General features: G+C 43.9%; 4 protein-coding genes across 5 annotated transcripts in view; 2 read left to right on the forward strand and 2 right to left on the reverse strand.

The window, feature by feature from the left end:
- Nucleotides 1-18,950: 18,950 nt before the first annotated feature.
- On the reverse strand, nt 18,951-32,403 carry REST (RE1 silencing transcription factor). 2 transcript variants are annotated; one of them, XM_048304825.1, is made up of 5 exons: nt 32,369-32,403; nt 30,399-31,309; nt 24,382-24,465; nt 19,750-21,372; nt 18,951-19,084 (listed from the first exon to the last, which is right to left on the reverse strand). In XM_048304825.1, exons 2-5 carry the CDS (start codon nt 31,297-31,299, stop codon nt 18,993-18,995), a joined length of 2,700 nt encoding a protein of 899 aa, XP_048160782.1. In that variant the 5' UTR covers nt 31,300-31,309; nt 32,369-32,403; the 3' UTR covers nt 18,951-18,992. The 2 variants fall into 2 exon arrangements, with proteins under 2 accessions (XP_048160782.1, XP_048160784.1); XM_048304827.1 differs by having other exon boundaries at nt 32,373-32,395.
- Nucleotides 32,404-43,535: 11,132 nt separating this feature from the next.
- On the reverse strand, nt 43,536-53,721 carry SARAF (store-operated calcium entry associated regulatory factor). The gene is made up of 6 exons (XM_048304418.1): nt 53,594-53,721; nt 52,759-52,934; nt 51,136-51,529; nt 48,007-48,115; nt 46,370-46,488; nt 43,536-45,882 (listed from the first exon to the last, which is right to left on the reverse strand). Exons 1-6 carry the CDS (start codon nt 53,685-53,687, stop codon nt 45,857-45,859), a joined length of 918 nt encoding a protein of 305 aa, XP_048160375.1. The 5' UTR covers nt 53,688-53,721; the 3' UTR covers nt 43,536-45,856.
- Nucleotides 53,722-53,901: 180 nt separating this feature from the next.
- On the forward strand, nt 53,902-59,393 carry LEPROTL1 (leptin receptor overlapping transcript like 1). Its single transcript, XM_048304834.1, has 4 exons — nt 53,902-54,011; nt 54,250-54,325; nt 55,705-55,891; nt 56,911-59,393. The coding sequence occupies exons 1-4, from the start codon at nt 53,996-53,998 to the stop codon at nt 57,025-57,027; spliced, it is 396 nt and encodes a 131-aa protein (XP_048160791.1). The 5' UTR covers nt 53,902-53,995; the 3' UTR covers nt 57,028-59,393.
- A 1,097-nt stretch (nt 59,394-60,490) lies between these two features.
- Nucleotides 60,491-69,963, forward strand: part of SRP72 (signal recognition particle 72) — a 13,969-nt gene continuing 4,496 nt past the window's right edge. The window contains exons 1-12 of the mRNA XM_048303050.1: nt 60,491-60,647; nt 61,684-61,804; nt 63,582-63,705; nt 64,509-64,652; nt 65,427-65,538; nt 66,627-66,658; nt 67,232-67,356; nt 67,451-67,508; nt 67,676-67,807; nt 68,181-68,309; nt 68,793-68,865; nt 69,454-69,518. Coding sequence (XP_048159007.1) covers nt 60,539-60,647; nt 61,684-61,804; nt 63,582-63,705; nt 64,509-64,652; nt 65,427-65,538; nt 66,627-66,658; nt 67,232-67,356; nt 67,451-67,508; nt 67,676-67,807; nt 68,181-68,309; nt 68,793-68,865; nt 69,454-69,518 — 1,224 coding nt within the window. The 5' untranslated portion in view covers nt 60,491-60,538. The remainder of the gene's footprint in view (nt 60,648-61,683; nt 61,805-63,581; nt 63,706-64,508; nt 64,653-65,426; nt 65,539-66,626; nt 66,659-67,231; nt 67,357-67,450; nt 67,509-67,675; nt 67,808-68,180; nt 68,310-68,792; nt 68,866-69,453; nt 69,519-69,963) is intronic.

Below are 69,963 nucleotides of genomic sequence, written 5' to 3' on the forward strand. Positions count from 1 at the left end.
GTGATTCTGTCACAGGCTTTCTTTGCAAAACATCAAAATACCTCCCTTTTCAGGGGTAATGTTAGCTATCTCTTTTTGAAATGGCATCAAGGGAATGTGCTTTTCTAACTTCAGTTTCCAAAAAGAGAAGCTAAGGTTTGAGCTCTTCTTCTTGCACTGAAGAACCCAGAGACTTAATATCTTCTGTTTCAGAGAACACCCTCCTTTTGTGCTTAATATACCATGGTCTCCATCATTACAATATTTCAAAAATAAATTTTAAAAAACCAAACAAACAAACAAACAAGAAAACCACAAAACACACAACAAATTTCTTTTTTTTTTTTTTCCAGTCATCATAAAGCTGTAGCCCATACATCATCAGTCAGGTGCATGAATAAAACATTATGAAGCAATTCTTCTTCTGCCTTGTCCTGTTTAAGCCACTTTTCAAGTTGCTGGCTTCAGGCAATAATTTGTTAATGCAGGTGTGCCATGTTTTCTTGTGACTGCAGAAGCTGAAAAAGTGACTTTGAATAAAGGAGGGTGGAAATTCTAAGGCTGTAACAGAACTGGGCCTAAAGATAGGGCTGTGGACTGACAGGGACCTTCATCTTACAGCCGTGCCCATAGAAGGAGATTTCTGCCTTCAGAGAATGGAGGAGAGCTATTTCAGTAACTGATTGAAACACACTCATGTATTCAGTAAATGCAGTTAAGGTTAAGGGTTAAAGATGTATCTCATGTCTGTCTTATGCTCTTCTAAACATGGGCAATTCCCCTTCCCTCTCACACTCCCTTCCCATGGTTAAGTAGTGAGGCAGAGCAAGGATTGGACCTGGCACTATGAAAGCAACACTCTATTCAAATCAATTTGTCTTAACAAGGCCATAAAATCACAGTCTAAAATGGAAAGCTGTCCATCTTCCCTGAGGTTTCTGGAAGACTGAAACTCAAGAAGGATATCGGTGGTTCTCCAGGTGCTGACACTCTCCTAAATCTCCCCACTGCTCATTTGCTCCAAAATCTGGCATCAGCACACTTTGAGTCAGGCTCTAAAATTCTACTTTAATGCTTTTGTTGTGAGCTTTGAGCTGGAGATGTTGCAGGAAGGAAAACTGTTGAAATAAAATAGAAGGAGAAATAGAGGGAGAATATAAAAAGATATTCAGATTTAAATAAAGCCTATTTTGCAGATGCTAGGGTTAAGGTGCTCAACAATCAATACAGCTGACGTTTTACTCTAATTGTCATCCTTGTTGCTCTTTTCTATCAGGCCCACATGCTATGAGAAGCAGTGAAGAGACAATTTCATATCTACTAATTATTATCATGATGTTATTAATTTAGAGTAAGGATAATAATAAGATAGGGTGTGTGTAGAAAGAATTCATTATGAAATTAATTGCACTGATTAGGGTCAACACATAAGATAAGGTTTAAAAAGCATTTTAGAAACAATTAGTTTTGATGGCTATTTGGCATCCTAAGACATGTAAATCTAGAGTATGCATTTTACATTTCTCCCCCCTCCCCATTCATATGCTAAGTCCTCTGAAAAACGCAGCTTGTTCAAAAGAAAATTGAAATCAGTGGATTGAAGCAAAGCTGGATAATGAGGTATTATTGATATATTCTGTAAATGCTTCAATTATTTCTGCCTTTGGGTTTGAAATTATTTCAAAGAAACAAAGAAATATATTAAAAACAGCTTTTTACAAAGTCAATTTTAACGTCTCCATTGCATTTGTGGTTGTTGTCTTTTCCCCTTAATAGACATAGAAAGGGCTTGATTATAGTTATCTTTCTGAATATATTGTTGCTTTTTGCAATTCCTTTCTCTTGACTCTCAAGGGCTCTCTCACAGAATGGTGGCCCTCAGTTATGTGAAGCACCTGTTCCCAATTCATCTCTGTAAATGAAACTTAACATGGCTTTGTCTCCTTGCATCCTAAATGCCCTTTCTTCTTTTCTTTCTTTTCCCTGAATTCTTATAGAAAACAACTGACAGAAGGAGCTAGCAGAAACATCCTTTAAACCAAAGAATGATTGTGCATTCAGGGTGTTCTTTACCATAATGGTCTGCAGTAGTCTACATTCCTCCCTAATGAAGTTGATTTTTGGCACTTGATTTCAACATGACCATACTTGGTCAGTCCTGACAGCTTTCAAAGACCTCATCCTAAATACAGGCTGTTCACACCAAAAAGACAGTTTAGCTAAACTTAGCTGCTTCTGACCCAACAGAGAGGTCTGATCCCTGTCTGCCACAACACGTGGGCTCTCATGAGGTTCATCAGTGTAGCTGCCCTGAAAGTGGACACATCCATTTAGATCTTGCTCATCTCCCTTTCTCCCTGTCCAGTCACTCAGACTAACAATGGAAGCAGCCAGCTCCTCTATACAACAAATGAGAAGTCCTCGGGCTTTTTTCTTTTTCTAAGAAGCAACAATCATTATCTATATCTTTGCAGATGGGGAAACTGAGGCCCTGAGGTGCATGACTAATGTACCCAGAAGACCAAAGAGCTGCTGGCATACAGCCCATTTCTCCAGAGCCCTGGCACAGAAAGGACATTAGGGAGCTGTGGGTACATAAGCACAGCATATACAGCTTCCTGGATTCAAATCCCTGAGAAACACAGGAGGGTGCAATTAGGAATGGAACCAGAGCTTACTGAAGTGAGTGGAAATCCTTCCAATTATTTCAACAGGTATCTGGCACTGGCCCCTGATGAATCCTCTGGGGCTGCCTGTTGCCTGCTCTGCGTGGCTCATTAACAACAAAACTCATTGTGAGCATGTAACTCCTCAGCTGGCAGGTTTGCAGGTATCTGTGCTTATCTTTCCACTGCAAGCAGCAGCTAACAGAGACAGGATGGGGAAAAGAATGTAAGAGGGGAGAGATCAGCCACAGCAAGTCACAAGAGGAAGCAGCTTACAGCAGTGGCAGGACCTCTTGTTCACTTTTGCCTGTCCTCCAGGAGCTTGGCAGAAAGCTGACAACTTTGTGGCAGTCAGTAGAGCAAGCACCATTTCTCAGCTTATTTTCTATTGCAAAAGTAGCTTGATACTGTGACTGATCGATGCTCCTGGAGAGTCAATACCCAGATCACATGCAGTAAATCCCAGGAGCAGTGCCAAAACTGCAGTGAGTGACTATATCTCAGCACACTGCCAAATTCTCCTGCCCCTCCCACACCAGAAACCCACCAAGCCAATGGAGCTGATGTGAGTGACATCAGCCCACCAGAAGCTAGAATTTGGCTCATTTCAGTCTCAGAGACATCATCATCAGACATATAGCTCCAGGGGAAAGGTCTAGAAAAAGCAGCACGTTCTTTAAAAGTGAAAATAACACAGATAGGAATTTTGGAGAGCTGCAGTAATGCAGTACAATACCCCAGATGATATGCCACTCAAACAATGCCCTGCATCAGGGCAAGCTAGTCTATTTCATTAGTCCAGTAGAAGAAAAAGAAAAAGAAAAAGAAAAAGAAAAAGAAAAAGAAAAAGAAAAAGAAAAAGGAAAAGAAAAAACCAGATTATACAACAGCAGGCAGCCCTGCTGCTCAATACCAAGTAATAAAAATCAATTGTATGATCAATAGGCTTTTCTGTCCACAGGGCTTTGAAGATTCTGCTGTCATGCTCTCTGCTATAATTAGCACTTGATGAACTTAAAATGTTTGATGACTGTGAAATTGCATTCCTTTAGAGACAATGCACATCTGGAATAACAGCGTTCAATTCAGGGATCTATGGAGTCTCACACCATTAAACACAGAACTTTAAATAGAGTTTTCACTGTGAAAACGGGGCGGCCTCTTTGACATGCTAACATCAGCTCTGGTCCACTTGGTCCTCAAATCACTGGTGTAGCAGACAATCTTCAAAAAGCTCAGGATACACTTTTACGCAACTACAACATTTGCTTGTTTAGGAATGAATGTATTCTCCCAGGAGAAGATGAAGAGAGGCAGACCACCCTTACTTCAATTTCACCTTCACAGTCAGAATGACGGCAGAATGGGATATATCACTCTATATACCAGTAAATACAGGGAGAGAGAAAGACTCATTAACAAATTAACCCATTCTAGCTTCAGTACAAAATAAGCTGCTTTGTGATAAGAGATTAGAAAATGGAATCTTTTGTTGGAAGAAAAAATGAGAAAATGCATTGCAAACACGATTGACTCCAACTCACAGTTTTGCAAGGCTGAGAATGCAATGGAGATGTACAGGAGAGTGTATGTTTCCTTCTCCAGAACCAGTATTTTTCACCGTAAGCATTTCTGCCTTGCACACTAAACGAAAAAAGCCTTCTTTTGCCTGAGCTGGGAACACACACCTGAAAAGGAAAGCTGAACTGGGGCAAGGGCAAGACAAAGGGCAAGGAGAGGCTGATGTTTTCACTCCCAAGAACAGCAAAACCTTGGCCACAGCCTCAGTTTAGAACTGATTCCTTCATAGTGTCAGGATAACCTGCACTAACGTTTCCAGCTGTGCTACTCATTACTCCTCCTGGAAATAAAAACCCCGAAAGAAAAGGCCCATTTTATCAGACAGCTATTTCCAAAGGGTGGACACACAAGACAGATCAGGTGGTGTCACCAACCCTGCTTTAAAGGTTAATGCCAGTGTGAATGTGACTTTCAGAAGACATTGCTGGTAAGAAGCCGGCCCTCTCAGAATGAGGGCCCACAACATGGGAGCACTGTGTGGCAGCTCAGACTGGCCTAAGCTGCCTTTCACTCTACACTAAAGCCTAAACCCAGAAAAACTAAAAATGAAGGCCTGCAAATGGATCTTGTCCTTCTGGGGGTGTTCAGGGCCAGTGTTCAGAACCAGGACACTGGCTTCTACTATCATGCTGGGCAGATATCAAAAGCAGCTGAGTCCCTATCAGAATTCTCTCTTTTAGTGCTGCCTCCTCAACCATTGTAAAAAATTCTCTTCTGTCTCTCTACATGTCCCACCATTGCCCCCAGAGCCCAAGGAAACAAATGTAAGCCTAAATATTCATAAATATTTTCATGGTTTCACTCTGACTACATGTGTTTCTGCACAGAAATTCAATGTGGATTGCTGCTTTAGATCTTGTGCTTGACCTCTTCAGTTTTTGAAGAGCTATGGAAGGCTTGTCATGAATCAGAATCATGGAATATTTTGAGTTGCAAGGGACACACAAGGATCATTGAGTCCAACTCCCGGCCTTGCACAGGAACCCCAAGAATCACACCACGTTCCTGAGAGCGTTGTCCAAACACTTTTGGAACTCTGTCAGGCTTGGTGCTGTGGCTCTTCCCTGGGGAGCCTGAATTTATTGTGAAGTAAGAAAGGTAAAACCATCAGCACTCTTCTAGCATTCATTATGCGACAAGGTTAGTGCATGGTAAGGTTTGAGGGCTGGATATGAATCTGTAGGGCTGATTTCAGACTTCAAGCTGAACTTTTTAGAGGTTTGTCTATGCTAACACTGCTAGAATTATCCAAGTTGTTCCCATTTTTGATCCGTAAGGTCTGAAAGCCAACAGTTCTCTGCACATAAAAATACAATGAAGATCAGACATTGCTGAAACAGAGCAGCATCTCATATTTAGAGACACCTGCAAAAAATGTGTGAATATGGATCAAAAACCAAGAAAAAATTCCCTTCATGTATCACATGAGAAGTACCAGTGTGTACTTTCTGTCTGCTTTTGTAAGGTGCCTATAGAACATTTTAAAGCTAGGGGTTAAACATTCAACCTCTATTTTGAGCTTTCCTGCCCCTGAAGTGTTTCCATAGATACTTAAAATATAAGACAACCTGACCTTTGAAGGATGCTCTATTGAGTTTTCAGGTATTATCTGATTGTAACACTTTACCCCTAACCTATTCTTGGCTTCTGCTTTGTATTACCATGAATCTCTAGTTTGTACCTGTAGGGGCAAGGTCTTATGGTTTTTTCTTCAAACTTTAGTAGCACGGCACTGGGACCGGCTTTTGCTTCACCAATTCTTTGATCACAACAGAACTGCAGCAAAACCATAAAGAGCAGAAAAGCTTTGTTAATTCAAGTCCCTACTGCTCTTAAACTCTTCCCCATACTCCTCTTTATTTCTTTTTCCAGAAGGTGGAGGTGTAATTAGCTGATATTTGCCACTTCAGCCACAACAGGCAGCAGGACAATCTGAAGACATGGCACATCTTTGCTTGGCTGTTTCACAACCTGTTGCATGGGTAGCAAAGGCTGTGCCAAATTCCTGTGTTGTCCTAAGGGCACATCCCAGCAGGCAGCCTGGAACATCAGTTACTGATCTAATGCACCTGCCTTGTCACACTCATCTAAACTGACTGGATCACAGTTTATATTTAGGGAAATATCCCAAGTTATGAGAGCTGGAGGAGCTGGGCCATTGACCTCAATGAAGACATGATAATTTACATCAGCCAGAGTAGCAGCTTTGTGGAAATTTGCTCATTTAAATCAGTGAAGGATTTCCCCCATTGTCCCTGGAAAGGTTCCACCAAAATACAATGTTGCCTCTAGTCTCTGTTGCCATTGTCTTAAGCAATTACTGCTCCATATTCCCCAGAAAAATGTGCAGCAGTATGTATTTTAGTCTCAAGGTGACTTACTGCCTGTTTTTCTGTAACAAGAGATGGGTGCTTTACTTCAATAGCTTTTATTAGTGGTGAAAAAAGAAAAGGCAGTGATCAGATTTTGTAATTGAATAGAGAAGGTAATTTGCACTGCAGTCTTCTTGGAAATGAGGCTTTTTATTAGAAAAAGGAAAAGGTCTGAAAGGAATAACTGTCTTTCATGCATTGTGGCACATAAGAAAAAGGCTGGAGAATAGTAGGGGCTGTCCCTTTCTTCCAATGTGTAGTTTTTTCCTGGAGACAAAACCAGAGCTAAATCTTAGCCAGATCTCTGTGGCACTGACCAGTTAGTTGGCTCTCAGGGATCCTGAACGTGGGCAGCCCTTGTAAGCACAGGCCTTGTCTTGCACTGACAACACAAGAAACAGCACAGAGAAAAAGAGGGATTGGGTTCTGAAGAGTGTGTGAAGACAGTGTGAAAACCTGTATCATATTCCAGGCTGTACCTAAGCAGAATTTCCCTGCTGCCACAAGGCCACAGGAGCCAGCACTGTGGAAACAATAGAAATAGACAGCAAATGGATCCTTCACTGCTGACATATTTGAGGTAGGGGTACTGCTCCTGCAAAATCAGGTGTCGTGAAAAATCAGCACTGTGTACTTCGAAGAAGTAGAAAGCCTCAATTGTAAATAAAAGGCTTGCAATTAAAAATGGTGTCAATAATTTCATGAATGAGACTGAAATCAGTGGCTCAGAGAGTTATGATTCCACTTAAGTAATCTGGAACATGGTTGGAAGCCCAAAGACTTTTGTTTTACATAATACAAAGTAACATTTTTGACGATCTTTGGTAAAGTTTTCAGGTGAAGCAAAAAAGCCTGCTTACAAGTTGAATTTACATTTCCATTTCATTACAAAATAGCAATTTCTTTTCATTTGCTTATTAAAATCCAGCATGAAACACAAACAGAAGGTGAAAATGCCAGCTTTACTTTGGATTTCTTCAAGAAAAAGAAATTAATAGTCAAACTGCAGAAGCAGTTGATGATAAAGACTCCACTGTCAGAAAAAAAAAAAACCACCTGGTCATTTCCTGATTAAGGAACAAAAGTAAGAACAGTGATATTTTTCAAAGACTTAAAAAAAAAAACCTAAACCAACTGAAATACTGTTTCCTGACTGCATTTTATACAATGGAATGGATTTTCTCACTGTTTTCATCTCAGACTTTTCTCTGTCTGCAGGCTATTCCCCATGCCTGCAAAAACCAGATAATGATGCTGATACATAAGTAAAGAGGAACTCACTGGAGCAGAGAGGTGTGAATGGTTGAGCCAGCCTTGACTGGAGCTCAGAAGACTATTTGTTGCTCAGAGAGGCACTAGATGGTTGTGTAAGATGGGGATGGCAAGATCAGCTGCAATTAGAGTCTGTCCTGAGACTGGAACAATCAGCTGTATGACTGCAGCAGAAGGAAAAAAACCCCATAAACAAAAACTTTCCTTTTAGAAATATTGACTAACATCCTCTGCCAAGACAATCAGCTTCTCAAGATGAACAGAGCCCAGGACTGGGCCATCTGCACTTTGAGTTCATGTTTTCAGAGCACGGGAAATGCAGCAACAACCACCACCATCAACAGGTGCAGCTGAAGAAGAACATTTTAAGTACCATATATGAAGTTTTACACTTCAGAATTACTGGGGGCATCTTCAAGATGGGACACAAATATGAACTGTAGATTTTAATTAACTGGTGTGGTTTTGGTTGCTGCCTCTATTTGGTTGCTGAGTATATGGTATGAATAAATGAAGAGAGAGAACCCAGGGGGAAAAAAACCCCACATTGCAAACACAGTTCAGCCAAGCTTTACTTTTCAACTGGTTAAAGAAGAAGCTTCTTAAACTTAATATGACCTAGAAACTGCACATTCCCCAGCAGCCCTAATTAGTTGAAGAAACTAAGCGTTTTACCACATAACCTTCAAATAATCTCTTTGAATTCACTGGTTTCCCAAGTGCTTCTTCCTTGTCCCATTTCATACAGTTAATGAAACATCTCAATCAAGAAACAGGTTTTTATATGTGAGCAGTTTCTGTCTGCATTCTAAAGGGCTGAGATTTGAAACAAATCACCACTCTTTGCTTTGTTCCTTAGGGTAAAAATGAGTGTCAGCACCATATCCTCTTTCTGACCCAGAAATGATTTCTCAGGTACCTCACCTCCATTTTTAGTCTCAGAAGAGAGAGGAGGAAAAGAGTATGGGCATCTGAGGAGGAAAAGAGTATGGGCATAGGAATCCAAAAATGCTTTGCTTCTCATGTACAGCTGCTAATTGGAACGTCCAGCCCCTCTCCAGCTTTACATTTGAGGTGGGGTATTTTGGTCTGTGCCCTGGGAAAGTTCTTGTGAACAGAACACAGTTCATACTTGTCAAGGCACTGATGTTGCCACAGCTGGCACATATGTATGTAAATAAAATTTAATCAATCCAGGGCAGAGGGTGACAGGGGCATCCTGTTCATGGAAGGCCTGTCTTCCTTTTTTTTTTTATCCAGCAGCTGTCCAGAAATTGCTTTTCAGTGACCTTTAGTCCAGTCTTCCAGGAACAGATCTCTAACATAAGATACCTAAGCTAAACTGACCAAAGCAGGGTCATCTCATTCCAAAGTCTGGGAAATTCACCCACACAGAGAAAGTCTGGAATTTGTGCAGCATTTCTAGAGCTTCTTCTGCCTTTCTCCTTGTGTTCCTCCACTCACTTATTTCCACTATGACTAAGTAGGACAAATACAGTTGAAATTCCTATTGGAATTATTGCTATTGGCAAATCCTCTACTAAGGGAAAAATCTGTTGAAGTTTAATCTATATGGAGTCACATAATTCAGATGGTTAAAGTGTTCATGTAATATAGGTACTTGATGACCTTCAAAATTTGGGGTCTGGTTGGCTCAGTGAGCTACCCCAGAATCTTCAACATGGTCACTGTTTGCCTCTCTTTCTCACTTTGAACTGCACTTAGCTAAAAACTTAGTGAAAAGGTTTATAAGCTCATCAGTTTTGAGGACAGCTGGTAAGCAAAAGAAGATGAAGTTAACTAATCTGTAAAATAATTGTTAACACTCTTTTACTCTATTTTTTTTCTAAAAATGCTCAACTAAATGATCATTTAAAATATGAAAAATTATTGCTGGATTTCCACTAAAAATCCCAATTCTGCTCCTGCTAAAGTTGTAGGGGTTTTAGAATAACTGAAGAACATTGTGTGTGTGAAAGTGTTCCAGTGAAAACATTTGGCCAGCCCCAACAGACTCCTAGAAAACTTCTTCTTTTGTCTTACCGTTACAAATGTGGGTATAAGTACATAATGGGGTAAAGAAATTACTTATTGACCAAGGCTTTTATCTATTTGCTTTCTGAAATAAGAACACATTGCAGTTTTGAAGGCTATAAAAACTACAATGCAAATGCAAGCTCACGATCTGCAGCATTATAACCCATTAATGACTAGGCACAAGGAAGAGAACAAAGACCAGAAGGGAAGAGGTGAAAGAAAGCATGGCATACAAATCTAACCTCAAGAACCAGCTGGAAATTATCCATCAGAGGGTTCCCTAATTGAAAACAACTTCAACAAAACTGCAAATTGCATTTTTTGCAGTAATTATTTCAACTCCACAGTGGGAGAAATTGCAATGAAGTTATTTCAACAGTTTTCAACATTTTCAAATCCTACTTCGGGTCATAGACAAATGCTCAAAGGTTGAAATATCCCTTAGGAGGGGGAAAAAAAAAAGTTGTCCAGACTTGCTGCTTCACTTTGATCTTCCTGAGTAAGATACTCTTTTGACAAACAAATTCTCATCAGGTGGAAGCAAACCCAATGGTTCAGAACCCACTGAGTTGTCATTTGGCTCACAGCTCTGACAGCCTCTCTTTTCCTGGATGCTCTTGGAAGAATGCTGTTCAGAGAACGTGTTTGCTTCTGGTGCCAGGTGCATTTCCTTTTCAGAGTATCTGGGGCACACAGAAACCAGCTCCATCAATGTTCAGCACCATGTTCTGACTTCTCACAATGGGGTAACAGAGAAGGTTAGTATCGGTTCAGTATCACATAAACCTGTGATACACCTGTTCTGCTGCAACTGTTACTCCTTTCCTAAGAACTGTTCGTTCTCTTCCTGTGTAAAATTTTACAGCTGCTTGAAAACGTGCTCGTGTTTCTGGCACTATTTTTGCCTAGAAGCGATTCGCTAACTTGGAACTTTGTGAAAAATGCGGTTGATTCTTTTTTTCAGCTTCGGAAAAATAAACCGGGCTTGTCGTCCTCAGCCGAGTGTCCAGCCCACAGCAGGGACATAGCAGCTGGAAGCTGGTGTTCCTTCCGCCTGGAAGAGCAGTGCTGGAGCTGGCGGGCTGCTGGCACCATCTAGTGATGCCTGCGGGCTTGCACAGCTCCCTCCTGCCTGAAGCACGAGGGAATGCTGGCTCAGGGTGCCAGAGATCCCTGGAAGGAAAAACAACTCTTAAACCACAAACACTGTTACAAGGACTAGAGTTCTATCCTTGGCATCACCATTTTTAACTGGCTTTTCCCGTGACACACCATGTAACACTAAGTACGTTTGCATCACATTTGTATGGATATCAAATGAACTACAGAGGGTTTACAGGGCACAACAAAGTGGTACTTACTGGAGAAAGCAAGATGCAGTGGGAAGGTTCAAACACATTTCCAAATGCATTTCTCTGTAAATCCAAAGTTTTCAGTCAAAAAAAAAAAAAATCTAGACCAACCCCCAGGTTTTCTCTCCTCCCTGCTGAAGCTGACAGCTCTCTCAGGCTCTGCTCATGTGGCAACAAGGAGAACTTCCACTGGTCCTCTTTTGGAAACTTTTGAAAGGCCTTCACCTCAAGGCACTGGGGACACTGGCCTTTCTCTCGGTCTCCTCATCAGGTGTGAGACTGGACTTGGGTTCCTGTTGCAGAAACCAAGGTGGAAGGTGCTGCCACCTGCCACCTACCATGAAGGTGGGCTGCAGCGGAGAGGAGGCCTGTGTTGATTTCCCACCTTAGTAACAAGAAGTCCATGCTCCATTGTGAATTTGACTGTAGGTTCCTCCTCTCATCCCAGTCAGGTCCCTTAGTGGTCCCTTGCCTTTCCTGCCTGCTCTTCTGCACAAACCAGAAGGGAAACAGCGCAGTGCTCAGCTCTCCGAGGACTGACATCACCTGTAAAGCTGGACACATCTTTTCTTTCCTGCTTCCCGTCTTCAGGAGCAGATGGTTTTGGTCAACCAAAGGCTTTTGTGACTCTGTCCCCTTTTTTTGGTCTGTTGTTGCATTTTTTTCCCTTAGAGGAAAATTAATCAAGGTATCTAAGGCCATTTTAGGCTCTAAGGAATCAAAATGAGGCAAAAAAAAAAAAAAAAAAATTCTAGGGGAGTTGGAAGCCATTTTTAGTTTAAAAATCTTCTTTTTTTGTAAGACATTCCAGAACTGCCACTGAATGACAGGGTCAGAGTCAAAAACAAGGGTTGAGGCTGACCAGAAATTTTTTCCCCATTGTTTTCATCCACTGGCGGATATAGGAGGTCAAAACCAGATTACTTTGAAAGGAAAACGTTTCCTTTCCTCTGTCCTCCTTCTTCTTAACCGGTGATCTGAGTTTTGGTGATATATTTAGTGCCACATCGCTGCAATAATAGCAGTGAGAGACACACTAAAGACCACAGGAAAGGCAGAAGATCACAGAGAGATCATCAGGTTGGAGAGGGCCAAGGACAAAGCAGGGGTCTTTGCCTGAACAGAGCTGGCTGGAGAGAGAGGCATCCATTTCCAAAAGAGGTCAGCTCGTGCCCTCAGCTCCCAGGCAGGACTTGAGTCACACCCATGGAGTGCAGAGCAAAGTGACCCCTAGAAAGAGGTTTGCTTAGCTCCAGCTGGCCGACGAGCATTTCACTGGATTTCAGCCCTTGCCAGGGCTGCAAGTTCATGCTGAGGCAAGAGACCTTGCCTGGGGCTAAGGGTTATGTCAGGGGACCAACAGGAGACCCCCATCCCCTGGAGTGGTGCTTGGAGGACCAGCCCAGGAATTCATACTCTTTGTAAGGACCAGCATTATTTAGAAAAGATAGGGTTTGGTGGATGTTTTTTTTAATTAGAAGTGGGAAACAAGGAGTTACAAGTCTCAGGATCTGTGCTGTAAGTTACGAAGCTCTCAGTTTATTGCCTGTCTCCAGAGACCCTTGTGTAAAAGTAGGGGCAGTTCTTGTCTGAATTGTCAGAGCATTTCCAGGGTTTGCTGGCTAATGCTTGAAAAAAGGCATAGCAACCTTTGAATGAAAATTCTGTGACACAGAATTCAGGAGACTAGAATTAAAACAGAGCAAGAGAAAGAGCAGATTTGTGTAAAAAAACACCCCACAAACATGTCTCTAGTTCTGCCATGGGGAGCTATTCACCTAAAAATGAACTTAAAGGCTATTGGTGACTTCATGGGGATCTTTTGAGTTTGAGGGCAGAGAATATGGGAAGGGATGAGAGCAGAAATTAGGTGCTCTCCATTTTTCCTGCCACTGTGCTAAAACTGAGGTTGGCATTGTGTTCCCAGAGACTGAGTACCTACTCACAGTCCAATCTTCTACTAAAATTATCCAAAGAGGTCTCACCTGAAGAGTTAAGTTGCTGAGTGCTGTCTATATATGAGCTGATAGATGCACTCTGCAACCACTCAGGGCACTGTCAACATCCCTGTTCCTGGCATCCCCTCTGAGGGACCCATCACTATCTTTCCACAACTTTTTGCCATAACTCTCCTTTGGCTGGTTTTGATGGAAACAATCCCATCAATAAACCTCATCTGTCCCTCACATGCAGCACAGCCTCTGCTGCAGATGACAGCAGCTTGAGCACTCTGACCTTTACAGGGCTAAAGGAGACCAAGAAGGCTCCTTTGACCAGCCCATGGGCAAGGGACAGGTTCAGCTGTCTGGCTTGAGCCAGGGTGCGTTGCTGCAGGTCTGGTGCTTCCAGCCAAGGGCGAGATGCAGAGAACTCAATTTACCAAGGTTAAAAATACAGCCTGGGCAAGGGAAGGATCTATCCTTTTAGATTTACCTTTTCCTACATATAGCCTATGTTATACATATATACACTTACATTACATACAAGAACAGTGGTAAAGCCACTTATGACAGCATGGCTAAGCTTTAAAAACAAACAAAAGACAACCACCAAACTGAAATCAGGAACCTAGCATTTCAGCTCCTTCAGAGCGTTAGCAAAGCCTGAATAAGGCAGCTGAATTAAGAGCTTGCTCTGTCCCTATACATGCCATCAGGAAGCTAAGCCATCCCCCACACAAGCCAATGCACCTTTCAGGCAGCTCAGTTTGTGGGCAGGATCTCCCACTGGCCTGCACAGTACTGCAGAGCCATGCGCTTGTGCTTGGCTACCTGGTTCTGTTAAAAAACAATTTAGCACTAAGCAGATTCTTAGCATCTTTTCAGCCTAGTAGGTTTTACCCTGGTTTTCTACCAGGAAAAAACCAGCAGGTTTTCTGCCAGGGTGCAAGGAACTAGTCAAAGATAAGGATGACCTGACTGCAGGTTTAAGGGAAAATGATTTCTCAGGTTGCCAACCTACTTGGGCTCTCTAGATCAACCACCTTGTCCTGAAAATGCCTTCCTGGGGGTGGGGGGCAGCACTAGCTGGTGGTACAAAAGGCAGGGCCTCCTGTATTGATGCAGTTTGAAATCATTAACTCGCACAGCACAGGCAGAGGCGCTCACGTACCCAGCCCCCACCATCTCTATGCCATGCTCTTAGATCTCCCTTGCAGTCCGTGGGCAGGCCCAGGCACCACTCCTGTTCCCTGTCTGTACCATAAACTGCTCACATGCTGCCTACAAAACTTCAGGAGCAGCAACCCAAGCCTGCCCCTTGGCACTGACAGCCCCTGCCACACTGCAGCCCCCCAGGCTATGTCCTGTGGTAGCACTGCACCCTGCTCTTTGCTGCTTGAGTAACAACTGCACAGCTCAGAAACCCACATTTCCATGACAGACTAAGATGACAGAGGGCAGGGGGGCACTGCTTATTAGAAAACATTTAATCAGAGACGACAAAAGCTCTAGGACTGTTCAAAGCTGCACATAGAGCTATCCCCTTATCAAACGGTTTGCCTTTATCCCTTGGCAAGTAGTTGTTCTGCGCTAGTAGGAGGCAAGAATGACCAAGCCCCAGAAGGTAAGTCAGCATCATGGGCTAATCAGCCCAGGTTTTCTAAAGTGGCCAGGCTGGCAGAGGTGAAATGTCACCTTTGCAGGCTATCCCAGGCTCCACAGCTCTAAAGACATTTTCAATAGCTCTACAAGACAGTACTATAGCCATAGGGATGATGGATGACACAAATTTTTATACATCTATTGCTAATTCCCTGAGTGAGACTGCACCAGAGATCCTTCTGGAATGCAGAATGGTCACCTGCATTACCTCTGAAACTCAAATTTAAATCCCACAGCTTCCATCAAGCTGCCTTTCTTCTCCTGTGGCAGAGAATGTTGCCTTTCGTGCCCATTGGGCCCACCCTTCCAAATCACAAACAGGTTCAGCATTGTGTTTGAACCTCATCCATGTGCATGCAGCCCCCACCTTGCACCCTGTCCTTACTGAAGTGGACAGGGAAATGAAAACAAAACATTGAAGAGGAAAAAGAACGTTCTTCTGGAGCCACTGCCCCTGTCTGCAGTCAAGTCTGGCATCTCTGTACTGACTCCCCCAGTCCCACCTGCCTGGCTTGAGGTCTTCAGGAGCTCTGTCTAACACTGGCACTGCTCCTGCCTCTCATTACAAATGGCTTCCACAGCCATTAATAAATGGAAGATAGAAGCTGCAGGTTCCTTAATAAAGTTTATTTAATCATAACTATGCTTAGGAAAATACACTTGTAAAGGTTAATATAATGAAATTTAGTTTAACTTTATACTACATTTTGAACAAAAGACTTCTTATACATGATTTAGGTAAAAACAGGAAGTATGATCTGGCTCGTTTTACATCTATTACAAACGTAGAAAAGACTGTCATGCACTACAGTAGAGAGCATGAAAAAAATTACCTTTGGTTTAATTCAGAGAATACAAGTATTGCACTGTAAAAGCATCAAACATGGTGCAACTAAACATCATAAACATGTTTCCATGCCAGCTTACAAAAGTTTGTTAGCTAGTGTAATTTTAGAGGGGGGGAAAATATATGTACACATAAAACAATTTAATTAGCTATTTGGATTCTGTTAATATCATATGCACGCCACATATCTACACAACTGACATTCAAGAAAACTCTTGAATTTGATTTAATACCTTTCAGCTACATTAAATGTGTTGAAATCAATGACATTACTGTATCTTAACTGGCCTGTCAGCTGTTAAACATTCTTCTTTAAATGACTAAAGTTCCAGCCTAGATCATCAAAATCCAGAAGCAGCAATTGCAATACCATGGATTTTAAGTGCCTAGCTACCCATTTCTTGACCATTTCTCCAGGCAGTTAGTCTGAGTGTATAGATTCATACAGAAAAGGCCCAAAACACATGACTCAACTGAGGGCTGGCAGTGTAGGGGTGTATAAGCGTGCTAATCCTTCCAACCACATATTGGAGGTTGAACACAAATACAGGTATTATTGCCAAAAAACACAAACATGCTAGCATTGGCAAAACCAACACAAAATAATTTAACAATATTGAAAGAGACCAAAAAAAAAAAAAACAAAGGCATTGTTTATAGGGAGATACAGCAATGTAAGACCACCATATATGGTAGGCTATGTGACCCGCACTCCCCCTCAAATACTCATATTAGCAGTGCCTAACATTTGAGATAAACATAATGCATAAACACAATACATCCTTGCCTTTTTACTGTAACATAATCCCAAACCTTGCAGACAATTTCAACACAGTTCTGCACCAAGATTAGCTATTTCAGGACATTGTCAACGGGTCTTAGATAGAAAAAAATCAACTTTTCTTCTTTTTAATACGTTAATAATTTATTTTCAGTTTCTCATCTTGTGGTAGAAAACTCCGCCAAAGAGGAGCCGACTGTTGTCTTCGACGAGTTCTTGTCAGATCAAGCATTGAAACCTTGACCACTTCACAGAAATGTGCAGCACAGTATTTCAGGGAACCACCTTTGCTTTTATCTCACAGAGAGAAATTTAAAGTCAGTCAACAGCATCATTTTCATTTAAAAACAAACAGGAAAAAATTATCAGGCCAGTCCATGAGTTTACTTGAACATAGCTAAAGTCCTTGAAGTCTCTCATAAAATAGCAAGGATAGGAAGGGAGTTTTAAACCTCTACACAGTACTGGAATTCCCAGCATCTGCTCATATCACTCACAAATGGTGGCAACATTTATATATAAAAGAAACACTATTAAGAGGAAAAAAAAATACATCTAAAACTATTACAACTGGTACTTTAGGAAAGCAATTCAACTACGTTTGTTTTCTTAATGTTTAACATAAATATAGTTGCAACTTGATCTTGAGTTGACAATGATTGTCGCAGCCAAGGTAAGGATTGAACACCATCTATGCAAACAAAAACTCACTATACATTATACAACTTATTTCTGCCATGAGGGATGCCTTCCCTCTCAAATCTTTGGCCTCCTATTACTAATCTCTCCCAAAAGCAGAAGCAATGTAGCATTGTTGCTCTCTATTCATTCACAGCAGTGGGTTTGTTTGGAGGGGAAGATGCTGTGGGGACAGTGAAGAATGGGGTTTATTCCAGAGCTTACACAGAGAGTTACTTGCAATAAAGTGCTCTGACAAATGCTGTCTGAGCTCTTCAACTCCACTCTCCAAATAACACCTGCCTCCAAATTTGTTTCTTTGGAGCTGTCCCCAACTGCTCCCACTGGAAAGGCAGCTAATGACAGTCGGAAGAGTGCACAGATGGGACCTGGAAGGTTTTCCTTCTTCCCTGCTGGTTTGGATTTTGTTTACATTTTGCCACTGGTTGGCAACCAGCATTTAGGTATGCCATCTCTCTTGCATTTGTGTGTGCTAGAAATGAAATCTGTTTAGAATTAAAAACTCCTCGTATGACATGTAGACCTGAGATGACAATCTGATCACTTATATGTTTCTCTCTGCATGGAAGCTGGATGGTTTTATTAAATGCAACTTGAATTAATACGGAGCAGAAATTTCTGCAGATTTTTAATGCCAGGTTTGTTGCTTACCAGTTGATTTATCCTTATTTGTTTGTTGTGGTTTCTTGTGTATGAGATGTTAGATTATATCACTGCTGCTATTTTATTGTTTTAAAGCTCTTGAAGTTTGACTGCTGTCCACCACAAAAATGAAAACGGAAGGGGAAAAAAAAATAATCATCCAGACTTGCAGAATCTGCAGACTGTTTCCACTGAAAGCAATTTTTTCCTGCCTGGTGATCCCAAATTATAAATCAGAATTTATCACTCTGCATGTGTATTCAAAGAATCAGAAGTGGCATTTCCATGACAGAATAAATCTTGTAAAAGAGCGTTTTGGAGCTGCATGTGTATCCTTTTGCTCAAGGACTGTACAATTCTAAAGCCACTTAAAAATGCATAGCCAAGCAGTTCATAATTTCAGCAACTTCATGCACAGCTAATCACATCCCAGGAAAACAAGAAAAATCTGCAGTAAGGAGCATCACAGAAAGCTGCCACAGAAAACTGTCCCATGGTAAGCAACAAGTCTGAATGTTTTCAAATAAAAAAAACTTACATATACAAAACCAAACATGCATATATAAAGTGTACATATACTGCACAAGCGCTATTCCTAGAAGATTAAACTGCATAGGTAAAAATCAAAAACAAGTGCAACATTTTAAGCCCTTAAAGCACAATCAAAAAACAAAAAGCAGAAATTAAAAATAACAAACTTGCTCCCCCACAACAAAGCCAATTACATATCAGTGATTAAGATACTAATCAAGACGAAGACTTTCCAATCAAAAGTTGGAAGTGATGCCTTAGGGTTTAACTTTTATATTTTTCAAATCTTGTACTGCCTAGTGTGTAACTCTGAAGTTTCGTGTGGCCTGTTAGCTGCTGTTCTCTCATGCTGGTTAGACATAACAAACCTCTCTAGGTTTGCTCTCCAAGGACACCCAGATTGTCCTAGGTCCAAAATGTGTAAATGAAAATCTTAAGAAGGGGGGTAAACCTGGGGAAATTACATCATTAACTGAAGTTTTAATTGGAGAATTAACCCTGATATGCAAATGAACCAAACTTATAAAAGTGTGAAGAAGAACCCGTGACCTGCATCCATCTTGGGTGTAGCCTTTTGACTGCCCAAGGTGTACCCTGAAAGCCCTTCAAATAAATACCTACCTTTATTCCCTTATTCTTGTCTAGCCTCTGTTTTTAGGTGGCCACCCCAGGCATCAGAAGGACTACTCTCAAATTTTGGCTCATCATTCACACTTAGGGGATCTGAAATGTATGTTCATAATTGTAATTAGCTTAAACATTTATGTTCATCACTAGCCAACTTTGATTTCTTTTACAAAGTGCTCTTTATGTAATAGAAGCTATCTTCCTGGTAGAAAAACCATCAAGTAGTTTAACACTGAACATCAAGATACATTGAAAAGAACTTAAAAATAAAAGTGGGAAAGGGAAAAAGGGAGAGAAAGAGTTGGCTGCTAGAACAAAAAGCAACTTATGCCAGTGGCTCTATAAACATCCAACTTGTATATTGTTAGCTCCAGTCTTGTTCCTAAAACTCAGTTTATAAAAGAGCTGCATAAGCTAATAGACTAGAAGCTTACAGTGACTTTATAGGACAAAACCTTATACACCCTACCTGCTTTCTCTAATTAAGAGATCCAATAGTTAATGAGTTCACCATGACACATAAAGTTGTCAAAAGTATTTTCAACTTAAAAAAAAAAAACTAAACCAAAAAAGAAACCAATGCAGACACTAAAGCAAACCATGCTTAAAAAAAAAAATCTACAGTATTTTTACATAAGCTGTGTAAGATCTTACAAAAGAAGATTCCCCAAACCACAGCTACTTCTACTCCTGCCCTTTTGCTGCCTTCTCAAGATAATACACATTAACTAAGTGCCTGTTGAGGTGCTTGCTGTATTCACCTTCCTTTTTAAATGAGCGGTCACAAAAAATGCACACATAGTTCTCCCTGGCCACCGTGGTGTCCGGAGCTCCTTGTGACATCTTTGGACTTGTTTCTTCTTGTACAGAGCGAGCACCATTTAACCCCGAGTCATCGCTTCCTTCTGATATGTTGTCGCTGATGTCGCTGCCTTCATGGCTGTGGATGCCCTCATCCTCATCCATTTCCTGAGACTCATTCACGGCTGTGTTATCCCGAGATAAGGACAGAGCCACTTTAGGGCTTTGTGTACACCCTTCTCCAGGCACAGGTGCTGGCGCAGCATCTCCTGTCGGCTCTGTCGCTGGCAGGCATGTCTTGCTCAGGTCCATCAGGTCTGAGTTACTCTCAGTTTCTGCCACAGTTTCCTCTGGCTCCTTCTCAGGTGCCAGATCTGGTATCACATCCATGAGCACATCCAAGCTTTTTTCAGAAGACACTGCATGGGAAGGTTTCTCAGAGCAAGTGTCTTCCCCTCTGTCCACCTGTTTCTCCTCCTCCTTTGCACCACCAGTGTCTTCACCCTCACCTGCTGCTGCAGGCATTTCTTGGTCCTTTACCTCAGCTTCTGTGTTAGCATCCTGAGCTGGCAGATAAAGCTGCCCTGGGCCTTGGATGCAGTTTCCTTTGGGATCAGTGCTCTCCCTGCTGAGAGAATGACCACCATTGTTGTTTAATGCCACTGTGTCAGTGGGATCTTGCTCCTTCTGGTCACTGCCCTCAGTGTCCAGCTTCACACATCCATCTTCTTCTTCTGTGATAGGATACTCATCTGGCATCTCCTCTTCCTCAATCTTCTCCTGATTGAGTTTACTGCTTTTTTTACTATGCTTAATTTTCAGAGCTTTCTTTTTTCTGTTTTTCTTGAGGCAGTAATTTTGCTTTTTAGGCTCTTCCTCTGGTGCAACATCACTTTTTTGAGCTTCCGAGCAGTCTCTGGGTTTAGCTTCCACTTTCTTTTTCTTTTTTGTTACTACTGAGGTATCATTTGCAGGCTCTTGCTTTGAGGAAGTTGCCTCAGTTTCTGCCTTTCTTTTGACCTTCTTTGTTTTACATGTTTTCTCAGTACTTTTCTCAGTTTTAATATCCACCTCCTTGTTTTCTGAAGCCGATTTCCGACTTCTGGTTGTCACCTGGCCCGCAGAAACATTGTTTGTTGACTTCTTTTCCTTTGCCGAATTATCTTTTTTCTCCACCTTCACAATTTTCTCCGTTTTCTTTGCAGCTGAATCCCCTTTCATTGGTTCCTTCTCCACTTTGTCATTACTGCTCTCAGAAAAGTCAGCTTCGCTCTTTTTAGTCCGTAGCTTCACCTTTGAGACATCCATGGTGATGTCAGAACAATCAGGATGCCTGGACTTGATGTGATACTGCAGGTTACATTTTTTAGACGCTGCATAATCACAGACAGGGCAGAGAAACTGGCGCGGGTTGACGTGGAGCTCAACGTGCTTTTTGAAATTGCTGCGGTCAGCGGTTTTGTAGTTACAGTGCGGGCAGATCAGAGGCTTGGGCCCATTGTGCACTTGCCTCGCATGACGAGTCACCTCATGCTGGTTTGAGGCCACGTAGCTGCACTGGTCACATTTGAATGGCTTCTCACCTAAGGAAAGGAGGATGGAACAGAATGATAGTGATTATTAAGCATGGTGGTTTCGGAGCAATCACGTCCCACTAACACAGATACAGAAATATGAAACTTGAAAAGGATAAAAAAAAAATTATCCATGCGCCTTTAAAATTAAGCAAAGTCAACATAAGAAATCCACAAGTCACAAACACATTCACGAGACACTAAGAAAAAAATACAAAAAAAAAAAAAAAAGAGAGAAGGGGTGAGGGTTGGGAGGAAGGGGATCCAAAACCAAACAAGCAGTAACAACGTCACAGGTTCTGGCTAGGCATACATACCGGCAGAGATCTCTCTACAGTAATATTAGCAAATGGAATCCATACCCAACTGGTCCATTGAATGCATTGTAGAAAAACGGAAATGTAACATTTGATGAATAGCAGTTTCAAACAAGCGTTTCAAAAAAAGTCCAACTTTACACAGATTTAGCATACTTCATGTTTGCATTGAAAAGGAAATGAGGGAAAAGAAGCTGGCAAAAACCTAAGAACATGAAAGGGGTGCCCAGATGATCTTTACCTCTGAAAAAATTCAGTTCAGTGTTTCGGTGCCTCCAACACGTGGTACATTGCCTGCAGGCTACTCTTGGCAAGTTAAACAAACATACTCCAAAGCCATCATGTTACTATTAAAATCTGCATTTATGTTAGTGCAATGACTCTTGCAGAAGTGGTCCTGAAATGTTCTGTTTAGCGCATGCCACTGCAGCAGAAGTAGCTTTCCCTTACACATCAAAGCAAATAGGAAAAACACTTCTAGTGGAACAACTCAAGTCCAGAAATACTTCGGGAGCATCTGTGCATGTGCCAATTTAGCTGAGGAATTTGGGATGCTCCTGAGCTCTGAACCAGCATCTCAAAACTGATCTGCAGAACTAATGCATGCTACTTCTTCAGTATGTTGAAAATCCATTCTAGTCCCTTCTGTTCCCATACAACAGGGCTTCTCCCTTCCCTGCAACCCACTGCCCATACTCAAGCATGCTCTGTAGCATGACTCAGGAGACCAGCCAGCCTGCAGTGAAGATGTGGTGCCTGTGTGTGTTAACCACGTATCTGCAACACCCTCACAAACTCTAGAAAAGCTGTGCTGCCTCCCTGGCAGGAAGGAGCGGGACACTTGTTTAAGAGTCCAGATCATTTCATGTCTGTCTGCAGCATCTAATTATTATTTAAAGAAGAGCTACTTTGATTCCCTCCCTCTCCACTTTACTTCCTTCTTTTTTTCTCCCACTTCCTGGTGACATTTTCCACAAATTTAAGCTTGATGTGTTTATTGCTCATCCTTCCTCCAAGTATAGAGCCTTTATCACCTAAATTTCAAAGAATAGTTCTGTGTTAGACTGGGGGAGGACAAGAACAGCCTCTCTTATACACACATGAACAAGCTGTTCTAAGCGCACAGAGTGCTCAGAGGCAGCTGCAACAGCGTAACTCAAAGATAGCATGTGAAGAGTTTGTGTCCATCATCTCTACTAAATCCAGGGGTTTTACTGCGCAAGTGAAAAGGATATGTACCAATATGGCTAAAAAAACAGCTCTGAATTAGGCTCTAAACCACTGTTATTTGCCATCCGGCATGGGAAGAAAGCTACAGCACCTGCGAGCCTGTGAACTGCAGGACTCCAGAAACTGCCATAGAAAAGGTGCAGATGTCTGGGCAATGCAATAAAACATACAGTAGAATTTAGGAGAGCTAGTAATACAGCACCCCTGACAGCAAAATCATGCCTTCCCTCAGAGACCTTTGAGGCAAGGGCCACAGGCAGATCACACTCCTTACCTCCCTCAGATTTGAGACTTCCTTGAACAGAACAAGGGCGGAGTAATATGCTAGTGACATGGTTTCCAGGCTCGGTATTGATGAAACCATTTGCAAATTTGGTGGTTCATTTGCAAACCAGAGGTTCAACCAACTATTATTTTTGTTTCTGAAAGCAGAATACTACATTCACAAAATTCTCACACCAAAATACTGACATGACATTTTAAAGCTGGCTATTTTTAATGGGCCCAAGCCTCACTCCACTACAGTTAAAACTGACTGACTCCTGGTTTCAATTAAAAGCCTCATCAATTGAAATTGAGACAATTACTGCTCAGGAGACTTCAACTCCTGTTTGCCAGCATTAGGAATTCACCTAGGGCTGGTCAATTCAGATTTTACAAAAACAAATCAAAAGCACAGGCTCAGGTCTACCTGAACTCCCCTACAAGAGTCATAAAGGACAACTATGCTTGTGTCTATGGTGTTACAGCTCCCAAAAATGCTGTTAATTCATTCAAAAAGAGATTCACGAGCGCAAGAGCAGATATTTGTAACACCACACAGCTCATGACCAGTAACTGGAAATAAAGGCTAGTGAAAATTGTTAATTTGGCTTTTAGTGCAATGAGACTGAGTTACTTGTGAACATCCTCTTGAGTTTGCTTTTTCTCCTGTGTCCCCTTGCCACAAGCAGACACTAATTTACATCACTGTGTCATACTAAACAAAAGCTCAGAACCCCTAGATGAGATCCAATCCCAGACATCACAGAGGAGACTCTCAGCTACTCAAAATTTTCCCAGCTTCACTGATTTGAACTCAGCTATGACAGCAGACAGAGTACAAAGATTTGTTCCTATATCATCACAATGTTGTATTTATTCCTAGATTACTAGGACTACTAGAGCAGTCCTATGAATATCAGAATAGATCTTGAAAAGTAAAAGGATATATTCCCATTATCAGTTATATTCATGGCACTTAGCATTCCTTAGCAAGACAACCTTCCCCATTATAAAAGGAGCTAAAAGCTCAGGCCATACTCGCTAAGATGGCATCTCACACAGAACTGGGCAGGCTGCTTTAGGTGGCCCTTCTGGACCCAGGATCTGGCCCAGATGACCTCCAGAGGTCCCTTCCAACTGCAACCATGCTGTGATACTGTGACCCACCCCCTTTTCCTCAGTCACGCTGCTGCCACTCCGTACCAACCTGAGTGGGTGCGCATGTGCCTGGTTAAATGGGTCTTCTGAGAGCTGGAATAAGGACACATCGCACATTGATACGGTCGCTCTCCTGCAAAAACAAACAGCAAAGTAGTTACTGAAACACAGCAGATTCCCAAACTTGGTTACAAAGCCACACAGGGGAGGCTGTCACAGATCCTCACACTGTAGAGCACGTTATCTCGCAGCAAGGGACAGTGAGAAGTATATGCCCAAGCTGGACCACTGCAACATGTCATGCCTTATGAATGAGGGCAGTGAAAGGGCAGGATATGACAGAGGCACATTCTAATGTCCACCTGGGGTCAAGAGTAACCTCAGCAAAAAGGTGATGAGGACAGACAACTTTAAAAAGCCTTAAGCCACCAGACCTGACTTCCCTACAGCATTTTCTCCCAACACTCAGAAGATGCACAAAAGATCCTGTAAGAAACTAGCTATGTTTTTGCCTTGCATAACATCTTACCCAAAACCTCCATGTTTAATTTGGATTAAGATGTGGTACAACCACCAGAACACAACTGCAGATAGACCAAGTCTTTACTTCCAAAGTTTTACTGGCAGAGTGAAAATAGCTTGCAGCATGGAAAAGCATGATGCCCTGCTCAGTGAAATTATGCTGCTAGCAAAAGCTTAAATGTAGCATAAACATTTCTTTTGAAGACTCAAAACCCCATGCCTGAAGAGTTCTTGGTTCTGGAGAACTAATGGAAACTAAGCTGTCATAAATTATATCTCCACTGAGGACAGTCAGCTTGTAATTGTAGCTAAAAATTGTATCAGTACAATGATACTTGAAAATCTTTTTCAAGTGAAGACAAGCTCCAAACAAAGGCAGACAGTTTTATAATTAACATGTTAGGCAGGTCCAGATAAGCACCAGGAGTTTTTGCCCCAAACTGCTAGCACACTGTCTCCACTACAAAGACTTTTTAGTCTTGGGTGGACGCCCACAAGAGAAGAGAGGAGGGAAGCTGAAAAGGGAAAAAGAAGTTACTCAGTCATAGTATTTATTCAAATCATACCCAGAATTACACTACAGCATTTTGATAAATTTGCTACGTATGAAGCATACAACCAAGGTGCTCTCCAAATCACAGAGACCTGGACATCAGCAAAAGCCCTGCACAAGGGCTATGTGTTCACTCTCAGAAGCACACCTGTATCTGCAGCAGCAAAGACCCGCATCTGCCAGTACGTGATGTGAGGCTCCGCTGCTGGCCTGTGCCAAAACAGCAGTAGAAGCAGCCTTTGTAATGCAGATTAATTCCACATTTCTTCCTTCCATCCAACATTTAGACTATCGTTCTTGATTAGATCAGCAGTTTAAAGGTAAATTCACCCTAACAACCACAACTCCCCTCCCTTTCCAATTAAAACAAGGTAGGAGATTGGTGCAATACACACAGTAAGATTAAGTCATGTACAAGGGAGGGGTACTCCTTTTGTTACAAAGAAATGGTTTTGGTTTTAAATGACTCCTTACAATTAAAAAATATGTGGCCGAAGGTCCTGGAATATTCAGTCATATCTTCTTCCCATTACCTGAAATTTCATATCTGTAAAGTTACCTACAACGTTAGGAATGTGAAACAGGCTTTCTTTCATGCCCTTTTTTACATAGGGCACAGCCACAAAACATACTGGATTTAAGCATAATGAACACAACTAATTTAAAATGTGTTGTTGCCACTTGAGAATTAAATGCATTGTACAGGCTGTTCTGTCAAATAAATCCCCCAAAGGATATGTATTGTAATTTTATAAGCTCGTTCATTATATGCAAACGAGCCATCAAAAAAACCTCTCCAGAAGACACTTACAGAATAAGCTGCAATCTAGCAAAAGCTTAAGCAGGCACTTAACTCTATGCAAATGAACAGGCAGACTGATATCGGCATACAAATTTAAGATCATCTTGTTAAGGAAAGTTCCCACCATTCAAGAAACTCTGGCAGCCACACTCCCAAGGCCAGACTGCTGGGTCTGAAGCCCCTTCACGGCAGGAGCTCCAGTGACCCAACACGTGCCCCACTTGACTCCCTGCACACCCCACTCACACAGTGTCAGACCAGGTTTCCTCACTAGTTTGACCCCAGGTTTCCCAGAGCAGAGTCTCAGATGTCTCATTCCATAAAGCCACTTACTCATGGCACAGTAACACAGAAACACCCGGAGCTGGTGCCTCCAAAGAGGACCCCCAACGATGGAACCCCTGGGCTCTTATACCCTCACAATCTACCCGCACGCAAGTCTCGCTCTTCCTCCCCAGCCTTTGCTCCTGCTGCTGAGCCTCTCCATGTCCATCTACCTCGCTGGCATCACCAGTCTTCATCTGCTTTGTTATCCAAAAGGCTGGCAGTCCATGGCTCCTGCTGTGCCTCTCAAGTGTCCATTCACCTGGCTGGCACCACCAGTACAGGGCTGGCAATTCATGGCCTCTCTGCGCTCTCACCCTGAGCAAAACCTGCATCTCGAACTGCAGCTTGCACACTGAGCTACCTGCACCAAAGGTATTCCTCAACAATGTCTTGATAAAGCCTTTTTTAATAATGCCAAAACTAGACACAGAACATTGTAACTGCCTGAAGCAGATGTCTTAGTTATATAGTCCTTCAGATTATTTTCAACGAAGTTTTCTAGAAATTTCTTCTAACAAGCAAAATACGGAAAAAAGAAAGAGAACAATGCTGCACTGTCTTGCACGTAGTACAGCTTCAGGATCAGCAGGTAAATCAAGTCAAAACTTGGTCTAAAAGGTCTAACGAGCACTAACGAGCTCAGGTAGATCTGTCCCTGACACAAAGAGTCCTTTCTGCTCCAGCAGCAGAGGGAGGGATTGCCCTGAACATCTCCAACCACCCACTGGGCAGCAGACAGGCTCTTCCAGATGCAGCTTTCCCAGGTGGCAAGTCTATGACCATCTGTAGGGTCCTTGAAACACCCGTCTGCCCAAGGTCCCCCACATTTGTCAGCAGCCTGTCACACAAGCACTGTCACAAGCTGCAAGGTATCTTCAGTACAGGGTGGGCTCTGGGACACCTGCTTTTCAACATGGATGCAAGCAACAGGCAGGCAGACAACCTCAGCCTGCCTTCCCGTGGTCCCCAAACATGCAGAGGATAGGTATGTTTCCCAATCATGCATGCAGCCCCCTTCCCTGCTCCTGGCCACGTGCTCTGGTGTTTGCATGAGCCCTTAGTAAGGCAACTAAGTTCACTAACCAGCAGAGAACCAACCTGGACAAGAGGAACTCCTTTACTCCATTTTAGCGAGCTGAATCAGCTAGTCCCAGGATACAGGTAGAAAACTGAGACTGCCTTTCTCCAGCAGCAGCAGCACATTCACAATGGAGTGAAGCCCCACTCTGTACAGTCAGTGTTTCAGAAAACTGTACGGCTCTAACACAGCAGAATCAAATTAACTGCAAAGAGGCATTTTCCCCCACAAAAAAAATTTTTTTAAAAAGTCTGGTGAAGAACAAAAAACAGGAGAGAAAGAAAAGTATCTATCCAAAATTATTTCACCTATTAGCAATCAGGAAACCAAAGAAACAAATAATTCCAACTTTCTTCTTTAATATTCTGAACCCATAAAACAGGAAGAAAATGATGGATGGATGTATCCCATTCATTTTTCCCAACAAATATGTTTCTTTAGTTTCAAGTGAAAACTACAATCCAAAGCTATTTTGGTATCATTTAGACAGTTTTTACTAAATTCAATACTGTTATGTAAACAGTCTGCAAATACTTTTGACTATAAAATATCTGCGGGTGTTTTTTCAGGATTTTTTGGGGTAGGGGTTGTTTGAGAAGTTTTTTTGTGCACTCTGGTTTTGTGTTTTTTAAGGCAACTTATTACACACTAACATTGGCAGAGACTTTTAGCCTGGTATATAAAATATACCTGCCAGAAGCTTATTCATTCTTCTAATACTCTAGCTTTAACAGTCTCGTCCACAAAATCAATGTTACTGGAAACAAGGCACATTCCTAAATCATTCTACTAACATATTTGGAAGTTTTTTATCAAGCAAGAACTGCCTGAAACACTTTAACTATGTAGTTATGAAGTAGCAAAGAAACACCTACAAGGGTAGACTAAAACATGCCGAAATCATAATCGCTCATTCCAGCTTAATTACAGTAATGAAAAGAACCAGAAACCTTGACTGCACCACTATCTTCAAAGGAGCAAAAGAGGATCTGGATATGCTCGATTTTTTTAAAGTTTAACACAGTTCATTGGTAAATTGGTCAAATGCAGTGATAAGAGAGCGCTTCTTCAGCAAACATGCTTTCATGGTTAGTTTCTGTAAAACTCAACAAGTGCTTTCAGAAATCAGAAAGGGGGACCTAATGTCATCCACAAACACAAGCAGAGATTAATTTAAAGTTGAGACAAATGTAAACTAGACAGGAACTACAGCACTGGCTCACATTTCACCATGAGTTCCCCACATGATTCGTTTAGGTTTTTTCTTACTATTTTGACATTTTTACCTGGTCTCTTTCCTGTTATCTCCTACAAAACACACAAAGAAAATGATCTGGAGGATAAACCACACCATTTTCCTAATACCTCTCACAATAAACTTTATTTACTTGTTTAGAAAAAAAATACTGAGACAGGACTGATTGTGAAACTGATGGTATCCTCTGAACAACAGCACACAGCTATTCTTAGGAGAATAGTATGTCTTAAAGTACTGAAATTCCCAGCAGACCCTCCCAGCCTCAACAAAGCAGATACTGAAACGAGCCGACGAACACAAACTCCTGCACACTTAAGCTCAAGCCCAGCCCCGAGGACTCCGGAGTGCCCAACCCTTCCAGACAGCTGCAGCCAACTGAACTGAAACCTCCAAACCATTCATGCCTCTGCTGTGACAAAACACGACTTTAAAGGAGAAATTCCCCAGTGCTTTGCTCAGCCAGCACAGTCTAAAATAAAGGGGAACCAAGTCAGGTGAGCACACTAGGAGATGGTTAACAAGCCAACCCTCTCCACAGAAAAGCCCTGACACGGTGGAAATAAAAGCTTCTAAGAAGCAGCAAGGAAGCTCTGAATTGCCCTCTCACTTCCACAAAAGGGATTAGGAGGCATAGTAAGTGTACCCATGGCCCAGAGAGGTGACATGGATACGATAACCTCTCGTTGAAAGGAGTTTTGGTTCGTCAGAACTCCCCATGCGAGAGGCTGGCGAGGCTCTCTGATGAAAAGCAAGGTATTTCCTAAGTCACCTGTGGTCCCAGCTCACAGGATGGCAGCAACACTGCAGGTCCTCTGATTCCACTTGGTATACACCAGGGAAAAAGGGGCCTCACACTGTCCCTTCCAATTACAAACCGAGGCTAGGAGAAGTCAGGAAGTCAGGCCAGACTCCCTCGAAGGCTTCCTATATGGCAACAAAAGTATGTGTCTACTTCTGGCTGCTGCAGTGATGCAGGCCCTAGAAAAAACGAAGCCTCTGAGCATTAAAAGGAATTAATTCACTGTTCAACTCTTATTCTGACTTTGTGGATGCTGGAGGACTCCTTTGCATGTATATATCAGCTCTTTCTTCTCTGTAATTACATCTCAGTCAAGTTTCAGCTCAGTCTGAAGGTACCATTTTCAAAACTACCTATGGGATTCAGGCACCTTTTGTCAACCTGTTTGTTTTGGTTTTAGAGTACATCAGGTTTTGGCGTTGTAGACCCTGACAATTACCACTGGCACACTTTGTCCTGCCCTCTTCAAAAAACTGGCTTAAAATTACTAAACAGGATGCCCTTCATCTTCTCTTGGGCATCTGAAATTTCCTCAGTCCTCTAGGACTGTAGACTGGAGCTCAGACCAAATTCCATGAGGCTATAACCTGGTAGAACCAAGAGAAAAGAGCACAAAGCTTTATCAGGGTAGAACAAACTTTGCAAAAAGAGGACTCTGCTTGCTTCATTCATCACAGATTCTCAGAAGTCTTACTGCATTTCAGTCAAAAAAAGATGAAAAACTTACCTGTGTGAGTTCGAATATGTTGAATATAATTGTTCTTCCTGTCTGAAAAATAGGAGCACTCTGAGCAGGTATACACTTTCCTGGGAAAATGATTTCTTAGGTGTTTTTTCCAGTGATATTCACTGACAGTAGTGTAAGTGCATATGGTACACTTGTAGACTCTCTCATTTTCGCCTGCTTTGTTGTGGTGCTTCAAGTGAGCCAGATAGTGATCATATCTGTTAGTGTTATAGCCACAGCGATCACAACGGATTGGGCCCTTAGAGAAATCCACCTCTTCTGCACTGCAGGAATCAGACTCCTTCACCTGTGCTTGCTTTTCTGCATTTTCTTCCACGAAAAATTTCTTAGCACTGTGAACCCTGATATGATGCACAAACTCCTCTTCAGACTCTGCCTCGTACTGGCAAGGCTTACAACGAAATGGTTTGCTCTTCAAGCTCTTACACTTGTCCTCTGTGCTTTCTGGAGTACCCAGTGCTTCCAATGAGACATCTTTGTCCACACTGGGAGTCTTAGGAGGGGAACAAGCAGCTGGACCTTGAGTTTCCACACTAGGAACCTCAAGGGAGCTTAATTCCATATTTTCAGGTGCTTCACGGTCACTCTCCGCAGCCTGGGTATCTTCCATACCCTCTCCATCACTATCTGAGAAGTTGCTGTCCCCCACCGTTGTCAGTTCTGCCATTTGTCTCTCTTCTCCAACCAGGTAATCACAGCAGTTGCCACTAACTTCTCCCGTCAAGGCCACATTTGCCAACATAATAAGCTGAGGAGCTGCCAGCTCAGCTTTAGAAAGGTCCTGTAAGTCATACATGTCATTGGACAATGCCATGCCAATATTAGAACTGCCAGGAAAGAGGCTGTTCCCACCAGACTGTCCCAGCACTTGAGTTGCCATGGCAGTAATTCTGTTGGAAGAGAAAAGGAACACCTGTAAGCACCCGAGTGTGGAAAACCCTCCTCTGCTGTGTACTGTCGAAGCAGCCCTCCAGGGAACACCAGCGAACTAAAGCTCTTTGCTGACGTGCTGGGGCAGCGGGAAGCAGAACCCGGAGCTGGGGGACCTCGGTCCTCGCCCGAAGGGGCTGTTGAGCTCTTGCCTACGTGTGGTGCAGGATCCCACCGTGTGGAGGACGGGTGGGAGGCGCTGACAACGGGGTCCCAGGGCCCAGGCGGGGCTCCGGGCAGGCGAGCGACCCCGGGCCGGGCCCCGCGGCTCCCGCCACGCCAGACACCGGGGGCCCGCCGGTGGGTGCTGCGGCCAGGCTCCACCGAGTGCCCCTGTCCGGCCGCCGCCCGCCCCAAGGGCCCCGCCGGGCCCAAGGCCGCCAACAAAGGGGGGCGGCCCGGCCCTGCGGCGACCTCCCCGCGGCCCGGCGCACATCCGCCGGGGGAGACGGGCCGGGCCGGGCCGTGCCCCCGCCACCCTCCCTCCTTCCCTCCCTCCCTCCCTGCCTGACAGGCATGCGGCCATTTTCTGCCTGCCCACACAAAGCGCCCTCCCCGCGCCGCCCCCGGCCCGCCCGCTGCCGCCGGCCGGTCGGGACGTCCGGCTTCCTCCTCCCCCCGCGGCGGCCAGGGCAGGGCAGCGGCGCCGGCGTGGGGGCGCGGGGCGAAGGAAGCGCCTCGGTACCGGTAAGGTCACGGCGGCCGCGCCCACCCGATGCCCGGCTGCGGGAGGGGGAGCGAGCGGCGCCCCGGGCCTGCGCCCGGGCCCAGGGCCTGCGGCTGCGCCCGGCCCGGCCCGGCCCGGCCAGCGACGGCTTCGCCTTCCGGCGGCGGCGCGGCCCGGCGAGCGCCCCCGCGGCCAGCGCGGCTCCTTAGCCGTGGTGCTGATCGCCCCGCGGCCCGGCCCGCCCGGCCGCCCCCGCCCGCCCGCCGGCCGCAGATCAGCCCTGGACAGCGCCTCTCGCCCGGCTCCCGGCCCCCCCTCCCCGGCCCCGCCGGGCCCCGCCGCACTCACTCACCCACCGGCGGCGCGGGGCCGCCCGGCCGCGCGGCTGCTGCGGGGCGGGGCGGGGCGGGCGGGAGGCGCTGCTGGCGGCGGCGGCGGGCGGAGGCGCCCCCGCATTCCAGCACACAGCGCGCAGCGGCGGCACCGCCCCGCCCGCCCCCGGCAGGAGGGGCCGGGCCCAGCGGGGTCACCCGGCAGCGGCGGGGGCACCGGGCGGGCGGCGTGCGAGGGGGAAGGGGCACCCGCCCGAGGGGAAGGTTCGTACCCAGGGGTAGAGTTGGCGGCCGCGGGGATTGTCCGTGCCTGGCCCCGCTGCTGTGAGCTCCTTTGTCCCGTTCAGGGATGATAACGCTGATCTGCCCAGCTTCGAGGCGGTGCCCACGGCATCGCCTTCACGAGGCGAGTCCAGAGAAGGGCAGCGAAGCTGGTGAAGGGTTTGGAGCGCAAGTCTAATGAGGAGCATCTGAGAGAACTGGGTGTGTTTAGCCTGGTGAAAAGAAGGCTCGGGGTGACCTTATCGCTCTACAAGCACCTGAAAGGAGGTTGTAGCCAGGTGGGGGTCGGTCTTTTCCCCCAGGTAACTAGTGACAGGAGGACAGTCTTCAGCTGCACCAAGGGAGGTTTAGGCTAGATATTAGCCACGGAAGGGATGGTTAGACATTGGAATGGGCTGCCCGGGAAGGTGGTCATCGTCTCTGGAGGTGTTTAAGGAAAGACTGGCTGAGGCCCTTCTTTCCACGGTCTAGGCTGACATGGTAGTGTCCGGTCAAAGGTTGGATTCAGTAGCCCCGGAGGTCTTTTCCAACCTAACTGATTCTGTGATTCACCCTGCTCCACCATCGCATGGTCCAGGCCACTAAACTACTCAAATTGCCCTTGAAACATAAAATGCCTTAAGCAATCATGGGACTCAAAACCTCCATAGTTTGTCCTCATTGTTCCAAAACTAGAGAAAACCCAAAAAAGTTGCTCTTTCAGAGCCCAGCCATGCACTCACTGGCTGCAACAGAGAGGTCAAGAGCAGCACCCAGTCCTGCTTAGGCAACAATCCCAGTCCTAAATGAGGAACCCAAATTTCTTAGTGGTTCTTTCGTCTCTTGGGCACTCACGTGACTCTTCACCATGAATATCTGAAAAATTTCCTTGGCCCTGACATTCCTCAGGCTGAGCTGATTTATGAACCTCAAAACTTTCAGCAGGACCTGAGTACCTATTGAGCTGACACCACTGGGAGACTGCAAAAACCCCTCTCTCTGTGTCATCTGGCCAACTTCAAAGCGAGCTGTGCTGCACCGCCTGGCAGTGGGTGCAGGCAGGGCCAGCCACCCCAGCTAGCAAAGCAGAAATGTCTCTGAAACTGGAGAAAGTAAATGGGGTTTTTCCCTAGCTACAAAAACAACTGGAGAATACAAACTACATCAGGAGTTGTTGAAGGAGCAAAAAGATACTTTGTTAGATATTTAAACTGAGCATGTAAAAAGTATCCCTGATCTACTCCTGTGAGTAACAGCCTTCCTAGCCTGAACAGCAGAGATGTTTTGTGTGTGCTGGCCAGTCTTGCCAACTGGCCCTACTTCTACTTAGCTATTTCTGTTTCCCAAGGGCAAGCTCCTTTCTCCAACCTCCATATATGCCTGCCTGTCATTTTCATCATCCAGAAGAGAAACTCTGTAATACGTGTATGTTGTATTACAAATTTATACATATTTTTATGTATTATGTTATGGATTTATTTGGGAGAGGTTGCCCTAAAACCTTAACCTGAGGTCCCTTGCCTAAGCACCACATCCTTGCAAATTCCATGTGTCTTTCTTCCTTCTTCATTGCTCTCAGGATACTCACAGTTTGGAGCAGGGTGCTTAGAGCACAGCTGTGCTCTGGTACTAATAAAGGTTACAGCTCTGAGCAGCTACTCTGGCAAAGAAACTTGAACACACAGGGGGACAGACTCACATCAAAGCTTTGCCTTTACAAAATACATGGATGCTACCGGCTCAGACTACTTGGCTCCAAAAAATCTAACCCAACTTCAGTCCAGCTTCTGTAAGCAGTTTTGACATTGCCATTGCCTACCCCTCTTCCTGCAGAACTTACCTTATTCGCAGGCAGCTCCTTCTTTGCTCAACGCTCTCCTTATGCCAGGCAAACACAAAAGATGTGCTCCCCGGTGAAAAACTCCTTTGAGCTCTATGTCAAGTCTGAGCCATTCACAAACCCCCTTAACTCTAGGGCTGCCCCATCAGATTTATAGGTTAAAACCCAAGTTACACCACTCCTAAGCTATGACAGCAGTCAAGTGCAGTTAGTACTCCAGTGCTTTCCAAAAAAATCCCACATGTGCACTCCAAGAAATCTTAGCAGCATGCGGAAGTGGCTACACCAATTATTCCGTGGTCAGGATGCTCTCGAGCAGCTTGAATATAGACAGTCCTGCAGTGAATATGTATCGTGAAAGAAATGTTCCACATCAAAGCCTGTAATGTCTGCAAAAAATGCAATCATAAATAAAAACTTCTGCCAAAACAAGAAAACTGACATTAACACTCAGATGGATTGTTTCCATCCTGCATCAGCTGGAGAGCAGGGATCTGCAACTGCGTTTCTAATAGAAAGCATATTTCAATATTAACATCCATCTGTTATAAAAATAAAGGCACTGCATTTAGAATTGTTAAAGCATTTTAGATGACTTGAGATTCCTGAGGGAACTTTGGTTCTTTCCTTTGTGTATAATTTCACAACTGAATTTGACATAAGCGCCCTTTTAGGTTCATTGCCTGGAAGAAGGTTTTTTGCACCGTCTGGTTTTCCTCATTTTTTTTTCTAGTGACCAAATTGCTTAGGCTTCTCTGAAAGCACCACTATTAATGTTATCTTAATAGTATTTTAATGTTTATCACTTCAACAGAGATCTCTTTCACCTTTCAGAAACCAGTCTGACCAGATTTCTCAACTTTTGTACTCTGCAAGTACACCAATGTGCCGTAACTGTCTGTGTTAATGTGGTAAAAATGTGTTTATGATTCCAGTGTTCTAAAAAAATTAAATATTAATTGCTTCACTGCCAGGAATAGAGCCTACAAGCACTTGCTTTAACAATGCAAACACTATTCAGAGCCTCACACCATATATACACTTTGTAGTATTGTGCTCTGGGAGGAATCTCTTTTAGTGCTGGTGGAGAAAAAGCATTGCTGTCTGGGTTAAAAAAGGTCTCCATCTGTTTTGTTTTGCCTCCTTTGCTGCTTACAAGACATGTCATGTTTGAAAGACAGATTGGGCCAAAATTTCAAGCTCTATGCAGCATCACTTACATCTCAGAAATCCTGGCCTTAATCCTTTTGAACAAGCTCGTTCTACAGCTTTCAGTAGACACAGATCTCATGATGAGAGCAATCTAATAAATTATTTTTTTTTAAAGTCAGTAAAATTCTCTGACTCATAGCCATTCCACTGTGGCACCTCCTCCCTCCTTCCAGCATGAAGGTTTCCACACCTGTGTGGTGAACAGGATCAGTAGAACAACACATATTAAAACTACCTCTCCAAAAAGCTCCTCATCTGTGAGTAGCACTGGTTTTTCCTACCTTACAAGATCAGTGGAAGCGCCATGTTCTCACTTCTGCCTAGAAGTGGGTGTAACAGGGGTCAGTTTGAGGGAATATGAGTTTCCAGAAGGTTATCCACACTCAGCTACTTGCTCTTTGCTCTTTCAGAAAAGCACACAGAACAGATTGCATTTGTTATGGTTTCGCTGCCTTCTTGGATAGCAGTTGATACTGTGAAGGGACAAACTTTGGCAAAGGCATCATTTCATACACTACAAAATATCATGCACAAATAAGACTAAGACTCTTCAAAAAGGTACTTACTGAAAGTTACCTTTTTTATTCAGAGGATATTTCTCTACAAGCAATCAGGCTTAATATTTGTACCTATTTTAACATAGCCTTTTCAAAACATCTTTCAGCTTCTAACATAAGACTGTTTCCAACTGCTGTTGCTGTGATTTTACCAAGCAGTAAACCCAGTGTTCAGGTTGCCACTGCCAGACCTAATCCACCACAGCCATCTGACTCAAAGCACAAACCTGGCACAGAACACATCCTGTCAAGTCCTGTTTGTTTCAAGATGCTCTGAATGGTTAATTTTGTGCCATCAGACTTTACACAGTTCCCATTTATGTGGTTGGTTCCACATGATTTCAGTCCATGGAAAGGAGAGGCAGTAGGTACCAAGAGATGTGGAAAATGTGCTCTCAGGTTTGCAGCTGAAAGCTGTGCAGCTGGGTGTCAGGGCTAGGCACACAGCACCTAATCCTCTGCAGCAATTCCTGGCTTCTAAAACTAAAGTTGCCTGAGTAACTATTTGGAAGGGGAGGGTAATATTGTGCCTGGAATTACAGTGCCACAGCCTAAACAGACGTGCAGCTGCAACAACTCGTAAAACTGTTTTTAAAGGCCTTTCTCGTATGGGAGTACTGGTGTAACTGGATTTGGAGCTGTACATCTTTTGTCTTGGATGATGGTAGGGTTGGGAATAGTGTGCCTGGCGTTTGACAACAGTTCCCTGGATGAGCAACTGTTGCTTAAGCAACAGCCCTCTGCTCTTTGCCACTGGCTAATTGAAAACAACAGGGATTATGTGGGGAGAAGATGTAATGTACAATTGCTGGGTGAGAGGAAGAGCAAGGGAGGAGGAAGGCCCCCTTTAGATGGAACACGTGGTTATGTGGTGGGGCTCAGCTGTTCTGACCACAGTCCTGTCCCTTGGTTTCCCCTTTGTTCCCAGCAAGTCAAACTCCATGCTGCATGTCTGCTCTCAGTAAGTCCTGCTGGCAAGAGTCTGTCTTACTTCAGGTTCAGAAATTCCACCTAACTTTGCTAAACACCTCTGCATTTAAGTCACAATCCTCTTGCTCCTGCTTCTCACCAGGCTTCCTATGCCCACTGGCTTGGAAGTGTCACTCAGTCAAACCCATGTGGGATGTTCACCCTTTAATGAAGCCCTTCCTTCCTCTGTTTCCTCCTTCACTGAGTCTTTGCCCTATCTTTCCCAGAACAGCAACCACTGCCTGTTCTCCTACCTGCTGCAAGCACCAGCTTGCCCTCTGACAACCAGGCAATATTTAACCCAAGTCTGACTCTCTGGAAGAGCTGTACCTTTGCAGTACCAGGGACTGGAGGAGGGGTTAAAGATTGTACAGTAGCAAGGGAAGGATACTTTAAATCATGTGATAAGACTAAAAAGAGACAAAAAAACTTCCAGCGTTCACTCCAGCCCAGCTCTCCAACCTTTGCTGTTTTCAGCAGCGCAACTGTTCTGAGGGGAAAAGTTGAAAACATTGTCTAAATAAACATATAAACTTTTCCACTTTGCCTCTAGTAATTGTTCAGTCAACAGAAACATCGTTTCACTAGCCTGAAATAATCCCTAAGAATCAGTGAAGTGTATGGGCATTTTCCTGAGCATGCTCTCTGTTCGCTCCCCTGGAATTGTACGGGCTTTTTCAAATGCTCAACACTGGGCCATGCCGTGGCTTTCCACGCTAGGAAAGCTGCACCACACAGGACACCCACTTACTGTCTGAATGTCAGGAAAATCCACAAACACCAGAGGTTTACGTCCAAAGAGGAGACAGAAGAGTCCTGTAACTTTATTCGAATGAAGGAAGAAACTCCACTGGGGCACACGCCCACAGGGTTCCCCCTATTGAGGTTTTGGAGGGCAAAGCCTCCTTTTATCCCAAACTCCCGGCCGCACGTTTCCCTCTTCCTTTCCCCATTGGCTGAGGTACCAGGAAGGTACAGCCTGCCTGAACTGCCTCCCACATATCCCCCCTTGAACCTACTATTTTACCCCAAAGTTCAGAAACTTGGGCTTATGCAGACCCATTTGTCTTGTTTCAGGAGCCAAACTGTCTGGGCTCTGCAACAAACCTGGTGCCCAAAGTTAGTGGAGACGTGAAGACCCATTTCAAAGATGTTAACACCCATACCTTCACCCATTAAATTGTTTGTAAAGACATTAGCACACATCTTTCCCATCATGAACAAAGCACCCAGGGGTGTTTCTTGCCCTTCTGTTCTCGGGATAAGTTGTGGGGTTGTAGCACAATTTCAAGAAAGGTTTCACTGGTGCAGTCACATCACTCAGTACAACACTGGCTAAAGCCCAGGTTTAAGCAAGGCCTAACATTTCCTTTACATATGGAAAATGCAGTACTCTACGCAGAGAAAATTACTTTTCTATTGTCCTCATTTTTTTCTTAATGGGAAGCCAGAAAAAAACAAACAAAACAAAAGCTGTCATTAACAGCTGCCATTCACCTTTGACACACAGGTAAGTCTCAAACCCCCATTATTAATGTCTCCCTTTTCACTCTTTTCCCAAGTATCTCTGCAGCTCATCTTGAGCCAATAAACCACTGCCCACAAGGTAAGAAAGGAACTAGAAAACCCACCTCCCCTTCATCTTTGCAGGGTGATCCTTGCCCCCAGTCTTTTGTCTGGGGGACCTGAAGGAAGGGGATTGTGTCTTACTGGGGGTAAAACACTGCCCAGTATGATCCATCCTTTTCTTTTTCCAGTCTGTGCAAAGCGTTTTTCAGTCGTCATTACCTTTCTGTGCTCGGAGGCTGTGCCTAGGATAAGTAGATCCTTATCCTCATAGACAATGGTGTAAGAGCTATCATACTGCCCTGGAGGAAAGCTCTGCCTACTCCAGTACCCCGACTCTGATGGAGGCCATTAACACCTTCTGTTTCTGGAGTTCAAGTTCTAGGGCTTTTTCAGGCAGAAGTCGTGTAATGGCTCAGTCACTGATGTATTGCTTTTAAGCAAAATCACCCAATCCTTTCCTTTTCATCTTCAGTTTTGGCCTTTAGAATATGTTGTGGTACAAAGTTTGATAAACCAGATTGCCTGTGTTTCAAGGTGCACGTGATTTCTGAGCTGGCAAGATTGTGAAAATGTATGGTTAGGCCGAGCGTTTGGGAGGAGAGCAAGAGAACGGCCAGCACTGACCCAGCAACTGAACCAATACAGAGTCTTCATAAGCCACATGCAGACCATGGGATGCAGCTCCTCCAGTTTGCCGCAGCCACAGTGTACAAGAACACCCTCCAGTGTGCCGGCTGGCTCCACCAGAGCATTCTACATCTCTTCTTAAAGGTTTCTGCTGCTGACTGTTCCATACCGTTGATTTATTTGTCATTCCAGGGCATGAAACATTCCTGTAGCTCAGCTGTCTTCCTGGGCCTCTCCTGACATACTGTCCAAAGGTCATTAAATACAATATTCCCTCACCCACAGCCTCTTGGCTTGGAGGTCTGCCAAGCTGAGGCTAAGTGGTAGCACTCGTGGCTCCATGAGGCCTCTCAGGTGCTTAAGCACACAAAGACTGGAGAGGAACAGATGCCTCGGTAGCAGGTTCAGGCTAGAAACACTCACTGGTTTCTGTGTGGGACTTCCTGTTCTCCCCTCCTCTTCTCAGGCTGAATGCCCTTGGAGGATGGTTCACGCTGTGCTTCTCTCTCAGCTGCTGCAGAAAGTTCTGTTTCTCAGTTATGTCCAAAGCAGTTTCACAATTTAAAAGTCAGTATCTGCCCAAACCCTATCTCCTCTTTAGCAGCTGCATCAGCTAGGCAAAAGGGAATGTATTAGTATCTTATGTAAAACTGGATTACCTGAGTCAAGTATGGTCTTCCTCTCCTCACTTATGTTTGCACTGTTTCAGCTCTTTACACACTCACTTAGTTACAGCCTAATCCCCAGCTCCTTGTTAAAAAGGAAATAAATTGTTCCACCCGTTAATGTAGAATTAACCACCTAAGCCTGCCAATTCAGAATCACACTGGACTATGACCCAGGGGGCCTGGCTGATTTTCTGACAGTCTGGATGAGGACACAGGGTTTGCCTACCTAAGGCAAAGAGAACTTCAGCGCTGACAGTAGTTAGCAGCAGCAGATGACACTTTGTGCCGAACAGGATCTCCTTAGCTCAAAGCAAAGACAGGAACAACTTTGAGCTGTTTCAGCCTGATTGGAGCTTGTTTTCACCTCGGTTTCAGAAACAGCACAGATCAGTTTGTTTGTGTCTATGCTGCAACCATGTGAATTTCTGCACTGATCTAACCTCACTTTTTACTGGTACCAATTCTTTGCAAGCTGTGTATCAAACTACAAAGAGCCCCAAACAGGTCTGATTTTGTTGAACACCAAACCTGGTACAGTTCTAAGTCTTCCACTCTCGCAGTGCAGAAGACACTGATGGCATTATTTAAATCCACATCAATAAAGTACTCATCCAACTCCTGGAGAAGAATGTTGATAAAGTAATCCCAGCATGAAGGTTAGCTCCGCAAAATTGTTCCAACTCAACATTTTATCTACATTCATTGTACTTTTTTTCCCTTTCCCCCAGCTGCAATTGCTGTCTGTCCGTTAAAGCAGATGTGATATGTTTACAGCTGCTAAAGGACATGAAAATGACTACAGGAGCTGACTGGGAGATGAATAACTCCCATTAGGCAGCAGCAGCAAAAGGTGTTTTGGATTGCTGGTAATTCCAGTGCTGCCTCAATAAAGACATCCCCCCCACACGCTGATTACAAGGACACAGGAGACATAGAGAAGGCGGCTTACAGGAACAATGATGTCAGGGCTGTGATCTCAAGGCCAAGTCTCATAGGATCCTGCACAATGACATCTAAATAAAGTTGCACAGCAAAGACTGCATAAGTCTTGGTGCCAGGGAAGTCAAGGCAAATGCAGTAAATGAGGAAAAGCTCCCTTTGCAGTACTTCAGAGAATCTGGTCTTTAAGCAGGCAATGATTCATCTCCTCCAAATTTCACAGTGGGTAGTTTGAAGTCTGCATTATGGTATGGCTTAGATGGCCCTCAGAGCAAAAGGTGTCAATCCATATTACTGCTAATTGTCTGTAGGACTGAACTTCAGGGATGCAAGATAAACTTTTAAATCCAGTAAAATAATCCTGATACAACTGCTGTTGTGTGAGAAGAGGGAGCAGGCAGGACATACTAGGACACAGACTGCACCTGCAAGCCTAGCTTTGGCCTACTGTAGATGTAAACTTGCTACCCTTTGTCATAGTTGCTTGCTGCTCTTTCCATGTTTGGCCTTCTCTGTTCACTCCAAGTCACACTGCAGCAGGAAAGAAACACAGATGCACGGCCAAGTCACTTTTCTTCTGCTTGGCATTTTCAGAAGCACCTGGTATCTTTGAACATACATCTGCTTACAGGATTTGCAATGGCATGATTGTGGAGTGGCTGAGCTAGCACATCCTAGGCCAGCTTCCTGGTGATACAAGTCTTAGTCATTCCTAAATTAGGATGGAAAGGATGTTTTTAGGTCTCCTTGCTGCCAGTTCACCAGCCCTTAATCTGCTCCAATCCCCAGCTGCCACAGTGTACCTTTGACAAAAATGCTTCTCTGACAGAAAGCTAAAAAAGTCCTTCCACAGACATACTGCCCACAAAGGTCAATTCACAGCCTGACAATTGGCTCCCGTGACTTCATCGCTATCTACTCCATCCATTCCCAGCTGAATGCACTTTTTACAACTGCTCGTCCTTTCCTTGCTAAAGAAACATTGACCCCCAGCAGGAACAGAGGGAACTATAAGATGGAACACAGTGGGAGATAAGATATACAGGCCACATAAAGGGAGTCTGCTGATTATTTCCATTAGCATTGGCAAATCACAGCTGCAATAGAAAAAGGGGTGTCAGAAAGTGAAGACTACTGCAGCTACACACAATATTTGGAAAGCAAAAGAACTGGCTGCAAAGGAAGGTTTCAGCAAAATATGCCAAGTGATAAGGAGCCTCTCCCACACAGCACTCAACCCTGAGCTACCCCAATAGGTACAGAAGGAAAACAGGGACCTGATGTTATGTTTCATTAGACACAACATGAGACAACAGCACTGATTGCTGGTTCACACTGCGTTGCTGTGAGATTTTAATACTTTTGTGGGTTTGCTCATATACCTTAGTTCACAGGCAGCTGGGCTATTTCTGAAAATATTAATACTACTTTGCTTTAGTAAGGAAGAAAAAATACAGCACTTGTAATTGGTGCTATGTGCAAGTGCTGCATTTTCAGCTTTTAGACAGCTGTGCAGGCAGTTGGTATTGCTTGTTATTTCAGTAATTTCTCTCTGCAACAGCTTCTAGTGCTGGAAACTGTGCCACCTGGCTTAATTCCCCTTTTGGAACTCAGTGATGTAAAGTGATGACCACGGAGGAATTTTATTTTTAAAACCAACCACCTACCATCTTGCTTTGGTGCTAAGTCAAACACACACATGGCATCCAGGGAAAAGAGCAAGGTGCACAGCATGAGAGTCCGCAGAACCAGCCAAGATCCGACCTGGCAGCTGAGTCACAAGACACAGCAGCACTGAGAAAGCTTATCTCTATCTTTTTTTTTCCTTTTGTCACATGCTTCATGGGAAGTCAGCTGTAAAACCAGGAGTTTCGTTTCTGTAATGAGTTTTAGCTTTGTGTGCGGATGTAAGCCTTGTCACAGTACCAGCAGTTCTGGTCCCAAGTGCCAACTAGAACTGCAACTATCTACAACAGCATTTAACAGTTTAAGCATTTACATATGCCTTGCAGCAATGAAGTTGCTGTGAAAATGCTTCCAAAACCCCACCCAGGAGCAGAAGGGAGACTAGGAGCTTCCAGATCTGATGTTCAGGAAGGAAGTTCAAGGTCTCTCACAAATATCAGCTCTAAGCTGCCTTCCACAAGTTCTTTTCACTCAGGAGCATCAGCAACATTTGACAAAGGAAACACTGACAGCAGGATTTGCAGGCCTTTGTTTAACACCAGTTTACAACTGCCAAGACGTTTAACTCTGTGTATAGACCACGTTTCTGTTCAGCAGTGACACAACCTCTGTGTAAGAAGCCAGTACATCAGCTTGGGCTATCCCTGTGCTGAATTCTGCTCTGTCCACAACCAGGAACAGCAGCAGTGATTATAAATTCTTTTGAAGGGCTCAGCTCACCACCTTGTAAGAGCAGGAACTTGCTCACATAACAGAGTTTTTCTGCAGACTCAGATCCCAAACCTTGATTTACAAGACAGCCTTCAATTCCTTATAGGGTTCAGTGTTTTGTTATTGAAAACTTAATCAATGCAATAACTCTATTCCTAGTATTGTTTTATTTTATTGAAACAACATACAGCTTACCCACTCTGCATCTGAGGGTAAAGGATGGTATTACACAACCCAGGAAGTGGATGATGAGACAGACTCTGAGAAAACACACAATTCCATCCCTGCAGGCCTCAAGACACTGATTTAAAAACAAAAATACTCCTTATTCACTTATTTCATTCCTTTATCAAAGGGAAGGGCAAAAATATCCTACAGATTCAGAATCTATGTAATTCATCAGATTTAGGTATCAAATCACATTTCATGCAGAAACTATAAATACATAAATAAAAATGTAAACATTGTCTAAAACATTTCATAACATATTGTAATTTGAGAGCAAACTTTGGCTTCAAGCTACCCAGTTAGAAAAAATCTGGTTTCATTGTTATGCGATTAGTTGGCATAATTATTGACTGTGACCAGCTTAACCTGAATACACTTAAAAATAAGTAAAGACTCCATATTTAAAATACATTTTTTTGCTACACTATGTCATAAAGGTAAGATTTACCATGGACTTTCTTCTCATAAAAGGTAGAGCTTTCCCTTTTTAGGTTCATAGTGCAGGCTATTAATGCAGTTATTTTCCCCCAACCCTCAGGGAGCTCTGAGAAGCAAACCATCACTTTACCCTCAAATTATCAATTTCATTTGATACTTTCAAAATAACACTAAGTACAAGCACTTTTTCATGAACCACCTTTTCTGTCTGTCTGCTTCAAAAAGATGTCTGGGTTTTGCTGGTTTTGCTTGCTTATGTATTTTTTGTTTGTTTTCTTTTCTTGTTTTCTCTCTTTTGGTTGCTTAAGCCACACAACGAACTTGCGTGTTACCATATGAGCTTCTGTACTCACGAATGGACATGGCTGCTCTCTGGTGAGTTATGCTGGAGTCAGTTTCTTAGACTAACCAGACCTACTGAATCTCCTTGTGCAGATGCACCTTGTATCAGCTCAGCAGTGCTTTGCTTTTGCTGTAATAGCAGGTATCAGCTCCCAGACACAGTATTTTCACAAGGCTGGAAGATAGCGCTTCTCTGGCTGCTGCCAGCATACGCGAGCTGTGCACACACAAACACTTCTACACTCTGTTAGCATGGCTCAGGAGAAGAGCTGGTAATCAAGCAGCCCGTTTTTCACTCTTCCTCTCTCCCCACAACCCTGAGAAATTTCTCTGCTTTTTATCCAGCAATGCCTCTCCCAGGAGAGAGTAAATCACCGAAGAACTACTGTATGACACTTCACAGGCCCCAAAATACCATCACAGAACAAAGCAAGGCCTCTCTGCTTCCCACTTTTTGACAGCACTTTGTTTTAATAACCACAGTTGGGGAAGTTTACATCCTGTTAGATATTCAAGTTCCTTTCTTTGCTTAGTATCAAGGCCTGCTGCGTCCCAGAGATTCCACCATCTTTGCATTAAGAGCATTCCCTTCCCTTTCTCAATGCTTTACTGTGCCCTGGACAGGTCATCTAGCAGGACAGACCATTCACATCACAAGTTTTCACAGCACTGCAAACATCCACCATTAAAAGGAAAGTCTGTGGCCTCGATGGAGGCAAACTATCTGTAATCATCTGAATTTAAATTACCTCGGTCTTCCAGAAACAGGTCCAAATTTCCAGGTTACTTATTTATTTACCCCCATAAGTTAGAGACAAAATCCAATAGATTTGCACAGTCACCTTGGATAAGCTCTAAAACGTTGAGAATCCATGAATCTGCACAATTTGGCTCCAACAGTCACACAGCACAGATACAAATATTAGTCTCTTCATATACAGTTTTGCTCTTGTCCACTGAGGAAGAACTCCAACACTTATCTGAGTAGCTGACTGCACTTACAGTAAAGTTCACATGAATTCTGCAAAGGTGAACAAAAGTAGCTTCAAAGAACAGCCCTTCTTACGTATCAGGTAGATGCTGGACTACCAGGAAAGAGGAAAAGAATATCAGAAATCCTGGATCAAATGAAATTAAACCCAGAACATGAGTAGTAAGATACATGCTTTGAAAATCTGGTAAGGCTGTCATTGCCATAATCCCTCAAGTACAGTCACTGTAACATCATTCTTCTTAACTTGGATGAGCTTTTTCTGCATGACATGCTGCTGATTTGAAACACTGGATGTTCCAGCACCTGTGATACCCTAAACAGCAGTCAGAGTCCACAGAGAAAGTGAGGAATTCTTTGCCTAGTCCTTCATACCTCATATTCACTTCTGAAGTATACTACTACTAAAAGAAGTACAAGTACACAACAAGATTTAGTTCAATCACTCTGATGTAATAATGTCAAGGATTTCATCTTCGTTTTGTGCCCCCAAAGCCTGCAAAGAAAAAAAAAAAAAGTCAGCTCCCCCATGGCCTTTCCACTGAACTCTCTAGTTCTAAAAAGGCTAAAGGTGGCAAGGGAGACAAGGTAAACATATTCACGTGAAATGGAACAGCAAGCAACTGTGGGCTGACTGGCCTGGAAACTATTCTGCTCTTGCAGATTAGACAACCTGCATTCTACAGAGAACATGTCTGTGCATGTTTGCTAGAGAAGGGAAAGCCTTAAATTAATGCACCTTGCCAGTGAAGACAAGCCAAATGCTGGTGGTGCCATGCCCACCGCAGGCCTGTGGGGAATTTCATGCCTCACAATGGTTCCCTACTTCCATAGGGAATGGAAGGAAGGGACATCATTACATGCCACCTACATCAACTGGTAAAATAAAACAAGAGGCTTGTTGAACCTCAACTAACATCTGCATGTTTTTGATAGGTCAAAGTCTCTTGAGCTTCAGGAAATTAAAAGGTGTTTTGCCTTACCAGAAGCAGTTCTTGTTCCTGAACTGCTGCCTTCTGTGGAATTCCTTGAGTACCCGTTCATAGGAGGTGCAGCTGTGGGATCTGTCCACATACTGTGATACGGGGAACGCGGCTGTGCTCTGGCACGAAACAAAGCAGAAGAAAGGCTTCATTAGTGGCCTTAGGAAAAATTAAGAAGATACCATTCCAAACAAGAGAACTGACTGCACCTCCAAGGGAAAACTGTAAGCAGTTATTTCAAAGTTGGAAATGTTTCTATTTAATGTATTTAACACGTTGAGAGCAAGGATACCCAGTGCTGTGATATCATGATCTGTAGACTTTCAAAAGGAAATTAGCTTTGTTCTTCAGAATAAGCAATTCTAACAACTGCAAATGAGGAAATTTTTATCTCTGAAATTTTGACCTTAGATTCTGTCAGACAAGAAAGAAGTTTGAAATCTGAAGTTTAAATGCATTTTGGTATCACCTACATCCCAGCCATGTTTGGCAAGAGAAAACATCCTTCTGTTAACTATTTTGAAAAGGTCATATCAATAACACTAACATATCATGGTCTTTGACTCATTGACTTAAAATTACTTGCTTCCATGGATATGGAATTTCCTGCTGTTGAAATTTACAAATAGCTCTCTCACACTTCCTGGCACCAGCATTTTGAGACACATAATTTCAAAAGCCTAAAATACCAAATTAAACAACAGTGGACCAAAGACTGTTTTAAACAAAAAGAAGCCCAAGTTAGGAAGCTTGTTCATGTATTTGAACTTACTCAGTTACATCTCTAATCTTGAACAACAATTTGTGGCTCCTGAAATGGAGGTTTGTGTAGAAATTAGGGAACTAACCTGTATGTAGATACTACATAAATATAGTGCCTCAACACAAGAGTCATGTATTTAAGACTTAAGAAATAACAGGCCAATAAAAACTTCAACACATTATACCTTAGAAAACTTCTTAGCAGAATGAATATAAGGCTTGTGTTATTAAAAATAGCCCACAACTTTACAATGAAGATGCTTAGCACACTCCTGTCCATAAATCTTACTCTCTAATCTGTTACATTACTACAGGAATAGACTTGATACATATGCAAGTTATTTGATAAATAGAGAAAACTGCTTAGGCTCTGAAGATTTCCTGCAGGAATCTCGTATTTTCTCCAGTGAAACCTAGAATGGCAGCAATTGCTCTCTTTAAACTGTTAATCTAAAAATGATGCATTCTACATGTCTAAAAGTCTATAGCAAATATGGCCATCCAGACTTATTTTAGGACATATGACACTGATACAAGAGACCCATCTACAGATGATTATATGCTTAATATGACTATGTGTGTTTTAAGGCATTCTGCAGATAAATCGTTTAAATGCTCAATTTAAATTTGCAGGACATCATGCCAGGTCAGAGGAAGCAGAATTAAGTACCTCAGTCTTTCCAATTCTTCCTCAGAAACATGTTTGAAATGTCTCTGGTCCTGGTGCTACAAAGAGCTGCTCAAAATTCTTCTAGCAGTAGGATTTTATAGCTTGAATGACACAGGCCTGAAAGCTTAGAAACAATGTCAACATAGTATATGGCATATCCCCTGAAAGCTTAAATGCTTAAAATCTGATAGTATACATATTTTACCTGTAACTGCCTGCCAAGTAGCCTAGCAAGCCTCCTGTTCCTAATCCAGTCCAAAATCCTGGTCCTGAACTGGTTCCATGATGGGAATGCGTTCCGAAGCTGCTGTCATCTTAAACAAAATGAAGATAGGAAGCATCAGTTAGTAATAGCCTAATCCTCAGGCCAGCTGTTGCAACAAGGTTCTCTCCTGTTAGAGATAACGGAAAATTAGACAACAAACTGTCCTGATTTCAGCAGATTCTTGATCAAGCTTAACTTGAAAGGCCTCATATTTCAGAAAGCAGGAAAACCCACATAAACGAACACTACTGTAAAGAGTTTTATGTTAAAAATCTGCTTCCACTTCATCTCACAGCCCTGATGTTTGCAAAACATAGAAAGAGTCCCTGCCTTCTGATCTATAAACAGACAAGCTAGATTAAAAATAGAAAAGGAAATGAAGAAAGAATAATCTGCTGAAGGTCACAGAGCAGGCCAGAAGCAGATGCAGGAACACAAATCAAGTAGGTAACGCTGTGCGGCGAGCAAACCACAAAGACACAGGGCTCCTAATCTCACTGAGCACAGCTGCACAATCTGAGTCACAGTGGCTCAGTGTAACGCTAACATTACTGGTATTGTTCCTGGTAATCCGAGTCTGGCACTTGTTATCAAAAAGCCAAGCTAACTGCAATCACATTGCAAAGTTTTTATTATGCATGAGTCACCAAGCTTGACAAATACCTTGATGCAACTGCAGGTTGTGGGGGAAGGAGTCGCAAATTTTTTTACATGCGACCTGCGTAACATGAGGTTCTGAGTCAGAACAAACGTCTTCCATTAAAAATGAAGAGAGAAAATACAAACCCAAACTAAAACAATTTTCTCGTCTAGCAGAAATCATGGATGCAAGAATAAGCTCAGCCCCAGGCTTAATACATAAGGAAGTATAAAAAGGACTGAAGATAATATTAGGGTCTCCCTGAACCATGCCCACCTGAACAAGTGGGCCAAAGATGACATAGGTAAAAATTACACAGGGCCTGGTTTGTCTTCAAACTGGTATGGGTTGTCTGAAGTCATAGAAGACAAAACAATAATAAAATAATCGGTTTCAGTCTACACTGGATTTGATGTTGAATTTCATTTTGAAATGTGTGGGGAGAAAGATAAACTCTCATTGGGATGATATACCATTAAATTATGCTGATTTGGAGCAACAACCAAAAAAATGACTTAATTTGCTGCAAAAACAATGCTAATCAGAGATGAACCAACCCATTTGTTTAAAAGCACCATGACCAAACACTGACTCAAAACCCAGTAATTTTTTGTTGAAATATCTGGAGTAAACATTAAGAATCATGTTAAACCACTAACAGAGAGCAAGCAGAATTTAATTAAGATAGTCTAGCTAAACAAGTTTCACAGGACACATTCTGCATGTTAAGGGGATTTAAAATGAGGCAAATTAAATATTAACAGCAATATGTAAACAACATTGCTTTTCATTACTGTCCAGGCTCCAAAAGACTGATACATTCCTGGAACACATGGACATACACACTCAGAGATATGCTTTTGCTCTGCTCCTGCAGTGTAAGGCAGACACTAAATGCACGAAGTATCCTAACACTTAGTATTTTTAATCTGACTCCACATTTCAGAGTTTTCCTCCTTACTTTGCCTGAAATCTAAACAGACATCACTGACATCACATTTTACTAAAAACATCACAAGTTAAACATTATATGGCTCCCAATGTGTATTTTAAGTGTCTCAGTTTTCACCAGTCAAGAAAACATTCTTTCAAGGCCCTGCCCTTGCCTGACTTGACACTCCTGCAAAGAAAAAATGCATTGGGGGCAATTAATTGACAAGGAACTGAACAGAAAAAAATGAAAATAACTCTTCACTGTTTCACCTGAGCCCAGTGTGACAGAGCTGCGTGTCATGACCAGGGCTCTTATTGACCACCACATACAGCCAGTGCCATGCCTACACACGGCCACTGATGCACACACAGACAGACAGACTGACATAACTACATGCAAACATGCAAAAAAACCCCCCAAAATTTGCTATGCCAACAGAAGCAGATTCCCTTTAATCTTCTGGTGCAGGTACAGCTGAAAGTTTCTGCTGAGCACGCCCTGCACTAGGGTATCCAAAAGAATTACACTGCACCCTCTGTTGGCCAAGCTGCTTAAGTAAAACTTGGAAAAAGCATTAATAACCATTATTAAAATATAAACTTTTGACTAAGTAAACTTAATCCTTGCTATGTATTTTCTTGCCAAAACCCCTTCTCTATTTTACAAAAAAAAAAAAAAAAAAAAAAAAATTATGTAAGTTGTGAGAATGTAATTTAAGTTCCAGCGCTGTGAGTAGCTGGCATGTTTACAGCCAGTTAAATGAGTTAGTCAGACACCAGATGAGCAATGTTTATTTCCCTGAGACACTATGAGGAAGACCATTTGTTATGTGACAGAACTCACCAGTTTTCTGGGAAAAGAAAAACTGCCTCTTTTCCCAGCAGCAGCCTTGTCACTGCTTTTGTAATTTTCAACTTCAGATGAAAGGCCCCACATGAGATTCAGATGCTGTACCCGCTAATGACTGTCCACAGACACTGTTCTTTGCTCTGGGAACCAGATCTTTCAGCTGCTGGGACTACACTGAAGCACTGCTAAACAGAGGACTGGCACATGATACTCAACTCTATCAACTGCTTTGTGAATGAAATCAGGGCTGAAAGACCCTTCTGTAAAGTTTCAAAGTGCTCCTTTGGCATGGTTTTGTTTCCGGCTGTGTAAGACCATTCTCTTTTCCAGATTACCTATGACAATCATTCCCCCCGTCACAATCCTGCTATTTCACAGGTGATGAAAAGAATGCTTGCAGAGCATGGGGAGATGGCTTTTCAAAGGTTCAAAGGGCAGCCAGCCCTGAAAGCCTGTGGAAAACCAAGCCCTTATTTCCTCTTTTGAACAAAGAGCAGAATGCAAAGCTGGCCGTAGGCTCTGCAGCCAATTCGGCAGTCACCCGCAAATGCTGTGGTTTTAACTCTATCCCACCTTCCCTTACCACACATAAAACAGGACAATCCTGCTTGCTCTTTTGAATACTGTAAATGGCTCAGAGCCCTACCTGTGAAGGTGGACTTAAAACCAGGAGGAGGAGGTGCCTGCTGCCTCTGCCAGAAGGGCCGAGAGAACCCATCACTGTCCCCAGAACTCTGCTGAGACTGCTGGTTGTTGCTGAGGAAGAACTTGTATACTCCAAAAGCAAGAATGAGAAGAACAATTACAACAATTGCTCCAGAACCAGAATCAGAATAATCTTTCCTTGACTGGTAATAGCTAGAGCCAAAGCTTCCGGAGTTCTTCACTTTTCTTTCACCTTCCTCAGTCAGCTCCAGCCTGAACAGCAAACTACAGGAGCCTCTTAGGATGTAAGGATCATCCGGGTAATCGTAGCCTTCACAGCTCACTTCTAGTTGTCCAAAACGGTATGCATTTTCCAAGTCTGCTTTGCACTGCCACTGAAAAATAAACACAATACAAAGTAAAACGTACTGCCCCAGAGATGAAAACACCTGTCTGCTTCTCCAAATACGCCCTGAAATAACAAATCATCTAAGAGGCATAGAGTAAGACATTTCTGTGCACTCCTATTTTGAAAAGGAGTAGGAATTTGATGTTCAAATGAATTTTAAATCCTAAAACTTAAATTAAAAAAAAAAAAACTTATCTTTCAGAACACTGAAGAGTTACAACTCTAGAAGATTTCAGTTCTTCACTGAACAGGTTTTTCAAATATCCTTTCTTTAGATACAGCAATACTTCTAAAAACATGCTGTACCCTGTGCAACAGCTACTTAATAAATGCCTGTCCTGTGCAAACTCGATGGCAGCTCCAAAAATGTAATGCGTGAGCCTGAAATCCAGTGCACCCTATTCCATTTCTGTCTGTGCAGAAATCAAGAGAAACTGGGACAGACATCATTAGGCATCCATGTGCAACACTTAACAATTATACTGGGGATTCTCTGGTTGAATATAGGTGGATCCTCAACCTCATGTTTCCTTGAGGTACCCAAACACAGGGATCTCTAATGGCACATGGCATGTATTTTGGAGAGGAAATAAAAAAGTAGTCATTTCTAACTTAATAATTCAGGACAGCAGCACCAACTGTCAATTCAGATTTGACTGTTCTTTCACAATACTGTATCAGTTTTAACAATTACTTTCAGCCTTGTTTCCTGGTTATCCATTGACAGGATCCTCGGTAACAGCTAACAAAACAGAGGGTCATGACAATTTACTGACTAGCACTCACATCCTAAGGAGCAAGAAAAAGTCAGACAAGTCTGAAATTTAGTTTTTAAAAGGTAGAGCAAATATTCAGAAGCCCTTTCCATGCTAATAAAAAATGGAAATCCACAAAGCAATAACAATTCAAGAGCATCCTCTGGGGTTTGCAAGAGTTTGATTTTATAAACTCAAGCATCATTTTATTTAAAACCAACAAAGGTTTTCTATGCCATGCTTTTACATTAGCTCCTTCAAAGATATTTCAAACATACACCTATAGCAGTTATGGAAAATCCAAATCTAAAAGTATTTAGATTAAGTTTTAGCTGCAAGAGTTCATGTAACAAAAAGCACCTGAACTGACAACCTAGCTCATTACTCTTTTTTCCTTCAGAACTTACCAGCTTGGGGGAAGGTGATTTCATAAACAGTTTAACAAGTTTTAAACAGTTACCTGTACATCATAGCCATCCCATCCTTCGTTGTAACACTGAACAACCTCAGGGACACGGGAACACCCCGCAGAGCCTCCTGTGCACTGGAGCTGAGGGAGTGCGGCTGTCCGCCTGGATGTCGTGTATTGCCCTCTGTGGAAAGTGAGCACCTGAACATCCCGCAGCAGAACCTTCCCTGAAACAGGCAGCACAAAGAATCACAGAAGCCATTAGGCTGGAAAAGACCTCTGCGATCATCGAGTTTAACCTCAATAAACAAGCCCTACCACGTCAACCGGACCATGGCACAGAGTACCACGTCCAGCCTTTCCCTAAACACTCCAGGGACTCTAGCACCATCCTGGGCAGCCCATTCCAATATTTAATCACCCTTCCTGTGAAAAAATTCTTCCTAGTGCTTGTCAGCGCTTGTGCAGGTGCACTCCTCTTGCCTACAAGGGCGTCCTCTCAGGAAAAGGCTGCAGATACAGAGACCGAAGCAGTAAGCCTGCATCTTTACGAGAGAAAGCTCTAGGAAGCATCAGACATCCAGAGGGAAACACGGCAGAGCTCCCCATTTCCTTCCGAGGCGGCTCTGGGCTACTCCTCGCATACAGACAGCCACCACTGACCGCAGTGCGGGATTACTGCTGCGACACAAGCCGATACAGAGGGAGCCCAAACCCAAACGCCTTCCTAGCGCGGACTGCGGCACAAGCCCTTCTTCCTCCGTGCCGCCCGCCGCTAACCCGGCAGCACTGCGCAGCACCGGGCCGCGAGGAGCCGCCGACGCTCCGGGAGAGGCGGCAGGGGCGGCTGAGGCCGCATGAGGCCCCCTCATCCCGCGGGTCTCACCCGGTCGGTCCCAGCCCAGCACGGGTCCCGCGGCGGCGCAGAGCAGCAGCAGGAGGAGCGGCGCAGGGCCCGCCATGGCAGCACCGATGCCCATCAGCCTCCACCCAGGGGGCGGCCGCCCGCGCCGGAACGGGCGGGGCCCGGGGAGAAGCCCCGCCCCCAATACGCCGCGGGGCCAATGGGCGGCCAGGGCGCGGCGCTTCCCGCGCTCCGCGCAGGGGGCGGGGCCGCCGCCGGCGGCCCTGCGCGCGCCACGTGTGAGCGTCACGGGGCAGGACCGGGAGGGGCGGGGCACGGCCCTCCCCCCCCCCCCGGCGGAAGCGGCTTCCGCTTCCGCGCGGCACTTCCGCTTCCCGGCGCGCGCCTCTGGGGTGCCGCGCGGTTGGCGGGACGGGCGGCGCCATGGCCGGGATCAAAGGTGCGCGCGGCGGGGCGCGGCGGCCGCCCGGTAACGGCGGGAGCACGCGGCCCGCGCGGGGAGGGGCCGGGCGGGCCCCCGGGCGGGAGGGGCCGGGAGCCGCCGCGGGAGCCCGAGTGCCCCCGCTCCGCCGGGCGGGCGGGGCTGCGCTGAGCCCCGCGTTTGTTTGCGGGCTGCGGTCGGTGTGTGACACGGTGTGCTGTACCCTTCATGTTGGTTCGATCTGTTCTCGTTGTAGCTCTGATCAGCCTGTCCTTTGGGGGAGCGGTCGGACTGATGTTCTTGATGCTCGGATGTGCCCTTCCCCAGTACAAGTACCGTGCACTCTCCTGTTCTGCATTTCTTTTTTGTGTGTCTGTAGCTTCACAGTAATCCGGCTTCCATAATGGTGGATTGATAAGTCCTCTCTCTGTAGGAGACGCCTTAGGTTTTTTGGGTGGGGTTTTGGGGGATTTTGTTTTGGTTGGTTGGGCTTTCTTGGCTTTTACTTCAAAAGACTGGGGTGGGAAAAAAAAGCACCATTCAGGATTTAATTAACCCTAAAAAGTAATGGCAGCAGAAGTTAAACTACCAGGCCTGGCTGCAAACTGTGAAAGGATGTGCTGCCCTGAGTGTCTCGACTGGTGTCCCGCTGTGGCTGACAGGCAGACAGCAGCATCTCCTGAGGTGGGCGGCAAGTGTGTGTTATCCAGGGAAGCACGTGCCTTTTCTGTGGCTGCCTAGTGATAGCTGGGCTGTCAGTGACCATCAGGTGGATCCTTGGCTGTGTCCCACACTGGTAATGTAGCATCTCGAGTAATTGCAGCTGCTATCTGTACTTTCCCTACATTGATTCCTATCTCTTAGCTTTCCGGAGATACCCAGTAGCAGACCAGGTGTTAAGATAGTAAGGCCTATGGCTTTGACTCTTTGCAAGTGAATGCTGATTTTACAGAAAATATTTTAAATTTACTTATTCAGTGTTGAATAAATACTAGATATCCTGTTATTGGTTGTGAATTGCAGTTCTCTACATATATGACTAGAATTCTTATGCCAGCTTTCTCTTGTTACAAAACCATTGCTAGTGGCACAAACGCTTAGGAAGGAGACCGTTATGCGGTTTCCCTTCAAACAATGCAGTAAAGTTTTACTGAAACAATGTGCACTTGTGTTTGTGTGCCTGAGAAATCTAGTCTGGGGCGCTGCAAGCAACAAAGCAAAGTGTTGCCAAATATGGTGGTGTACTTCTTGTAGGTTTCTGCCGGTTGCACTCAGATTTAAAAAAAAAAATGAAAGTCTTGGTTCCCTGCAGTGACTGAGTATGGGCTGAGAACAATACTCTGCTCCATCTGTGCACTGAAAGCTTATTGACAAAATGATGTAAGGGCCCTGTGATGGTATCTCTGCAATTCTTAAGTACAGCTGATAGGATAAACTTGGAGTTAAGCTCACCTTGTGAGGTGGCATTAGATTTAGGCTTGCTTTATGAATATCCTGTTAGTGAGCTCTGCTGCCGTTGAGGTCAGCCGAAGCCACTCACAAATAGTCTGTTGGATAAATGTCAGCTCATTTCAAGGCGAAGGATTTGCCTTCTCTGGGTTTGTCTGTCTTTCTTAAATGGGGATGCTGGATGGGGAAAAGTGCATTGATTTTAGGAGGAGCAGGAAGTAAATCCAGTTAACTAAAACTTTTCTTCTCCTTTCTTTTTCAGCCAGTACTGGCCACTGTTTGTTCTGTTTTTTTACATCCTTTCCCCTATCCCATACTGCATAGCAAGAAGATTGGTAGATGACACAGATGCTACAAGTAATGCCTGCAAGGAGTTAGCAATATTCCTTACAACAGGCATTGTGGTCTCAGCGTTTGGGCTGCCCATAGTGTTTGCAAGAGCAGAACTGGTTAGTAATATTTCAAGCTGTGATTGCTTTTTCGTTTTTTTTTTCTAGAAAACTTCGTTCTTCGTGTTTGTTTGTTTGTTTTTTAATTGAAGGTAAAGCTTTCATGCACTAAATAAGTCTTATAATTCCATACTTTTGGAACCAGAATAAGAGTTCTTTTGGCAAGAAAAATCAATATAGAAACAGGAGCATGGCAGACCATTGTGATTGCCAATTGCTTCACGTGGTCATGGAATAAAGCCTAACAAAGCAATGCAGAGAAAATGAGACAGAAAATATTGTGAAAACTTAACAGGGAAGTAACCAAATATAGAAGTGTAAAGAATACTTTGAAGACAGTTTGTGGAATAGTTGGGCTAAAGCAGCATGAATAAACAAACAAACAAATGCATTTTTGTACTGACTGTAAATGATATTGGTGTAATTTTTAAAAACTTCCAGGTTCTCATTATGTACTTCCTGGTATACAGCTTTTCACTAAAATACTTTAAAAGTTCACTTTTAAAGTGGATGTCAGAAGGCACTACCAAGTCAAAAAACATGGGGTGCACTTTCATAAATGTCTTTAGGCAAGAAGAGTTCAAATGGGCAGTTTGAATGCCTCACATCCTTTGCATAATCCACTTACTCTCCTGTGAAAACATCCACCTCCTTTTTTGTTGCTGGGGTTTTGAAGACCTTATATATCTGTTTTTAACAGTCTTACAGCATAGCTGGGCTGCAGATGTGTTTGATGCTGTTGTCTAGCCTTACTCTACATACCAAACCAGTTGAGCCTGCTAGCCTGTGCTTTGAGTACAGCTGGGAGAAACTTGCAGTGCTGCTTGGCTGGCTGTGAATTTGTCAAGTAATTTTGGGTAAACCCAGCCTGCTCGGTGTAAGCACAAGTAATGAGACATTGCCTCTTGCATCATGGACATGTTACTGAACTTTGTTGAGAATGGGACAATAAGATGTTACCTTTTGTCTTGTTAGGGTTCAACTCCAAACGTGTCTAACTGAATTCCCCCTGTTCACAGATTTACTGGGGCGCGTGTGCACTCGTTCTTACCGGGAATACAGTCATCTTTGCTACGATCCTAGGATTTTTCTTGGTCTTTGGCAGCAATGACGACTTCAGCTGGCAGCAGTGGTGAAAGGAAGATAAGAGAACTATCCACAGGCGTCTTGTCATGCAGTGGCCATCCATACAAATGAGAGAATGGGCAATAAAGAGAAGTAGCGTAGCAAGCCTCTTGAGTATTCTAGATGCTCCTTTTGACATTGTTCGTTCTGAGTGTACTACTGTTGCTGACAGGGTTTCTACGTTTTTATGAAGTGGAGAGATGATTGATTTCATTTTTACCTATGGTATGTTTTTAGGTGCTCTCTTGGTTTAAAATTGTTATCCTTCTGTCCAATGTTTTATGTGAAGCTTTAAACCAGGAACAACATTTAAACATAGTTTCAAAGATTTAAACTTGGGGGGTTTTGGTGGGGTTTTTTTGGTTTTCTTTTTGTTTTTTAAGTTAAGCATTAATACTATGTTTCAATTTTTTTTTTTTAATACCAGGATTAAATTATATACAAGCTGAATGGAGGTAAAAGATTGCCCACCACCATTGCCAATTACCAGATCAATAGATTGTTGTTATATTTTAGCAGAGGCAAGGTGGGTTGGAGAGTACCGGTTGCAGATTTTCTTCTGCCCATACCTCAGACTGGGTGATGAATGTTGATAGCCTTCATTTCAAGAGAAGGCTGAGGAGCAGGTAGAGTTATCTGGGAGAAGAGTCCTAAATTTTAACACCACTAGCTCTTTTACCTGCTTTGTTACCGATTCTGTGGATGTGACATTCAAATACTCTGTAAATGTATTGATGCTGACATACAAAACAAGTGTATTGTAGGGGAAGAGAAAATGATGTTTAAATTCCATTTTTTAAAAAAAGTATCTTTTGAACTCTTTCTATTTATAAGTATTGTATGGTTTTGAAGTTTTATGTCAACTTTTTACCACAAAGATGGTAAAATGTTCATTTATGGAACTACTGGTCTGTGTTAATTTGAAGCATATACAAAACTATTTCCTCCTCCCCCTTTTTAATTTATTTTATACATAGCATATATATATATAAATATATAATAAAACAGCTTTTAAAATGTAGATTAAAACTTTGTGTTAAACTTGCCTGAGTTTTTCCCCCCCTTTTTTTTTGTTATTTTTTCCCCCCCCTCAATGCAGCTGAGGCACAACTTTTTCGGAAGTCACTGGCTGAACTGATGTCACTGACTGTTTTTAAGTTCTTATGCACTATTGGTTAATAAGATTTACTGTTATGTCTGTAACTGTAGCTTGTGTTCTGTAAGATTGCACATGTAGCTTCAAGTATTTAAGACAAGTTTTCTGCATACCTCTCAATTGTCCGGATTTTTTGTTTGAATAAATCTGCCATTAGACATTCCATCACAACACAGTTAATGAGTACCACTTAACCAGGTTTTCCTGTACCATGTGCAGTGATGACCTTGACCAAACTTACTTCTAAACTTTTATTTTTCAGTTCTTTAAAAATAAGTCTATGAAACTTAACCATGTAGAATTAAAAGCTGACAGTTGCTTAGGTTTTGCTTAACAGTATGAAAAGGCACAGAACTGCAGGTCTTAGCTGTAGTAGTTGTGTGTGGATGCAAACAAAGTATAAAGCTTGCATATATATATATATATATGTATATATATATGTTCATAAATGTATATGGATATATACAAAGTCTGGTAGTAATGGGGTGTGCTCCAGGAACCAGTACTGGCAGGTGGGACCAGCAGGGGTGTAGGTACCTACACACGCTGCTTTGTTAATGTCCTGTGTGTGAAACAGAGGAACAAGCAGGTACCAAGGCTCCAGTGCAGAAGCCAGTCCAAAGGAGACAGTATTTCAAGCATAGACAAGTGCTTCACCAGGCTGCCTGTGATGGTGGTGTTTGCAGCTGCACGAGGGCTGTAGGATCATGTGTTTCTTCCCCTTTTTCAGCAAGATTTCCGCACCCAGGCCCCCAGTACAATGGAGGCTTCAGAAAATCTTCCAAACCAGTGGCTAAAGTTGCAGTCCTCTACAGTCCTTACAAAGGAAGAATGCCTAGGACTTGTACAAATATGAATCTGTTACCTATTTCTTTTTCATGGTCAGGAACTGTTTTCTCCTTCATTCCTGAAGCCATGTGATGCTATTTTCCGGATCACTGGTCATGGAGCTGACTGTGTATGTATCAATGGTGCATTTTTTGTTTGTTAATTGCATTACAGCACTCCCTCCTTGCTTGCACACCAAGTACATGCAGTATTGCTCTGATTTATGAGCGAGACACTTGAGAGGTATGATCCTTCCATATAATATGCACTGAGATTGTGTTACCATCCTTCTAGAGGGAAAAACTTTAAGCGATACAAATTTTAAATAGCAATCTTGAGTTCTGTATGTTTAATCAAAAATACTCTAATAAAAAGAGTATTTTGTTTAAAGTATTAATTGTTCTTTCTCCAATGTGGTTGTCATTCCTGTGGAAGAGATGACACTGGATTGCTCACTAGTCCTTCAGAGTGAGTATTTGTGTTGTTTACCTGGGAGTACTCTATAAAGAGGGGCTCCAGTGTCCCAAGTTGCACTGAGCTGACTTTTTTGGTCATATCTCACATGCCAGTTTTTTCTGCAGTTTCTGCTTGAAAGCCAAATCCTGATATATTGGTGGTGTTATACAAAGTGATGGCCACCTTTACCCTGAGTCACACCACGTGCCTGAGAGCATTGTCACAAAGCTTCTTGAATTGTCAGCCTTGGTGCTGTGCCCACTTCCCTGGGGAGCCTGTTCCAGTGCCCAACCACCCTCTGAGTGAAGAACTTTTTCCTCATATGTAGCCTAGACCTTCCCTGACTGAGCTCCTTTCTGTTTTCTTGAGTCCTGTCACTGGGCACCAGAGTGAAGAGGTCGTACTTGCCCTTCCTTTTCCTCTCATGAAGATGTTGAAGACCACAAGGAGGTCTCCCCTCTCTCCAGGCTGAACAGACCAAGTGACCTCAGCTGCTCCTCACACAGCTTCCCCTCAGGGTCCTTCACCATTCTTATGGCCCTCCTCTGGACACTCTCTAACAACTTAATGTATTTTTATACTGTGGCACCCAGACCTGCCCCCAGCACTCGAGGGGAGGCTGCCCCAGAGCAGAGGAGAGCACAGCGGGACAATCCCCTCCCCTGCCCGGCTGGCGATGCTGTGCCTGATGCCCCCCAGGGCACGCTTGGCCCTCCTGGCTGCCAGGGCACTGCTGGCTCATGTTCAGCTTGCCATGGACCAGGACCCCCAGGGCCCTTTCTGCAGCGCTGCTCTCCAGCCTCTCGTTCTCCCGTCTGTACACACAACCAGGACTGCCCAGGTGCAGAACCCGCACTTGCCCTTGTTACACTTCATACTCGCAGCGTTGCCCGCAGGAGTAAGACCTTGTAGCGCACTGACACAATCACACATCACCGGCTCGGGGCAGGGCGAGAGGAGGCGCCGGGAGGGGCGGGGCTGCCGGAAGGGCACCGGCGCCGGTGGGGGGCGGGGCCCCGCTCGGCACTTCCGCTTCCGGCGCAGCACCGCCCCCGCGACGTGTGTCTGGTCCCGGTGCCAAGATGGCGGCAGCCGCGGGGGCGGCGGCGGCAGCGGCGGGGCTGTGGAGCGAGGTGAACCGCTGCGGCCAGAACGGCGACTTCGCTCGCGCGCTCAAGTCCGTCAATAAGAGTGAGTGCGGCGGCAGCGCCGGCCCCCGCCCCGCGGGGCTGTGGTCTCTGCCCGGGCGCGTTGGCCTTGTGGAGGAGCGCTGCCGTGTGGCGGGGAGTGGGTGGTGTCCGTCCGTAGGCTTCGTGCCGGGAGCAGGGCTGCGGGCAAAGGCTCCGGGGGTCTTACTGTGTTGGGGTAGAGGGAAGAGGGGCAGCCGGGGCCCAGGCTTTGCTGCTGTATCACACTCATCGGGTGCTTGTGTTGCATCGCGCATCGCTTGCTGTGGGTCAAGCCTTCAAGGAAAACTCGTGGGTTTTCCTTCCGTTTTGATCATGGGAGGAAGGAGGGCTTTTCCCCCAGGAACTGGAGGAGTGGTGTTGTGCATATGGACCAACTGACTTGGGAGCAATAACTTGCTCGGAACGGAGAGTCTGCGTTGAGGTGTGTTGTTTTTGTAGCTTGGCATCGAAAAGGGGATTGCAGTATAAGGCACGTTGTGGTTAAAAGTTCTGTCTTTGCTGCTAGGCAGTAGGGATTCATCTCCTCTCCTAGAAAAGCTGGCATCCGTGAAAAAAAATCAAATAGCAGAACCCGTGGCTCTCTTCTAGTTCTCCCTCACTGTCATCCACTGGCAGAAAGTTTTAGCATGTAAAGTGATTCCCCGATGAGAGCCACACTGTTCTTGTGTACCTGCTGTTTTCCTTCCTGTGTATCCTTTACGTGGCACTGGGGCCTTGGCACTGTGTTCTCTGCCTGGAAGTGAAATGCCATTGAAAGGTTTGCCCAGGTGTGTACAGCCCTTTTGGTGCATCCCTCTTCCAGACATGTTAGCACAGCGGATGCTTCAGGTAAGTTCAGGATTTATGCTGGATTCTTTTATCTTGATGGGGTTTGTTTCATGATCTGAGCCAAAGCAAGCCATGCCAGGATGCTTTAAGTTGACGTGACCACTGTCTAGGATGGGTTTTTGCAGCTGTAACAATATGAGGCTCTTAAAAAGCTTGAGTGTGTGTGATAGTGAGTTGGATTGTTGTGTTGAAACTGGTTTCTTCTCCAGTACTGCAGATCAACAAAGATGATGTGACTGCACTTCAGTGTAAAGTAGTGTGTCTTATCCAGAATGGGAACTTCAAGGAAGCCCTTGGTGTAATCAATACCCACACTAAAGTGTTAACCAGGTGAGTTATGGTTTGCTGTGCTCTACAAAATATGAAACTCCTAAGTCCTTGAGAAGCTGCTGCAGCTTCAGTGGAGGGGACTAATAAAGCAGCAAAATAAAGAGCAGGATATGCTCAGAGGCATTGGGGTTGGTCTTCTCAGTGACACACTGATATTTGGGAGGAGGTGAGATGGGGTCTGGTTGAGTTTGAGGCAGTCTTAAACATCTTGCTGTTACTGTTGAAGGGATTGTCCCTAACCTAGTTTTCAGCCTCTTTCACGTGCTGATTCTGCTTGTAGGTATGGCTGGGTAGCACAGCTGGTACAAGGGAAGGGGACAGATCTCTCAGGGAGAGAAGTGAGAAGGGAGAAGCCTTGTTGGTGGCAGTGAGCTGTTGGCTCTGCTTGCCTGTCTCACCATACAGCTCTTTGGGGTCCTTTTCTCTGCCAGCCTGAAGAAACTGCCTCAGCTTCTGGGGTGGTGCAAGCCCTTTGTGCATCCTCTCAAAATCAGGACCTCAGAGACAAACTGTGTTTAAGAACAAGTCAAGCTTCTCATTTGTGTCATTAAGATTCTAATTTTATTCCTCATAAGGATGCTCTTTGTGCAGTGACAAGGATGAAAAGTGCTACCCAAGAACTGGCTGGCAGCAAAATTTTTGTATTTCAGTTACTGTTCTTATTAAGGAACTTCCCAGAAAGGTGTGTTGAAGTTATCAGTGTGATGAAACATACCCTTGTTTTTGTTCACATCTGAGTAACACATAATTACCCTGTTCACCAATTCCTTCTTACCTGGGACAAAAGGGTTTAATTCAAGTTTTTTAGCTTATTATTTTATTATTTGGTAAGGAGGAGGAATATTTTGTTTTATATTCAACTGGTTTCAGAGTTCTTCCTATAACTTCTTTAGGTTCACGCTACTGTGTGTCTGTTTCTATGTCCTGCAGAGCAAGGAAAGTGGCGGTTCTTGGTCTGTCTTGGAAGTTTTCCTGTCCTGCACTGAGGCTGCTTTGCTTTAATTCTAAATGCCATTAATTTTCAAGCTTCCTCAATACTCAGTTGAATCGAGATAATTTTAAATAGGCAAAGAAAAGCTGATTATAAGTGGCCGTGGGCATGAACTAAAGGAATTGCTGATTAATTTTCCTTTGGCTTAACTGGTAACTCAGGGAGTAGGTGGAACATAGCATTCAAGGCTCTGTTTCTTTGGGAATGCTTCCCTGCTGGTGTGAGCTTCCTTTGAAGCCAGTTTTATGTTGGCAAAAGCAAACCCTTTTGCTGCAGTTCTGCTGTGATGATATTTCAAAATAGGTTAATGTTACTTTTGTCTTGGTATCGGCCTGTAAGTGGGACTGTGTTTTAGACCTTTTCCTTTCTTTCTCTCTGTGAGTCAATTATCTTTAAAAGTGTTCTGTGACAATAGTTCATTGCAATGTGATGCCTTCTCCTTAAGAAAATGTCACAGAATGAAATTTGCTATTGTTTTACCTTTTAAGCATTTGATTAGCGTAATCAATAGGCAGCCTGGAGCAGAGAGGATTTGGAAATTAAAAAGGAACCATTAAAAAGGAACCCTTTTTTTGGATGAAGTTTTGATACGCTTTCTCTGTTGAACACAAAGTAGATAGAAGATACTTTCAGTGCACAACAGATGCATAATTCAGTAATCTGGGATCGTGTCTTTGGATTTTTGGTTATGTAGCAGTCTGTGACTAATTAGGGCTGCTTATATGTGGGTGAATGCTGTTGAATGCAAACTAGTGCATGCTGTCAGCCTTTGTCTTGTCCTTGCAGTGATGTTATTGCCTTTGAGAAGGCCTACTGTGAATACAGGTTGAACCGTATTGAAAGTGCTCTCAAGACCATTCAGAGTGCCAGTCAGCAGACAGACAAACTGAAGGAGCTTTATGGACAAGTGGTAATTACAAGCTTTTCTTCCTGGTGGGAGTTTCATATGCTGGATGCCTTGTTCCTCCTTTAGTGGGGGGCAAGTATGGGGACAGAATTTCCTTCTCTGGCTTGAAGGTAAGGACAGGTACGGTTCCAACTGCTCAAACTTCTGTGGAGCTTCAGTTGCCTGTTTCTGGAGATAGAGTCATCATCTTATTCCCACTGAACCAAAACAATACATCTGTGACTTCCACTCCCTTCCTGGGTCTGGCTTGGTATTAGCCATCTGGTTGAGGAAGAAAGAGATCTGGTGGGATTTGTTAGTGTTTCAGCCATCTGTTTGCATTAGATATGTCTTCAGGAATGGTTTGTGGGACCTGACATCTCAGGCATTAAAAGTGATGCAGAAAAGAAGTTTTGCTTTTTCCTCTCATTTTTTCCTGGTTGATCAGAACAGTTTTGTGAAGAATTGGCTATCTTCTCTCAGCTGCATGAAAGACCATTCATTTAATTTCTTTCTTAGAGAGGCGATCTAATTTGGAAGAAGGCTATTTGAGGACAAAACTGAGTAAACTGCTGCTTTTAAAGAAGCTGTTTTAGGAGTAAGAGCTGTGTCATTTTTGTGCAGGTATCTGGTGTCACTGCTTGAGTCTTTGCAAGTACAGTCTGTATAGTTTGCCCCTAAAAGGTAGATGCAAATGTTAGTAGTGTTCAGCTTAAAACATATGATGCTCTGCTGCCCCCAGTCCATGGGGAGGGAGGAGGGAGGCTGTAGTTACCAGCATGCCCAGAAAAATACTGTTCTGAAGGCTAACCCCTTTCCTTTCTCAGTTGTACAGACTGGAGCGTTATGATGATTGTCTGGCTGCATACAGGGATCTCATCCGCAACTCCCAGGATGAGTATGAGGAGGAGAGAAAAACCAACCTCTCTGCTGTTGTGGCAGCACAAAGCACATGGGAGAAGGTGGTGCCAGTAAGTGAGTATGTGTGTCTATGGGTGTAAGAGTGAGAGCCAAGGAATAAGGGATACAGATTGTATTGAACTGTAGATATTGAACAGGACAGAAATGTGTTCCTGTCTCAAAGATTTCTGAGTGTGTTGAAGATCACCTAGTGGTTTTCCCTGTATGGAGGAATAAATGTTATTGTTCATGAATTACACTTCACCTTTGATCTCTAGAAAGCTTGTACTATTAGATGTTACAGCAGAACAGGAAGTAGATTTTCCTGAACCTGCATTAGCAGAACACCTGTGGTGACTAGTACTTTCCTCTCTCATTACCCTCTTGCCCAGGGTTAAAGCTAATTGCTCTGATCACCCAGCCGTGCTTGGGAACATTTTTGTTAAGAACAGTGCAGATTGTAATGTTTTGCTTAGAAATCCTTGTCCTTGGATGTGTGCACAGCGTGCTCAGCTTTCTGCTCAGTGCTGTGGATCCACTTTCTAGTTCTCTAGAGCAGCAGTTCTTACCTGCCCTCTTGCACCAGCCTAAGTAGTCCTCATGTTCAGGCTGGAGTTCCCTTGCTGCCTTGTCAGTTGCCTCCAACTTCGTGCAGTGTGAGGGAAGAAGATCCTTTGTGCTGCAGCTTACTTGCCAGGTGTGTGCCCTGTTCAAATTGCCTCTTAAATTTATTTTGCAAGGATTAGTTTGAATGTACAGGAAATCTCTAGTTTGTGTCCATTGTCTGTCAAATCTGTACCGATCAGTTGGTGTTTATGCAGTGTTATATTTGTTTTTCATGCTAGGAGGATTTAGGCCTTCGAGAAGCTACCTACGAGCTGTGTTATAACAGTGCATGTGCATTGATTGGGCAAGGAAAGCTGAATGAAGCAATGAAAAAACTACAAAAAGCAGAAGGTAAAAGCCTGGTGAGGTGAGAGGGAAACTTTGTGTGATAGAAGTAGTTATTTGCTCTCTGTAGACGCAAATCAGAGGAAAAGAGGTTTTGAGAATTTAAAAACTGACCAGCAGCAGGATTTTTTGCAAAGCTGGTGTTTTTGTAGAAGTGTTCCTCTGCAGCTCTTTTCCAGAGCCATGCAGCATGTACCATCTCCTGGCTCTCCTATAGCCCCCTGATTTGTGTTCAATAACTTTGAGCAGTTTTTTGAAGCAGGATATAGACGTGGGTGTAATCTCTTCTCATAAGCATGAGATGTCTCATCTGTTCTAACTCCTGATTTTGTTAGTATGAGTATGTATTTAAATACATGCTATAAAAGTTCAAAATACTTCATGGTATGAAATTAGTATAAGCCAGTAAATGAGCTTTTAGCAAAGAAGATTTTTTTTTTTCTCTGGGATGAAAGGGGGATTCTGTCTGTTTAAAAAGCAGGTTGGGAAGAGAACTAGGAAGGACTAGTTCTGTTTGATCTAATTGGTCTTGCAGATAAATAGGTCAGTTCTGTGTCAGTTTTGATGAAGAATAACAGCTGTCCCATACAACTGATAAGCGTGTGTAATTTGAGCCTATGTCCTTTGATAGTAATCCTTTGGAGAGCAAACAAGTGATATTCTGGTGAAGTATGAGAAAGTTAAGAACTGACTAGTATGGATATTGAAAACTAACAGAATTGATGCCACATAAAGGGTGATGTAAACTGAATATTGCAGGTTTGCAGCACCTAACTCACAAGACAGTTGCAGCTGAGTGATCCCTATGGGAAAAATCGGGAACTATATCTAAGGAAATTTGCTTAGGAGAGAAATTGAGTGTCTGGGAGGGACAGTATCTTCTGTGCCCTTGATATTTCTTCCACATCATTTAGTTTGCTCCCTCATACTCAGTCCCATCCATCATCAGACTTGTAGTCTGTTGTGCCCTTGTAGTGCTGCAGAAGTTTCAGGGATACATGAAAAAGTTCTATGTTCCCCCATGCTTCTTTCCTGTTTTTTTCTCCTTAAAGCCTTCTAAATTGTGTGTTTTTTCAATTTCTTTTTCCTTGCAGAGCTGTGCCGCCAGTCACTGTCAGAAGACTCCGTAAGTTCTTGATGTTCTCGAGAGTGTTTGCTTTGCAGCAGCAGGAGCGAGGGTGCAGTCACAAAGTGCAGAGAGCCAGAGGAGAGCCAGTGCTGCTCTGCTGGTACCAGCCTGTGAGGCTGGGGCAGCCGTCATGGCTGTTGCAGGAGGGCAGCTGACGCTGCAAGCTGTTTGCTGCTGTGCTCCTTGCATGGTTGCCTGTTCTGGGGCAGGTAGAAGGGTACAGGTTGTGTGAAACCTCCCTGTGACCTACCCCTGCTAGGGATGAACACTTTGAGTGGGTGGTGACAAACAGGGAATTTGTAACCGATCGTTGCAGAGGGGCAGATTCAATGTACAAGTTAAGGTAATCTTCAGATTCTCACTGGAGTAGGTGAAGCTTTCTTTTCTCCCAGTTTAGCTCAGATATGCTTCTGTTTGTGCTGTGGCTACAACCTTCACCTGTGGCAGCTGGGGTACTTTGCCGCTAATACTGCCCAGAAATGCTCACAGACGTTTGCCAGCAGAATGCTGAAGCCAGGGGCAGAGAGGTGAGATAGCAGCTTTTTACTTTTTGCTTTGATTTTCCTTCAGGATGTGACAGAGGAAGACATTGAGGCTGAACTGGCTATTATTCATGGTCAGATGGCTTATATCATGCAACTGCAGGGGCGTACAGAGGATGCTCTACAGCTCTACAATCAAATAATCAAGTTGAAGTAAGGAGGTTTTTTTTTCAACAAATGCTCAGCCTTCCATCTGTGAGAGACCGCTGTTCAGTAACAGTATGCTTTCTGCTTTTCTTATTTGCAGGCCAACAGATGTAGGACTCCTTGCTGTCATTGCAAATAATATCATCACAATTAACAAGGTAAAGAATTTCATTGCAGTTACTCAACTTGCTTCTCTGCTTCTGTAGAGGGAAGGGAGATAATCAGTAAAGACATTTTCTTAAACAGTAGTTAAATTGCAAACCCAGGGACCTTTTCTTCTTCGAGGAATGTAGTGAAATCTTCTCATGATGTGCAATTTCCCCAGGACCAAAATGTCTTTGATTCAAAGAAAAAGGTGAAGCTGACCAATGCAGAAGGTGTTGAGCATAAACTCTCCAAGAAGCAGCTCCAGGCGATTGAATTCAACAAAGCTTTGCTTGCAATGTACACTAACCAGGTAGGGGAGACTGATCTGCAGTTAGTAGCTACAGATTAAATCCATGGGACTTTGACTGGGCAAAAATGGAGATGCAGCTGTTTTGTGTCAGAAGATAAGGCCATTTGGTTTAGGCACATAAGTGAGCAGAAAAACAAAATCACCCCTGCAAACACAACTCTCTGTTTAGTGACTTGGGTATTGCTATAGGGAAGGGATATGGGGGTTCTTAGATGTGTCTGAAGTGCCACTAAGAGGACTTCATCTTGGTTCTGTGTAGTCATTTCAGGGGAGTCATCACTAGTATCTCTTCTTAGATACTGTTGGTTTCTTAGCCCTGTGTAAGGTGCTCGCTGAGGTTGAGAAAAGTGTATTCTCTCTTCCCACTCCTCAGGCAGATCAGTGCCGCAAGCTGTCAGCAAGCCTGCAGTCCCAGAGCCCTGAGCACCTGCTCCCTGTGCTTATCCAGGCAGCCCAGCTGTGTCGTGAGAAGCAGCATGCAAAGGCCGTAGGGCTTCTGCAGGTAGGTTAAGAGAAAGTTGGCCAAGCTCCATTTAAACTTGTGCTTTGTGTTCTCCTGTGCTGTTTTGCCTTAGTATGTTTTGTTTGGTTTCAATTTCCAGGGGTATCTGACTCCTTATTTTGGTTTGGTCTAATGCTACTGGAAAGCCTTCGCACCAATTGAACAATTCTGCTTTTAAAGGGAAATAGTTCCCTTACACCTCTAATTTTTATGCTTAGGAAGCTGTAGTAGACTTCTAGGGTAAGCAGTAGGCTTTGTTGCTCTGCTTACACCCTTTTTTTTGGAGGGAATGAGTGGCCTGGGACAGAAATCTGAAAGGGCAGACTTGGGGGTCCTCCTCTGCTGTGTGCTGAAGCCTGCCTGTGCTGGAAAGCTTCTTTTGGCTCTTGCCAGCTTGCTGTGACTGAGCATGACATATGATTCACCAAAGCAGCAGCCTGCTGCCCACGCACAAGTTGAATTGTTGTTTCTTCTGACTCTCAGGACTTCGCAGACCAGCACCCTGCCAATGCAGTTGAGATCAAGCTGACGATGGCCCAGCTAAAAATTGCTCAAGGTATCTAGTGTCCTCTTTTGTTGGGAAGTGTCTGCACATGATAATGGTAGAAGGGGTAAGAAAATCAGACTTCAGGGCAATCTTTGCTGCAGTCACTGTTGTGACAGGGGTGCAGAGCAGAGATACTTTCAGATATTTAGCTATGGTAGGATGCTTGTAGCTTAATGCTGTAGCTATATAGCTTAATGCTTATAGGTTGATGTCTGGATACACAGGCTCCACAGATTGCTGGCAGAAATGCCCTCAGTCTCTGTGAATGATGTGGCTGAATCTGTTCTGGGGCAGGATAATTTTGGGAGCAGTGTGGGGCTCCACAATGGTACCATTCCTGTATGCAGTCGGGCAGCACAGACTTGAGCCTCAAGAGAACTCCCTGGTAGCCAAAGCTTGCTCCTGAACCCTTGCAGGATGTGGCAAGGGCAGAAAGGTCCATTGTGTGGAGGCTTATCCTTAATTCCTGGAACGGGGGAGATGTTGTGAGAAGGGGAATTGTTCTGTCCCCGTTGTTTACCTTTGGCTCGAAGTTCACTGGTGGGATCAGGTGTTGTGATGCCATTCAGAGTGTGTTCTTCCTTGTCTCTATTCTAGGTAGTGTTACCAAAGCCTGCATGATCCTGAGGAGCATAGAAGAACTGCAGCACAAGCCTGGTATGGTAAGCAAAACTCAGTCTGAACTGTGTTTTCACAAGTCTCCCTTGTAGGAGAGCTTTGCACTGCCTGCTCCTTTTTGCCTCTTCCCCATGGTTTCCACTTGACTTGAAGTGTCTACAGGGATTCTGAGCCCATCTTCCTTGTCTTGGACAAAGGTGGTATTGTAACTTGCTTCAGGTAGCCTGAACGTAGCCACAGAAGTACTCTGTCAGAGAATGCTCTCTGCCAGTGTTCCCGCTCCCTGGTAATCTCGTAGTCCTGCATGTTGCCTGGATTTACTTGCATAACATGACTGGAGCAAGCTGCTGGTTGCTGGTATGTACTGTTGGGACATTTTAGAAGCATCTTTAGGACAAGAGGCCTTAGGGGGAAAGTACTGTGTTCCATCCCTGCAGCATCACCCTGGTCTGCATGCTTATCCACACCTGGTATTCAGAAAACCTTGAT

Source organism: Corvus hawaiiensis, chromosome 5 (assembly GCF_020740725.1).
Source record: "Corvus hawaiiensis isolate bCorHaw1 chromosome 5, bCorHaw1.pri.cur, whole genome shotgun sequence".
In the NCBI taxonomy this organism is placed as follows: domain Eukaryota; kingdom Metazoa; phylum Chordata; class Aves; order Passeriformes; family Corvidae; genus Corvus; species Corvus hawaiiensis.

Excerpts from the sequence above, each read along its gene's own strand:
- SARAF (XM_048304418.1), bottom strand. The coding sequence starts at position 53,687 with ATGGGCATCGGTGCTGCCATGGCGGGCCCTGCGCCGCTCCTCCTGCTG. Across the intron at positions 48,116-51,135 it reads TTTTAAGTCCACCTTCACAG|ATGACAGCAGCTTCGGAACG; the intron begins GTAGGGCTCTGA and ends ATTTTGTTTAAG. Across the intron at positions 45,883-46,369 it reads AGGAACAAGAACTGCTTCTG|GCTTTGGGGGCACAAAACGA; the intron begins GTAAGGCAAAAC and ends TTTTCTTTGCAG.
- REST (XM_048304825.1), bottom strand. The coding sequence starts at position 31,299 with ATGGCAACTCAAGTGCTGGGACAGTCTGGTGGGAACAGCCTCTTTCCT. Across the intron at positions 24,466-30,398 it reads ACATATTCGAACTCACACAG|GAGAGCGACCGTATCAATGT; the intron begins GTAAGTTTTTCA and ends TTGTTTTTGCAG. Across the intron at positions 21,373-24,381 it reads GCACATGCGCACCCACTCAG|GTGAGAAGCCATTCAAATGT; the intron begins GTTGGTACGGAG and ends TCCTTTCCTTAG.
- LEPROTL1 (XM_048304834.1), top strand. Across the intron at positions 54,326-55,704 it reads TGTGCCCTTCCCCAGTACAA|CCAGTACTGGCCACTGTTTG; the intron begins GTACCGTGCACT and ends TTTCTTTTTCAG. Across the intron at positions 55,892-56,910 it reads TGTTTGCAAGAGCAGAACTG|ATTTACTGGGGCGCGTGTGC; the intron begins GTTAGTAATATT and ends CCCTGTTCACAG.